Below are 72,089 nucleotides of genomic sequence, written 5' to 3'. Positions count from 1 at the left end.
AAGAGACAACTAGTCTGTCCCCCACACAATTTCTCCATATTCATTTTTCAGTTTGTGTATATATATATATATATGTATATATAGATATATTATATATAGATATATAGATATATGTATATATATCAATCTCTCTTTTTTCTGGTTCTTCTGGTTGTAGTACAGTAATTGACACAGTGACAGGACTAGCAGGTTCAACCTCACTACCACCCCGTTCATTCTAAGGTGCTGATGGGGTTACTGGTAATGTATACAAACCTGCACCAGCTGCACCAGGATTTCCTGCTCTTCCCCACTCTACAAGTCTTGATCTCTGATGTTCGTCATTGGGACCTGCTGCATGACAATGACCCTGACCTACTTTTTCTTACAGAAACCTGGACATTGCCACAGCCATCCCCCTGACTATAAGATTGCCAGGCAAGACAGACTTCACAAGCCCAGAAGTGGAATCACCATCATCCACAAGAACACCATCAGCTGCACCATATTAATGTACACGTCATCCTCCTACATGGAACACCTGTTGTTTACACTCCATGTTAGAGCCAAATTCGCCCTGAGCAGAACTCTAATCTACAGACTAAGGGGACCATGCACCAAGTTCACTGGCACCATCACACACTTCATCACCCCACTCACCTCCTATGCAAGCAATTATATCCTACTTGGAGACTTGAACTTCTACTTGGAAGTCCACACTGACACGAACTCAAGAGCACTTATTGAAGACCTTGGAAGCCTGGGTCTCACTCAATAAGTAAAGGAACCAAACCATTTTACTGGATGCCTCCTACACCCAACTTTCACCAACTTCAACAAATTCTGAGTCAACAAGCCCACACCAGTTCCCTGGACAGACCACGTACTTGCCAATTTCAGCATCCCCATATCGGTCCAACACACATGCAGCACCACCAGACCAGGCTTCAAAAACTGGAATAGCATCACTGGCAGGGACTGGAAACTGCTTTCCACAACCACCGACCTGAACACAGCAAGAGCCTCCACAAAGCCACCAAGAAGTTCAACAATCGGATCAACTCCTGCAGCGACTCCCTGGCCCCCCCCTCAAACACAATGATGGAACAAGATCCAGATCCCGTGCCAGTTAGTACACGGAGGAACTCAGACTGATGAAAAGCCACTGCAGACAACTGGAGCACAAATGGAGAATGAACCAGGACAATACAGACAGGAGCAGATTCAAATCCACCCAGAGATGCTACCACCAAATTATCCAGACAATCTTATATGCCACTCTGCCGGACCGCATTAATGTCAGCACCAACAGAAGCAAAGAAATATTCACTTTCACTTGCCTGTCTCCCACTCGATCATTCACTCGCAGGATATCTGCAACAATCTCTCTCAATTCTTCAGCAACAAAATCACCAACATTTACAGCAATTTAAGTCCCACAACCAGACCCGACAGATCTCACCAAACACTAGTGATCTTATCCAAAGAGCCAATGCTAACCACATGGCATGTCATCACCCCAGAAGAAACCACCACCAACATGAAATCCATCCACTCACGGGCCCAATGGGACCACTGCCTCTATTACGCCTATTCCAGAGGACTGCAACTCTTCAGTGCCATGCTCACCCCCATTCTGAATGCCTCCCCCTCTTATGCAACCTTCTAAGGTGCTTGGAAACATGCAACTGTCCTCCCATTGATGAATTAAACCTCTTCGGACCCTTCAATTCTCCTCAACTACCAACTGATCTCCCTGCTACCATTCCTACATAAAGTCTTAGAGAAAATCATCAAGAGGCACCTCACCGAATTACTCAATGACCACAGACTCCTCAACACGACTCAGTCTGGTTTCAAACCCAACTACAGCACTGAAACTGCCCCATCGCTGCCACAGATGACATCTGCATGACTCTGGACAAAGGCGACATGGTGGCCCTCATCCTCCTGGAACTCTCTGCAGCATTTGACGCAGTTTCCCACCCCATCATCATCCAACGCCCATATTGTGTCAGAATTCAAGGATATACACTCTGATGGAACTGCTACTTCCATACTGGAAAGACCCAGTCACTTAGCCTGGCACCGTTCACCTGGAGCATCCACAAAATCATCTGTAGGGTTCCACAAAGATCCCCCCTGAGCCCGACCCTTTTCAGCGCATTCATGATCCCTGTAGCCTGTAGCCAGCAGCATCCACTCTCACAATGTCAACATAATGTCCTATGCTGACAACACACAACTCATTCTTTTCCTCATGGACAAGAACCCAAGTATCAACTTCAATGCCTGCATGACTGAACTCGCCAATTGGATGAAAACCAACTGTCTAAAGCTGAGTACCGACAAGTACGAAATCATGATCTTCGGGAACAGCACATCACTGCGGGACTCCACCTGGTGGCCAACAGAGCTAGGACTGACACTCACCACCCTTGCCAAGAACCTCAAGATCATCATCAATTGCAAACTCAAAATTACCACCTGTCAATGCTGTCACCGACTCATGCTTCTTTACCATGAAGATGCAGAGGAAGATTTTGAAATGGCTCCCAATCAGCACCCAGAAAACCGTAATGCCTCCCCGGTCAGAAGCAAGCTGGACTATGAGAACACCCTCTAGCCAGGATCAACAAAAAACTCAACAGAAGGCTGCAGACCATTCAAAACATGGCAGACAGAATCTCTCTCAACCTCCCACGCTGCACACCACACCTGTATGAACTCCACAGGCTCCCCAGTCACAAACAAGCACAATTCAAACTTCTCACTCACACTTTCAAGGTACTACATAGCACTGGCCCAGCATATCTCAACAATCACATTTGCTTTCACAAACCATCGAGATACCTCCACTTGTCCAGACTCCTACTTGCACAAATCCCATGCATACAGAAACCAGATCCAGTGGTCGAGCTTTCTCCTACATCACTCCTGAACCATGGAACAATCTGCTGCTACATTTAAGAGCCTCCTGCTCACTTCTTGAATTACGCAAGAAGCTGAAGACTAGACTTTTTGAGTAGTCCCACTAGGTCCTAAGGGTCATGTTTAACCAAAAATCATGCAGTGCAATGCAGCAAGTGACCTCGCTGCACTGCTCTTCATGATAGGGAAAGAGCAGGAATCCACCACACTTAACATTGTATGCCCCGAGGTGTACCTAAGCTCACACCTACTCAGCGACAGGATAGCTTCCTGGGTGATAGTGCTCTCTACATATCTGCATAACATAACTTCATTATACTGTGCAGGTGTTATGTGCAAAAAGTCATCTAAAAATGTATTCTCCTAATCTGAATTGTTCTCAGTATGTTGCTTTTTTTTATTTCAACAGTCCTGTTATCATTTTTCTTTTTGTCTGCATCTCTCTGTATTCCAGAAAACACGCCCACTCTCCGCATTTTATCCTTTATCCATTCCATTTTCTGCATGTCTTGTTTAGGTTCCACCAAGATGGTTAGATAGAATATCAGAAACTCAAATATCGTGGGACAAAACATTGTGTCAAAAATATTGAGGACAAAAATATAATGGAGGTAAGTTTCTATAGGTAAGTAAAGTTTTGCTATATATAACTATAGATATATGTACCTATACATATATCATAGATGTGGAGTTAAAAATAGTAAATCTATTTGAACTTACCTACTCTGTATTTTGGTCCTTGATGTTTTGACATGATATTCCATCCATACAATATTTGTATTTCCTATATTTTGACAGTGATTCTTCCACCAAATGGTTCACATCATTTTTAACCTGGCTTTTCGTTGATATTTGCTTCTTCTCAGGCAGAAGAATCTTCTGGAGGAATTTCTTCTCCTTCAATAAGAAAAACCATACACTTTTCAAAGTAGAACCCATTTTCACTCAAACCGATTCAAAACAAATATCAGAAAATACACAAATACAATCCACCAACCACAGAGCAGCTAGGGTAAAGGTAGACCAATCACTGCATACATTATTACAGCAACTACCAATGACAGCACAGCTCACTGTGACATTTAACCATTCCCAGCACAGCTTCTCAATGACAGTCAACCAACTGCAGTGTAGCTCCCCATGACCACGGCAAAAATCCAATCCCAACGCAATTTATTACCCCATAAAGTTTTCCAGACCTCAACAGAAATACACAAACACCAAAATTACTTGTGTGCTTTGCCTATGCAAGAAAAGGGAAGAAGAGTAAATCAATTTCACACAGAGAAAGAATAATGCCTTGCAGCACTATCAATCAAGCACAGGCAGTTTTCTGATCTGCGGTAACCCACCTTTGATCAGTGTGACCATTGTACAAAGAGTAAATGAACACTAATCCAGATGAGAACTAACTATTTCATATTCTCCAAAATCCCTATCCCAGTGAGCATGTGCCTCACAATGCACATTACCACTTTGCAGACAGGTTCAATAAATATGACTATCTCAAGATCCTAGATTTTAATAAATCCAATTACCAAGAATCCATCATTAAACACAAGAATTTCACACAACAACAAACACAGGAACCAGCTCACAAATATGACAATATCACCTAAATTACAGTTATCAAACCACCTAAAAAACCGCAATTCAAATGTGCATGACCAAAAAGTTCAGATGCAGTGTAATTAATGTTGCAACAAAAATATGCACTCTCAAACTATAAATCCCACAATTCATTACTCTGTTAGTGGCACAATCACTCACAACTCATTCCATCCTACCAATTCTCACACTCCTTTGGGAGGAAGCAAATCTGGAACCCTACAACTATTCAAATTAGTGTCCACTGGAACCAGGAATATAGATAGAATTCTGGGGTGTTTAATTTTCCAGGTGCCCTATTTTTGGGATGGCCTTTTTGGGGTGCCCGCGTTCTCCACCACAACTGTTGACGCTATCTCAAATTATCTGCTAAAAAAGAAATAAGCACCTATGGAGGGTTAGGACGGTGTTGAACTTCAGGACTAGCAGAGCCAATGTGTCCCTAAATGGTACCTTAACATAAATGAATCAAACAGCATTTCATTAAATAAACTCTCTCAAGTCAAGAATAAAACGTAAACCATGAAGTTTTAATAGAAATAATTCAAGAGCATTACAGAAGGCAAAAATATGAATCTATCAGCCTGAGGCGGGAACTAGCATAAGGCTCAATCAAATGCAGCAATACGATGACATGAAGTAAAGGAAAGGGAGAGGACGTGGCAACTTGCCAGAGTTACCAACATTGGACCTGGGAAACCAAGTTGTAATCTTGGAATTGCCTCAACATCCTGTGATTGTGGGCAAACCACTTAATCTTCCTGTGCCTAAAAAAAAACATAATGTGACCTTGTGTAATGTAACTGGTGCTAATGCAAAGTGTTCCAATGCCTTCAGGTTGAGTGTGTGCTATATAAGACTGCAAAAAATGTTTTAAGTACAAAGTAAGTACAAAGTGCAAGGCAAACCAACAAGGGACCAGTCTCCAAAGTCAGGAAGTCAGAATACAAGACTGTCTCACCTCTAAACGTTCTACTTTATATAGACATGTTTTACCATAGAAGTCAATACAAACTAAAGTCAGAATTGGTTGAGCAAATGTAGCAATAATTGACAAATCACATTAGAGAATTATGCAACATCACATAATGCCATTATTCTAGGACTAGACCCTAACTGCATATTAATATCAATATGCCCTAGTCTACGCTAATATAATTGAAAGTGGCAGAACAGATCTAATCAAACAATGGAAGGCTTGCAAAAATTATATAGGCAGGAAGATCCTTGAAGGGCTTCCTGTGTGGTTTTTGGAGAACAACATGTTAATACAGAGCATCGGTGCACTTTTTTATTGGTCACAGAGTTAGAAAGAAGAATGGAAAAAAACATGGCTGAGCTAAAATCGAAGATGGAAGTCAGGCCTAGTTTGTCCAAATACATGAGCATACAGGTGTGAGAAGTGCAGCATTGTAGTTTTAGTATAAAAACGTTCATAATGTTGAGCACACATTTTTATCAAATGGAAATCAGCTTTCACACCATATATGCTATGGGTCTTGTCCATCACCCAGGACTGTACCAGCCAATATACCAGCCAGCAGCAATTAAACAGGCCTGAAATAGGTGAAGATATCAGTATGACCACTTCTTTACATCTCACAATGACATTTAGACATCAAATGGTAGTAACAAAGGCCATCCTAGCAGACTTCCTCCACCATTTCTCTCTCCAGCCATGCCTGCTCAAGACTGAAAAACTATAAACAAAATATCAGTAACCAGCTAAGTAGACTGTGATCATAGGAAATACCATCAAGGAACCTGTAGAGTGGCTCAAAGCAGCCAGCTTACTAAAAACTATAAACTGCAGGTCTCTTTCACAACTCCATCCATCACATTCTTAAGCGATGGGCCCATAATTCCATAACTGCTGTTTGGTGGTCATCACGCATATCATGGAAACACTTCCCACATAGTGTTAAAAGAAAAAGAAGAAACACCCTTACAACCACCCACACTACATGGCATAGCTTGCTGTCCGTGTAGGTAACTGCTTGAGTGCCCTGCATAGGGGTAGTAAGCGCTATATAAATGCTGTAATACAGTATAAGGGTTTGGCATCAAATTTGTAACAAAAATGTGCACTTATGCTGTTTTCGGCTGCTATTCCATTACCATGCATAACACAATAAGGTCTAATTTTTTAACAAGAGTAAAAACATTTCAATGCTTCAATGCAGGTGAACGTTTTTTCCTGAATTTTGGAGGCTTCGGTTTTTTTTCTCCATATTCTTTTATATATTTCCAGCCACGGTAGGATGCCTTTGACACGGGTCACTCCTGGCGTGGGAGGACTTGGGAGGGGCATTCCAATAAAGAGGCAGCATTAAAAGGGAGGGAAGATGTCTGACATCGCACGCTGTGCAAAAAACGGTCCCATTTCATGAGTAGCTCGATGGCTAAAATCCAGCTGTAATTATAAATATGCCAGTCCCCTTCTCTCGAGAGCTGTTAATAGCGAAACCCAAAGTGCCTACCATTCCTGTCCCTGAAAGATTCAGCTTTACTTAGTACAGCCCTGGGATTAGCAGAAATGTCTGACTAATGAAAGCTCTCCCAATATATGAGCAAATGCCTGAACAAGACTCTGTCGATGGAAACCTCTCTAATTACATCTCAGCACTCCTGAGGGTCACCGAAAGCCTCCCTTGAATGTTTAGTCATGTTGACAAGCTGACTGGAGTTGTTTGTTGTGATCTGGACCACTGGAATTGGGCGGCAATGGAGAGCAAAATTGGTGGCAGGGTTGATTAAATTATGTGGCAAGAAATCGCAAATTATGAATCATTATGAAGCGCATTCTAGGGTAGAATTGTTTAGCTATTTTGTGATTTTAACCTACATTAGGAATGTCCAAGCGAATGTTTCACCTTATTAGTACCAATTTAACATTTGAGTACAGCAATTACACGCTCAAAGTGCCTGCCATTGGCACGTCACCATGGGCCAGATGTACCAAAGGATTTTACCCATTCTGTGTCTATGGGAAAAAGCTTTCGTACATATGGCCCCATGTGTGGTGTTTTTGTAGTAACATTTTTTATCCGTTAGAGCAGTGGTCTTCAAACTTATTAATACTGCACCCTCAGTGGAAACAAAAAACTGTCAGGCGCCCCTCCAAATTTTTCAGAATTATTCTTTTAAAATGGCTGTGTTTAAAATATGTCTACACGTACTTAAATATTGCTGTTTAGTTAAGATACTGTTTTTAAAAATGCAGTCTCATGCGTGATGCTAAACATACTATTCTGGTCAGACAGGCCTAACTAACCTGTAAAAGCATCCACAGTGTGATTACTAGAATTGAGGGCAGGAGTTTTGAAGAGTATTTTAGAGTCCCTCTCCTTTTGACACATTCTCTCAGCTTTGCTATAAACGACAAAACATTAATGATGGCCCATTAGAGCCTGGTTTACTGCTGCTCATGTTTTTCAGCTTAAAACAAAGCCCTGTCATTAGCACAATGCTTCTTTTGGCCAGAGCATGCACTCCCCGCTCCCAGATAACTTGAGGCCCCCCTTATGAAATAATGCAGGTCGAGGTATCAATATTAGGACATAGAAGGAGCATGACTGTACAGTACTATGAAATCAATTTCCTTAAACACTGCCTCTGCTTTAGAGCATTTGAATGTTGGGAGCTCCACTGATGATGAGGGCCATTACTGGCTGTTATTGATCTTCTTTGTAACATTCCAGTGTTCACCTTACTATTGCCCCTTCTTTAAATTACAACATTCTGCCCTTAGTGGAATGTTGTAATGGCTTAATAGTTCTTCTACCTTAGATTATGCCGGCCTAAACACCCTCTACCTTGTCAGAGGGTATGGCCTCCAGGTCAGATACAGGAAATAAGTGGCCTGATATAGACATTCATGGAGGGGTTACTCTGTCACAATGGTGACGCTATCCCATCTGCCGAAATCTAAATCCCATTGGACATAATGGGATTTAGATATCGGTGGACGGGATATCTGTCACCGTTGTGATGGAGTAACCCCTCTGCCACTATCTAAATCGGGTCCTTAATGGCTGGTATACCCATCTAAAACAACACCTGTGCCATTTTTTAATTCATTAGACTTTTCTGCTTCCATTTCCTTTTGCCATGGATGATTGCATTAAAATGTATTATTATATAAAGAAGCTACAAATGTAATAGCTATGCAATTTATATTGTTTGTTCAAATTATATATTACATTACACCAAATGTTAAATTCCCTCTATTGACTCATAGTTGGTAGTAGATAACATGTATTATTCAATTGGTTTAGCAAGTATGCTGCACCATATTTTCTCACCATTGCTGATTACCTATATAAACCATATCACCATAGTGTTGTTCCATTGCCCATAAGCCAATAAATATACACCAAGTCAAATTACCTAGACTCACTTGTGGCTTTGAAGAAAAAGTTAAACTTTTTGCTTGAAACACTAATATAGCAATGTTGTTCTAGGAACAGCCATATCCAACATGACTACTATGTTATGACTTTTTGCTTCTCCGCATTCTAGCCTCTTTCCTTCATGACGTAGTTATGTGGTGACATGGTTGAGACTACTGCAAAGGAAAACGAGTGCACGCTTGTGGCATCTTGATGTGGTTAGTTGCCATTACCAATGTGGCATTTTTTTGGTTTTTAAGATAAGGTGCATGTGGCTTTCAGGACCTTCTGTGCATGTTAACCTCCACGTGAACGCCTTACTTTAGAGAAGAAATCAACTTCTGAGTACTCCCCAGTGCGCACTTTGGATGCAGACGGTTTTAGATTCACAGAAGCACTGACAAGCTCATGAACTACCTTTTGCATGTACGCATGCAAGTTCATTTAGAATTTTCTGATTAAAGAATCTAAACGATTAGACATAGTTATTTATATAGCATTTGCCATACCCCTTGCAAGGCATAAAGTGCTTTCACATTATTGAATGGGCACTAACGAGATGCAAATAGAGCGAGAGAAAAAATACATCTGTTTGAGCAATCTTGGAGCCAGAACTACACTTTAATGATAAATAGTAACATCTGGACCACAGGCAGCCATATCCAAAACATACCAGGACCACTTGTAAAACTTGTGATGAATTTTAGCAGGGTTAATGCGTGATATGTTTCCAATTTTACATCATCATTGCTTACAGTTTCAATCTGGGCCTGTCTTGAATTTGGATCCCTATTTGTTGATGGGTTGCTCTTTTATAAATAGGAGCTCAGATGAGCACGGCCTCCATCTTTCATGTGCAGCAACAACCCAACATGCTATATTTCTGCCCCTTCTCAATTATACAGGAATGTACAAGAATGTAACTGGGATCCCAAGTTCTAAGCAGATCCTCATCTTTTGACTGGCTATGCTGCGTCATTACAGAATTGGCGACGAGTGAGCCCGCCTGCGGCAGTAGAAGAACTGTTAAGATGTTCGGTGGTCAAGCGAGGAGCTGCGGGAGCGTCTAACTCCTGCTCGAGTAACAGAAACTTAGACTGGTGGTGCCACCTTGTGGTGAGTCTGATTTGAGCCTTTGGTTGAAACCTTGGGACTCAGGAGCAGTTTTTGTTTATGTGGGTTCTTCTGGCAACTGACACCATCTTGAATTGGATCAAAAAGCACAGCAAGTCAAGGAAACACGTCGTTCCGACGTGTTAAAACGCTATTTTGAATGGAATTTTCGGTGTTAAATGACAATTTTCTCTATATTTTGGCATATGGTGGTGATACATTTATAAACTTAAAATAAAATATATATGGAAGAAGTACAACGTCACAGCAGTAATAAAATCAACTGCACTGCGGCATATGGTGGTGTTTGTGTTACAGGCACAACTTCACAGCAGTAATAAAATCAACTGTACTGCGGCGTATGGTGGTGTTTGTGTTACAAACACATTTATATACTTTAAAAAAAAGTCAACAGCAGTAATAAAATTAACTGACGCTCTCCATTACTTTATGTGCAATAGATATCATTAAGGAGACTGCACAGTGACGAGACGACATGGCTTCAGGCAATCCATGGAGTTTAACACCTCCTCAAGCATTCATATCTGTTTCTGGTACACCTGCTTTGAAATGGGAGGAGTGGAGTGAATACTTCAAAAAATATATATTTCTGCTATTGACGATGAAGAAGAACTTTCTGCGGAGAAAAAGTATAAGATTCTTCTGCATTGTTTGGGGCCTGGAGATCTGAAAGTTTTCAAAAATATTAATAAGAAACTGAGACAACAGGGTCAAGGAGACTTGTATATTAATGCGCTTGAAGATTTGAACAATTATTACAGGCCCAGGGTCTGTGTGGCGGTGGATCGTTATAAATTCTTTCATCGTAAACAAGGAAAAGATGATTCCTTGGAGGATTATGTATCTGCCTTAAAGAATTTAGCAATCAATTGCAGATTTGGCGATTTGCATGATGAGCTTATACGAGATCAGATTGTTATGCAATAGTCTAACTCGAATATTCAAGACAATTTATGGGCTAAGGGAGAAAGCTCGTTGCAAGAGGTTACTGATATTGTGAAAAGGGCAGAATTAACGGGAAGGTGTGCCAAGGAGGTTTTAAATGAAAACAAGAGTTATGAGAATATTGTTGCAAGAGTGAAGGGGGAAAAAACCTCTAAGGAGCATAAAAAGAAGTGGTTGGGAAAACCAGAACTTAAACAGAAAAATTATAGACTGGATGATGAAAAGAAATGTTACAGATGTGGCAGTTATGATCATTTGGCAAATGGCAAATTGTGTCCAGCTAAGAAGCAGAAGTATTTGAAGTGTTGTGTTATGGGACATTTTCAAAGAGTATGTCAGAAGAAAATGGGAAGCAGTAGCAAAGTGTTGGAGGTGGAAGACACTAACTCATCTGATGATGAGGATTTGAATATGTGTATTTTATGTGTGGACACTGCTGATGAACATACAGATGGACACAGTATTTTGTGCACAGGGGAAGAAGACAAGCAAAAGAAAAAGAGACCAAGTTGTGAAATAAGTTTGGGTGGGATGACCTTATGTATTGTTGTAGATTCAGGGTCCCCTTATACCATTGTTAATAGGAATGTTTGGGAAAGGAATTTTAAACATATTGAGGGTGAGGAGTTATGTGTGCCTGACATAACAATTAAGACATTCACTGGAGAAGTCATAGAATTATTAGGTTTCAAGAAGTTGAAATTTCAATACAAAGATAGAGAGACAGTAGGAAAATTGTATGTGGCTGCGACGGGTCCCTCTGTTTTGGGCTGGATTGATCAAGGTAAATTAGGCATCGTCTTAGATCCTAATAACCCAGAACCTGTATTAACTGTGCAAACGGAATTGGATATTGGCAAGTTAGTTTTGCAAAAATTTCCAAGTGTATTTTCTGGGAGGATTGGTAAAATGAAGGGGTTTATGCATCTCATTCATTTAAAAGATAATGCTGACCCACTGGTGCACTAAGTAAGAAACATACCTATTCCCTTAAAAGAGAGTGTTAAAGTACAATTGGATAAACTGCAGGAGGAAAAAAATCATAGAACACGTACTACCGTCAGAGTGGGTTGCCCCATTGGTGGTAGTGAAAAAAGCTAAGGGAGTTTACGACTATGTATTGACTTGAGGGATCTCATCAAGAACATACTTGTAGATCAGTTTCCAATACCTCATATTAATGAGATGCTATCTCGCACAAGGGGCATGAAATGGTTTTCTTCCATTGATTTGAAAGCGGCCTATCATCAGGTACGATTGCATCCAAATGGTAGGAATTCTTGTCATCAGCTTTCCAAGATTATGTGGGAAGGAATGGTATTCAGCATAGAACTACCTTGATATATCTTCCCGCTGGTAATGGTGCTGTGGAAAGATTTAACCGAGTGCTTAAAGGAATGATTCAATTATCTAGTTGTAATCATTTAGTGTGGGAAACAGAATTATGGAAAACTTTATGGGCGTTTAGGGTCACCACATGTCTTAGTACTAATGCTAGCCCGTTTGAACTCATGAGGGGAAGGACACCTATGTCAAAGGACACTGTAGGTTGGCTTAAAGCTGATAAAAGAGTGGAGTGGAGCCCTGATGAAGTGAAGAAAAATATTGAAAGGGCTCAGGGTAAATACAAAAGATACTTTGATAACGTTCATAGGAGTAAAGATATAAAATTATGTGTGGGAGATGTAGTAAAGATAGTAAGTACACAGGCAAATGTCAAAAGAGATATTCCTCTCCCCTGAGAGTGAGGCTGTGTACACCAATTCTGTAAGATTGAGTGATGGCAAAGTACGGCACATGGCTGCATTGTCATTGTGTAAGAGGACATGTGTTAACACAAGAAAGGAGAATAGAGTTTTGGAATGTCAGAATTGTAAAGAATGGCTGGAAGATAAAGATGAGAGGAATGAGCATGAATGTTTGAGTCAACAGAGGAGTGAGATTGTTTCCAATGGTTCTAGTAATGCAGACAATTTGCCGGCAACAATGTCTTCCTATAATGCCAGTAGTCCACAGAGGGTTCTTAGTAGAAATGAGAAGTGGAGTAATTTTGGCAGGAGAATTGTTAGACATAAAAGGTTGCTTTTAAGAGAATTTTTATTTGCTTTTAAGAGAATTTATGCTAAAAAATTCCCTGTCGTTTAATGTTGTGAAGTGATGTATATTTATGTGCATTATATGTTTTGTTGCTTCTCTCTTATAATATAAAGAGGGAAGATATGTAGCGATGGTACTCCATTCTCGAACGCCTCTGTAGGAAACACGAGCGCAAGGCATTGGAGAACGGGATGCGATCGGGCAGAGAGTTGGTTGCGGGTCTGCGGGTCTCCTTATATATGTAGAGTTCAAAATAAATAAATACCTTTAACTTCCGACTGGCTATGCCGCGTCATTACACTTAACTAACCTACATGATACACTCAATTATTGATGATGGATAGTGACCTGTGCACTGTAGTCAAATATAGTTTATACTTTCTAGTGTAAATCAGACATCTATCCATTACCAGAATGCTAAAATTTGGCTGGCTCCAACAAGTCAATATCCACATTGGAGTTATATTGCTATTATCTGGGACTAGTCTCCAATTGTAGTATTGAGCTATTTATCACTACATATTTATTTACTGACAGCTGCCTGTGAAGGTCACAAAGTCCTAGCAAAGAACTACTGTCTTCACCTAGCTCATAGAATATGCCTGCACTGGAAGATATGCTACTGGAGAGGACCGCTTTAGAATAATTCACTTTCCTTTGCCGAAGGCTGAATGTGTGCATGAAAATGGTCCTTATCTTTACTGCTACAAATTACTGAAATAAGGGCGGACAGGAAGCTAGCTCTCTTTATACTGTATAAAAACAAAATACACTGTGCAGAGTCTCCAGGTATTCCTTACTAATGTACAGGGGCTTGCTTTAACAATCCCAAGGCCCTCTATTTGTGGTAGTGTGGTTGAGCAGTCTTAGGCTTATCAGAGGGGAGGAGAGGGCAGTGTTGGGCATTGGTTGTACACACAGGGTCAGTAAATGAGACACACACTCAATAAGAAAATCTGACACCAATTTGTAAAAAGAACACATCATTTTAGATTTTTAGATACCAAGATCTTCAGGATCAGGTAAGTACTTTGTAAGTTAGCAATTTTCAGAAACAGAGAAAATACAGCTCTCATATTTGAGCCATGAACCAAGAGCGTGGTAATGTTATCCTATGGGAGAAACAGACACTGCATAGGGTCATTTGCAAATGACTTACAAAACCTTTCTTCTGGACTTAAGATAAGTAGGGGCTAAGGTCCAAGAAAACACCAACAGACAAGTTCACTTGTCCTGGTGTGTCTGAGTGCAGAGGTGCTTTCAACTGTGGTAGCCTCGAACGCTACACACTACAGTCAAAGGGGAAAAGTACCTGTGAGGAAAGACTGTAAATGAGGGCTGGGGGACCAGTCCGGCAGAACCCAAATGTGGCTTGGCTCTTGAGGGTCTCAGGACAATGGTGAAACTGTCAGTTTCAATGGACTCGGGCTGGGGCGCTCAGGTGCATAGATGTTTTGTTCTGTGGGTCAGCAAGTTTGAGGCTTTCACAGTTCTTGGAGCATCTGCAGAAGAGGCAAAAAGAAACACAGCTGGATGACTTATGGCATGGAGCTGGCCTCTCTTAAAGTCCCTTGACGTGCAGGTAAGTTTTGGCGGCAGTGGTGTTCGGACAGAACACAAACAAGCCATGGTTCTGGTGCCCTGGGTATTGGTGCAGGGAGCCTCCGGAATGGATCAGAGTCTTGAAGACTGGATAGATCAACGGGGATGACCTCCTGGACACTCAGTGACCTCTTCCTGGGCTGCTGTTGCGTAAGTGGACCTGGTGGTCAGCAGATCATTGGACAAGACTGTGTGGTCGGTGCCTGCAGGGAATTGACTCCTCCACTTCAAGGGAGATGCTGGCTGGTTGGTGAAGTGCTGGCAGCCCCCTGAGGCTCTGAGAGGATGCACAGGTACAGAACACGCCAGGTTTTTGCAGTTGTTGGGACAGGAGCAAGCAGGGTTTGGCAACAAGTTCTCAGCTAGGTGACAGTTAACGCGTCTTCATCTCTTCTTTATCCTTCCACTTCCTGTGGAGAGTGGACATAACCCTGTCCCAGAGTTCCTAATTCCAACAAAAACAAGATGATAGAACCTTTCTTTCATGGAGCATATCAGGCAGCACAGGGGTGTGACTAGCCTGGAGGTGCAACACACCTACTGCAAAACTAATGTTCCACCTTTCATGGTGCCAAATGGGCTTCAGGGAGTGGCATGCTCCAGATCTGGAAGAAGTGGGGACACTTATCAAAGACGGTAGGGGCTTTGAAGCCTCTGAGCTTAGTATGCAAATTCACTAGCCATCCTGCTGGAGAAGGTGATAACATCCGCTCTGGAGCAGGCAATGTTTCTTGACCTTGGGGAGAGTGCTGGGTCTCACCTGCAGGGGGTCAGAAACTTGTCTGTGGTGGCAGGCTGGTTGATTCCAGTCAGCCAGCACACTAGAAGACAAGGAGGTTTCCGGGGCCACCTCTAAGGTGCCCTCTGGGTGCATATCATAATAAATCCAATACTGGCATCAGTATGGATTTATTAAGACAAGGTGTTTGATACCAAACACCATAGGTTTCAGTGAAACCATTATGTAGCTGTGTAACTCGTAATGACCAGTGCCCAGTACAAGATGGTTTCCCTGCTCACACACTATCACATAATAAAACTAGACATCATGGAGGCATATCTGTTCATGCATTTATGTCCTCACGTAAAATATAAGACATCCTCCCTTAGGGCTCTAAGGCCTGCTGTAGTGGTGACTTGTATATGTTATATGCAGTGACTTTGCATGGCACACAGTGAGTGTGCCATGTTGTGTTTTCACACATGGTTTGCACCACGTCACACAGTCTGCAGTGGCAGTCTGAATACAGTTTGTTCGGGTGTCCCTTCGGGTGACATAATACCTGCTGCAGCCCTTAGTACCTATGCCCTAGGTACCAGAGGTACCATTTATTAGGGTGCTAAAGTGTGCGCTAATTGTAACACAATGGTACCATTTTACCATGTTTTTGGCGAAATAGCACTGCCACTGGAGCCTAGCTAGCAGGGTCCCAGTGTACATCAGTCGATAATATTTCAGTACCAATGGCAAAAAGTGGGGGTGACCATATAAAAAAACGGCATTTTCCTATAGGGAGTCCACAAAAGCATTCTTTTTATGTGTTTGTATTAAATGTTTAAAGTGTTCCAAACTGTGAAAACTGTTTAGTCAAAGAGAGTTTCCACTGTGTTTAAAATATTTGCCTCATTGTCCTATGTAATATACAATGTTACTTATTTTAAAATGTTTCATTAACTTCATTACAAGACCGGTGGCTATCATTATGCAATAACCTTTAATTGCTACCGCAACATGCAGCCCTTTAAAGAACATAAACACATCATAAAGGAAAATATTATATTCCAGAACCATTGTACAGTATCGTATGTCCATAACAACAGCTCTCTTCCTCTTTTATTTGATGCTCCAATGAACAGATAAGTATATTACTAGCTATTGCATTTGTGTATCGTTTTCATTATTTGTTGATGTTATTATAGACTTTTATTCATCTCTGGAGCCTTTCCAATATATGGAATCATCTCTCATTTTTAGGTTGAGCATAAGCCTCCTCTTGTATACTTTTAAGTATACTTCTTATGTGGGCTTCCAGCTATTTCATGTGTTAGTTTCAGTGTCATTTAAAAACTCTTGCTTGCAAGTGGTCAGTCATGCCTCTTTAACCCTCCTTCTGTGAGAGAGCAGGGACCAATTACTGTATAATTAAGCTTTGTCCTGTTAACTGGTCTGTAGGGGATTTTTTTTCACTTTGTTTCCTACTCCTGTTGAGGAAAGCTTCCCTTTTCATTTGCAGAGAATTCTTGCTCTGAGCTTAGCTGTAAACAAGGCTATAAATTATGAAGTCTGATTGGGAGCACACTGCCTAACATTCCAGTCAAGTTCGCCCCTTGCATCTTGGTACATGCAGTTTGAACAATTAACGCTTGCTTGAAAAAATCTGTAGTATTTCACTAAAGTTAGTGCAGACAGTACTGTTCATCTCTAGACACGTGTTTCTGGGTTAGTGCCCTTCATCAGTAGAGACCAAAGAACAACAAAAATATCTGGGGCTGCTGGAAATGCCACCGATATCGTCTCAGGTTTAGTACCACTCCCCGGCTCGCAGGTGCATCTCCAGAGCTCGTCAGCTCAATGGCTCAAGGGAGCCTTTTAAACATGAAGTCTGATTGGGAGCACACTGCCTAACATTCCAGTCGAGTTTGCCCCTTGCATCCTGGTACATGCAGTTTGAACAATTAATGCTTGCTTGAAAAAATCTGTAGTATTTCACTAAAGTTAGTGCAGACAGTACTGTTCATCTCTAGACAAGTGTTTCTGGGTTAGTGCCCTTCATCAGTAGAGACCAAAGAACAACAAAAATATCTGGGGTTGCTGTAAATGCCACCGATATCATCTCAGGTTTAGCACCACTCCCCGGCTCACAGGTGCGTCTCTAGAGCTCATCAGCTCAATGGCTCAAGGGAGCCTTTTAAACATGAAGTCTGATTGGGAGCACACTGCCTAACATTCCAGTCGAGTTCGCCTCTTGCATCCTGGTACATGCAGTTTGAACAATTAACGCTTGCTTGAAACAATCTGTAGTATTTCACTAAAGTTAGTGCAGACAGTACTGTTCATCTCTGCCACCTGGGACATCATCACACCTCGACCTAGGGAAACAGAGAGCAAGGCAGAAGAGGGAGAGTGAAGGCGGGAGAGAAAGATATTAAAACAGTGACAAACATGAAAACAAACCTACAGGAGACAGACAAAGAGAAAGTAAGTGTAGACCAGGGAAAGAAAGGAGCATGAGGTGGAATCAAAACAATGTAGCCCTAGTATTCAGCAGGCATGACAAATAGGGGGTCATTATGGCCCCAACGGTGAGTGATAATGTGGCGGTAGTACCGCCAACAGGCTGGCGGTACATACCGCCACATTATAAGAATGGTTGGCTGGCTGCAGCAAACCTGCCACATCTCCACTCATACAGCCATGGCGGTATCAGCCGTTGGGCCGGAGATGTCAGTCTCCAGCCCGGTGGCCGGCATAGTACCGCTGGTGGCATTTTGAGCCTGCCCACCACCATGGTTTTCGTGGTGTTAGCAATGCCACGAAAACCATGGTGGTAGGCCCTACCAGTGACAGGGAATTCCTTCCCTGTCATCGGTAGGTGGCTCCTCCACCCCACCACACACACCTGACACCCCCACCCCCTTCCATCCAAACTTCCCCCCACCCCTGCCGATCCTCTCACTCCCCCAGCCCCTCTGATGCCTACACTTCTCCCCCACCTCCCATACACGCAAACACCCGTAGACACGCACCACACATACACCCAATCACTCACACTGGCATTCATGCATTCATACACGCATACTTCCAGACATGCTCGCACACATTCTTACACAATCACTCACACACATACAACCACACAAACAACACAACACACACAGACGCATTCACACACATTCATGCGCACATGCGGGATGTCTGCTTGGAGGGCTGTGATTGTTTATGTGCGGGAAGGTGTCCCTTCCTGCACATAAACAATCACTAATGGCGAATTTGCACTTCTGTGTGTTAAGCAGAAATGATTGTTTGTGGGAAGGAAGGGACACCTTCCTGCACATAAACAATCATTTCTGGCATTTTGCTCTTTCTATACGTCCTGCAGAATCCAACACACATTGAAAAAGCAAAAAACAAGGAGGAATAAAAGTATTCCTCCTCGTTGCACCTTGCTAACGCCACCCCTGTGGTGCCGTTAGATTTTGGCACTGCCTGAGGTTTCCAAAAACTCGCAAATCTGAGGCAGTGTCAAAATGCAATGGGTGTTGCTGTGGCATGGCCCTTCCACGCAAAAGGCTACCTGTAAAGGGGTGGTATTTACAAGGTGGCGTGAAGCCACTTTTTGTGGCTTCACGCCACCTTGTAAATACAGCGCAGTATTTATCTCCACCGGAGCGGCACAAAAAGTGACGCTCCTGTGGCACTAGAGGCTCATAAGTATGCTCCTTAGTTTTTAGGTGTAGCCTACAAGACATTGCACGCTATCTGGTTGCAAAAGACTCATTTTGGGCTTACCAAAAACATACAGTGGCTTACATCCTTGTCATTGCTTATCATTGGTTGTCTTTATGGTCATTCTCATTTGCTTGCTTCTTATGCAATGGCTTTCCTTATCCCCCTTGTGTTTGTCATTCCCCTGGAGCACAGCTTATTTACCACTCTCTTGGCTGGCTGAATTGTGTCCTTCTTCTGCTTACTTTAGTGAACTGCTGTTTTCTTCTTGGTTAAGCACTCCATCAGTGTGCATGTGTTTTCCAGCTCAGTCCCTTTTGTGTTTCTCTGCACCCCCTCCCCACCAAGTACCCTCCCATGTGCTCTCTGTTTGTTCTCTCCCTCATTGTTGTTCAGTCTCTCACATGTGTATTTCTACCCCCAGCCCACACTCTGTGTTGCTGACTTCCTCGTGTGCGTCTCCTCCTTGTCTCATGTTGCAGTCTCTCTCTTGTGCTTCTGACCCATCCCCAAGTTGCTCTCTCGCTCATGCCCCCCCCTCTCACTCTCTGTTTCTTCCTCCCTATCTGGCCCTCACCCGTTCTTTCATTGTGCCATCAACCCTGGCATTCTTATTTTTAAAATACATTTATATATATATAATTGACCGATCTACGTAGTTCCCAACATCTTAGAATTGTCACTCAAATATAGAAGAAAATGAGGCTTGCGTCATTTTGTAGGCACATGAATGTGTAGTGCCATGTGTACTTGCCTACAGTATGGCATAACCACCAACAGCATTCACGTCATTGTGCCTTTTTTTGCCAATACTAAACAGAATGGGCAAAAAGCATTGCTTTTTTACTGATGTTGTTCAGCGGCATCAAAAAGCATTGACAAATCAGTAGATCTCGAAGGCAAGACCTATTTGCTTTGCCACTGCTTGCTGATAAGTTATGCACTGTTTATTCTCTCCTCCCTTGCCCATTTCCTACCACATCTGTCCACTAAATAGTGGTACAATGCAATGTTTTTGTATTAGAATGCTTTGAATGCTTTTTCTGCAATGTCTTCTATAGTTTTCATTTCCTGAAAGACAGATTGATTCGCAGAGGCTCATAACTGTTTCTCTGGAGAGATGGTCCAAAATAAAATTGCCACCAGTCTAGTTATTCCAACCAATGATTTGTAGCTTTAGCTTACACATGCAAGATGAGTTGCCTTTACTCTTCTATGTGGATCAACTCACAGGAAGACTTTTGTGAAAGTAAATCTACCCCACATGTGGGAAGTGGGTGTTTCAGGGCTGGTATGTCTTGAATGTTTGTGAACACCCACAAGCCTGCATGTTTATAGTTTTTCACAAACTTCCCTCAGATCCATTCCCACACAGAGTCGAAATGGTCAAATTACCACCTGTCAGGCTCAGATTGATATCTTTCCAGGGTGGGGATGGGAAGAGAATACCCTCAAATTTGTCAGGGTTCAGGGACAGTGGTGTCTTCATGGGCAAAAAAGCTGTCCCCATGAAGAATTGTTTTAAAAACAAAAACTACAATTGCATAAGTGTGATGGCATTTTTCCGTGCCCAAATGTGTATTATGTACATTTATGCATAGTAAATGCCACTGCAAAGCCGCAAATGCAAGTTTAAAACGTTTTCCCGGAATATGCCAGGAGTAGCGCCGAGGGACTGGAATGAAGCCCTTAGTAATTACCAGTGGCTGAGATTAATTCAAACATCCAATCTACTTCTTTTTCTGCTTTGCTCTATTTTTTGTGTTCAAAACAACCTTATTGAATTTTATAAAGTAACAAAAGAAAATGACAGCAGTATATGAAATGAACACAGTACACATGACTGGCCCTGTGGAATAAACATTACACACTCAGAAATATAGTTAAAAACAGGATAACATCTGGCACAAAGTGAATTCAAGAAAAATAATATTTGCATCGAGCAGTTGAGTTTCAAGGCCACTAAGTCAGATCTTTAAAGGAGTTAGATCCCAACATGGAACTTGGCTCGCTCTATTTTTAATGTTATTTTAGAGGATTTCATGCAAAATATAAAAATGTGTGAGTGAAATGTGAAAAACATTAGCTTTTGGTTCAATTTGTTTTTAAAAAACAGAGGAGAGAAAAGACAAGTAGAAATACAAAAGTAAAAATAAACAGAAATAAATGTATTTTTCCCAGTAGTCTAACAATACGTCCTTGCGACTGGCACAACCCTTCTCACATAGCATGAGTGTCCATTTCAAGGCAGCTTAAAATACCCAGAAATAATCCCATGGTTGGGGATTAGTTACTTGTGTACAAAACCGAAAGAAAAAACTTTTCTAGGTAGCCCAATTTAGTAGAAAGTACACAAACGTCAAAGTCTTCATCACCCACACTCAGGGGCATATTTATACTCCGTTTGTGCCGGAATTGCGTCGTTTTTTTTACGCAAAGGGACACCCCCTGTCACCCTTGCCCACCCCAGGAGGACGCCCAAGGATGGAGGGACCCATCCCAGGGAACATAAGGTAAGTTCAGGTAAGTATATATATATATTTTTTTTTGTGGCATAGGGGGGCCTGATTTGTGCCCCCCTACATGCCACTATGCCCAATGACCATGCCCAGGGGACATAAGTCCCCTGGGCATGGCCATTGGGCAAGGGGGCATGACTCCTGTCTTTGCTAAGACAGGAGTCATTTTAATGGGGGTTGGGAGTAAAAAAAAAATGGCGCAAATCGGGTTGAGGCGAAAATTTTGCCTCAGCCTGACTTGCCCCATTTTTTGACACCCAAGCTCCATATTCCCCTACGCCGGCGCTGCCTGGTGTACGTCATTTTTTTTTATGCACACCAGGCAGCTCCGCCGGCTAACGCCGGCTAACGTCATTGAATAAATACGGCGCCCGCATGGCGCTTCAGAATGGCGTTAGCTGGCGTTAGATTTTTTGACGCACAACTGCGTTTGCGCAGTTGTGCGTCGAAAAGTATAAATATGGCCCTCACTGTTTCTCATCTTGGCCACATTGCCTGCCCCTTCTTTTTTATTTAATGTTTGACTGTGCTGGCGGGAATGTACCACAGAATAATAGCTATGACACAAGATGTTAAACAAACGCAGTCATTTGATTGTGTTGAATTGCCTACGTTAGGCAGTCCAAGTCCATTCATTTAAGGTAGCAGATGTTTACTTGGCCGCCTGGTAAATAGTAGAAATGATTTACTATTTGCCTGGAAACCTTGAAAATAGCACAGGAACTTCTTCATTTACCTGGCTGCTGGCTAAACAGTAAATATTCTATACTGTTTAGCTGGCGAATGTGTAAATGATAGAAGAACCTCGCTATTTACCCAGCAGATGGCTAAACAGTAGAGATTCTGCACTGTTCAGCTGCACAAAGAGCAGACAACCCTCACTATCCAGTCGCTGGGTAAATAGTAGAGATTTTGCCCTAGTTGGTTGGCATGCAAATAATAAGGAAACCTCACAGTATCTGACAAGTAGCAAAGAAATGTTAATATTTACCCAGTAACTGGCTAAATAGTAAAACTAATGTACTGCTTTGCCAGTGAGCTTGCAAATAACTTGGAAAGGCACTTCATTATTTACCTGGTGGTTGGCTAAATAGTAGACAGTGTGCACAACTTGGCTAACAGCCATGCAAATAGCATCAAAACTTCACTATTTACCAAGCTGCTGTGTAAACGGCTTAAATTTGCTGTATTATGCCTAATGCAGAGCTTAACAGGTACTTACACTAGGTAGAACTGAAAACAAGGAGTGAACACAATTGGTAACTATCTCCTTATGAAAATTAGGGTCCAGGTGTATTATTATTTCATTGACAAAAAGTGGTTGCAAATTACACACTTGCCTTTTGCAAATGGAATAGTATGTTGCAACCTGAAATATGCACTGTTTGGTCAATTCAAAAAATATAGAATCACATTTTGCAGAACAACCTTCTGAATTAATGTTCATTGGGCAGATGCCAATTTGCAAACTTCTGTGATTGACTGTAATCACTGACACGGTAGTCTGCAAGTGAAGGCATACAATTATCTTCATGACTGCTTTCCAAAATGGAAAACTTTTTATTTCAAAGCCGCCCATGGTCCTTAAAGGAAACAGTGCTGAAAAAAACATTTTTGGTTTTGGTAAATTTCTGTCCCCAAGGCTGCTCACATGATTCCCAAAGGTATTCGGATCTTAAGGGGAGACCCTTCCCCTTTGCAAATTAGTTACCACCCCAACTCTGGGCTCTTTAGCTCATCAGTCGTTTGCAACAGCAATTGCAGTCAAACTATCAATAAATTCCTTTCTGAATTGGAAAGGGGAGGAAGGAAACTCTTTCCATGAACCCTCCTATTCACAAATATGAGGAATCAAGAAAGCAGGAGCTTGTTTCCCACATGCTGGGAATTTTCTCCCAGGGTGACAGGGTCTATATTTATTTTCTGTCCCTCACAAACATGTAGACAGTACAAACTCCTTCCTCCCTTGGCCCCTACTCTGTTGGGCCATCATGGTAGTATTCCTTCGAGGAGCTACAAGCAAAGAAATGAAACTATAAGTAATTGAACTGAAGGTCATTGAAACATGATTGAATGTTAACAGTAAATCAGAGAAATATGTATAGGCATCAAAGACACAGAAGAAAAGAAACTCACAGAGATCTTCAATCATTGACTTTGTTACACATATTCTAAGAAATAAGACACTGAATTAAGAGAGACATTTTGTTACCTCCATTCTTGTGACCTACAGATCGATCTTTTCACAGTTCCACCTTAAAAGTCATTTTCCAAACAGGGGATGTGGGTCCACAAGTGAGGTTTCAGAAATGATTTGGGGTGATTTTCTTTACAATTGTAATTTTCTGGCTGTAGCATAAACACAGACTTTGTGCTAAGTGATTGCTCTCACAGCAGTAGCAATGGCTCTGGCTCCAAGCAGAAGTATTCAAAATTAAGCATGAGACCTCAGCACCTGGTTGTCATCACCCTTCTTGAGTTGTCATCAGATGCAGTCATCAGGCACAGACAAAATGGCAGCCCTGCTTAGAAACTTTGACACCTTTAACAAGAGAAATCTATGCCCTACTCCTTACTTATACTATCTGCCCTATCACGCAGGAAGAACTAATCAGCAGCCCTTTGCTAAAAAGGACCTCACTGAATTTCTTTCGGTATCTTTTTCTCCATTCTCCCTCACTTCAGTTCTGGGTATCCACCCTCGATCCACAGGCATGCAGTCAATACACGCCCACTGTGTAGGGAAGCTGTGTCTACTCTCTATTACGTCATTCAAAATGTATCCCACTTGTCCATGTACTTAAACTTTCATAAAATAAGGAGTCATACTCTTACACACATAAACCCACATAAAGCCACCTGGAATGCCAACACAAATATTTAGCGGTCACATAGAATCCCTCTTTGGGCCATCTGAGACAATCTACCCGGAGACTCTATCACCCCCTCTTCTGCTCATCAAAGCCTTCTTATGATCCTGAGCTCTCCTTTGCTGATTGCTATAGGCCTTTGACCCCCTTTGATAGCCAATAATCATTTTTACTGACTTCAGTCATCTGAGTTTCTCATATCCTTTTTGTCATCCTTCACTTACCACACTCATTTTCACCCATCTGCCTTTAAACTCCTCTGACAAGTTTTAGTCCCTATGCCCTTAGATCCACCCTCAGACTAATGTGCCAGCATCAGACAGTGTCTCCTATCATTCAGAGGTCAGAGTGTAACACCTCAGCTTTTTATTCACTTTGCATGCTCTGATTTTATCAGTCTCTACATGGGCTGAAGAGGTGGGGGTTTCTCGGGGTTGGTAGCAGAAGAAGGATGAATAAGAACCATCCTAAAATGTGGCCTAGACTCACATAGGTGTCCTCCGGCTCCCGGTCTTCTTCCTTTTTTTTCCAGGTACTTCTATGCCTTTAGGCATTAGTCCTCCTCCTAGACCTGTTCTAAGTCCTTCTTTTCAGGGCTGTTTTGATCCTCCTGATCCTCACTCTGGTCCTGGTCTAACTAGTTCTGGTCACCCTGGTACTGGTTTCTTGATTCTGGTGCTCTTGGTTGTAGTCCTTCCTGACCCTGGTCTGCCTGGCACTGCTCCTCGTCATCCTTGATTTAGCTCTTTGTGAGCCTCCTGATGCTGGTAGTTCAGATCCTCACTCTGCTCTTGCTGGCCTGCGGGGTCCTTATCCACCTAGCCCTGCTGTCCTGGTTCTCCTAGGGTTGGCACTCCTAGTCTTTCTGGTTTTGGTCATCCTGGTTCTCCTTCCCCTGACCATGTGGTCCACTTGGTATTGCATCCACTAGTTGTGGTCCTCCTTATTAGGTCTCTTGGGCTGAACCCAGAAATTCAAGTCATGGTTCCCTTGGTTCTGACCTCTCTGGTCCTCCTGGCCCTGTTCCTGGGCCTACTTAATCTGATTCTTCCAGTCCACCTTATCCTCTCCCATCTGGTCCCTGTTTGTAATGGCCATACACCACCAACTCCTGATCTGACTAGTTCTAAAGGTCCTCCTTCAATATATCATGATACTGTTGGCCCTGGTTCTCCTGTTTATTGTCATCTTGGGCTAATATGTCCACTTTTCCTGGCCCTTCTTGTTCAGGTCATGCTGTTCTCACTTACCTACCTTAGTCATCACGACTTCTGCCATCATGGCATTCCTTGTCCTGGTGTTCCTTTTCCTCCTTGACCTGGTTCTGCTTCTCCTGGTACGCCAGGTCCTGATATTTCTGGGCCTCTCTGACTTGAGTGTTCTTTTCCTTTGTTGTGGTCCCACTGGTCCTCCTTACCCTGGTCCTCTTAGCACTTTTCCCACTGGCTTTGGTTGCCTTTTCCTCTTTTCTTGATTCTTCAGGCCCTGTTCTTGTAGTCTTCTTCTCTGTCATTCTGGTTTGCCTAGCAACACTCTTCCTATTCCTGGTCCTCACTATCCATGTTCTCTTCTTAGTTCTGTGCCCACTAGACTTGAACCTTTTGTTTCCGAACCTCCTTGTGTGGGTCTTTGTATGCCTAATCCTCTTAATTCTGGTCCTTCTGGCCATCCTCACCCTTTCAGGCACCCTTTTCCTTGCTCTACCTTTTCTTTCCTGATTCTCTTGGCCATTGTCCATTTGACCTGGTCTTTCTGATCTTTCTCACCCTGCTGACCTGATTCAAAGTACATCAGTTTCTGGTCCTGCTGGTCCCCTCCATCTATTTGGTCTTTTGTGTCCTGTCCCTCTTAGGCTTTGCCATCTTTGCCCTTGTCTTCCTGGTTTGGATCATCATTGTCCTCCTGGCTGTGAGCCTTGTCCTAATGGTCCTTACCGAATGGTCTGGGCTCTATTGGCCCTGGTTCTCTTTGTTTGTTTCCTTCTGAGCCTCGTCATGTTGGTCCTGGTCCTCCCGGACATCCTGGTCCTGTCCTGCCCTTTCTGCTCACCTTGGTGTTCTGGGCCTTGGTCCTATAGGCATGGTCCCACAGCCACTTCTAGGCCTGTTACTAGTCCTCTTGATGCTGGTCCTTCTAATCCTCTTTACTCTGGCTTGGTCCTCTAGCTGTAGTCCTCCTGGTATTCCTGGTTCTGACCCCTCTTCTTCCATGCTAATTCTGCCCCTGGTCCTATTTCCCTGGATCTGGTCTTCTTGAATCTGGTTCTTATCCTCTTGGCCTACCGGTTCCTTGTCCTTATGCTTCTACACAAACTCATCATGGTACTCCTTTGTCTGGTCCTCCTGTTGCTTATCTTCCTGCCCATCCTGTTCCTAGCCTTGTGGCCTTGACCTCCAGGCTGTGATCACCCTGGTTCTGATGTCCCTGTTCCTGATCCTCCTTGTCCTGGTCCTCCTGGTCCTGATACTCAAGGCCCTGATTCTTGTTGCCCTGCTCTTCCTGTTCTTCCTAGTCCTTTGTTTCCTGTTCCTCTTAGTACTTTTCCTTCTGATTCTGGTTGCCTGTGTTCCTGGTCTCAGCTACCTGGCACTCCTGTCCAAGGTCATGCTCTTCTTGTTTTTCATATTCCTGGTCCTTCTCGGGATTCTGTGTCCATTGATCCTCTTGTTTCTGTTCCTTATAGTTTGGATTCTCCTGGACCTACGTCTCCTATTCCTGACCCACTTGCCATCCTAGTCTTGGTCTCTATGGTCTTGGTCATCCTAGATCTTCTTGTTCTATTGTGCCTGTGATCATGAACTTTGCCTTTAGGCCATCATGGTCCTTCTTGGTCTCCGAGTCTTGGCCCATCTACCCCTGTTACTTTCTGGTCCTCTTGGTCCTGGTCACCTTGTCCTATTTCTCCTCACTGTCAACTTCCTAGCCCTGGTACTACAGATCCTGGTTCATCTTGAATTTTGTGTCTTGGCACTCTTAGTCTTTGTCCTTGTGGTTTGGTTTGTCTTGGTTCTCCTGGATCTGTTCCTTTTCCATTTAGTCCTGCCACTGCAATCATTAATCCAGGTCCTTTTGCTCCAGGTTCTTCTTGTTTGGGTCCTCCTGATCCTGGTCCTTTTGGGCTTGGTTCTTCTGGTCACCACCGTCTAGTCAACGTGGTCTGTCAGATTCTGGTTGGCATTTTTACACCTGATCCTTCTCACCCTGGTCCTGCTACTTGTAATGATTGTTCTGCCCCACTCAGTAATCTGAGCCCTGGTTCACTAGGTCCTAATTTTTATGACCCCCGTAGCCCTGTTTCTGGTCCTTCCGGTGATGATCTTTTTAGTTTACCTAGTCCTCTTGCGCTGGTCTTATGGCTACCCTGGTACTGTCCCTGGTTTTCCTAGTCCATGTCCTGCCTGCTTATCCTAGTCTCTTGGACAGACTGGCCATTGGCTTCCAGATCCTGATCTTCATAGTACTCTTTAATCTGGTCCTGCTCCTCCGGGCCCACGTCTTCCTGTACCTTTCCTGCCTGGTTCTGCAATAACTTGCCCTGTCTCAGATCATCCTAGCCTTTCCTAGTTCTGCTGTTCCTTGACGCTGCTTCATACTACTCTAAGAACGCCCTGGCCATGTACTTCTTAATCTGACTGACCATGATCCCCATGTGAACCTGTCCCTAGTCCTTTGGATCTTGGATTTCCTGTTTCACAAGTTTCGGGTCCTGGATCCTTTCATCCTCCTTGCCCTAATTCCCACCCATCAGTCCTCCTGATCCTGCTCCAATGGTTTATCTATCCCCTAGTTTATCTGTTCCTAATCCTTCAGATCCTTGGTCCCCGTGGCCAAAGTAGTCCTAGTCTTAGTTCTGGTACTTCTTTTTCTGATACCCATGTATCAGGTCTTCTGGTGCTAGTCCCACTTGCCTTGGTTACACTAGCCCTCCTAGTCCCCTGCCCCGTCTATCCTAGTTCTAGAGATCCTCCTGGTCTGCTTGTTCTACTTTCTTTAGCCTATCTGACCATGGTTGCTTCTATCATGGTCCTCCTCATTATGTTCACCTGGGTCTGGTCTTCCTAATCCCTGTGACACTGGTCTTTCTACTTCCCAAGTTGCATGTCACCCTGGTTCATGTAGTCCTTGTCACCCTGATTTAGGATCCCTGTGAATCTGACCCTCATAGACTTTCTGATCATAGTCCCACTGGGCATGGACTTCCTGGTCCTTTAAATCCATCTTGGCCACTCATACCGAGGGTCTCCTGTCCTGACAGTCCTCATCCCTTCTGGTTGTGGTCTACTCAATCCTGGTCCATTCACTTCGGCCTCTTGGTCCTCCTTGATCTGATCACTTTGGTTTTGGTCCTTCAGTGTCTGATCCGTCTTTCCATTAGTCTCCTGGTACTGATCCTCTGGTCTACCTAACTGAGTCTGCCATTCCTGGCCCTTGTCATCCTCATTCCTCTGGTCCTGGTCTGTGCACTTAGGGCCTCTTAAGCCTCCTTCTTCTTATGATCCAGGGCCTTATGTTCCTCCTATCCCTAGTTCTCATTTTTCTTAGGACTCTTGTCCACATGGTCCAGACCTCACTGCTCCACATCTTCATGGCCCTCCTCATCCTCCTCACCCTGGTCCCCATATCACTAGTCCTGTTCTTTCCTCATCATTTTTCTCCTCATCTATTTGTTTCTGATCCTCTCTGGCACTGGTAACCCTGGTCCATGTGGATTAGGTCTCCCTGGTCCTGGTTCTTCTTGTGGCTCTAATCATCCTAGCCCTCCTTGTGGTCTGCCTTTTGGCACTTATTCTCCCACTGGTCATCATCCTCTTCCTACTGGTCTTGCTGCGTCCTTCCTCAGACCCCTCCACAAAGTCTTCAGTCAGGTACAGCCTCCAAGCGTGCTACTCAGATTTGTTTTTGGCTTCCAGTTTTCTTTAACAGAGACAGCACTGCGAAGAACAGAAATGAGGGATCAGTAGAGTTATAACCTTGCCCACTTACAACACTGCTTAGTATGTCAAAAATCAAAATTACCATTCCCCCGATGCATTATGAAGGTGACTAAAATGTAAGGGTGACTGATTGGCCACTCATGGCATGGGACCAATTAGCATCTATGCCTGACACCACTCTGCTGGGGGAATCATATGAAAAATGGTGTTTATTCAGCAGGCAGCTAAGTGCTCATCAGTCTCTGGCTTTCACTTCCCCATTCCACATAAAGCCCCTTTACTGTGTCTTACTCACAATACCTCCTGCGAGTGTCCCAAAGCACTGCGCCATCTAGCACCAATTGTCTACTGTAATTACCCTTCCCTGTGCGGCCCATAGACAACCTATCTGTCTGCATTCCCTTTTTGCTGCTGGTTGCCGACTGCAGCTGTGTTTCCAAGTTTGAAATAGTAAGATCTATCCCCTTTAAAAAGAAGTATAAAGCTAGTACAAGGCCTTCTATAAGAAGCCCAAAAAGGGCACAGTCCCCTAAAATAATTCAAAAGAGCATCACAAACACACAAAAAACAATAAATTTGCATGAGTGAATACAACATTTAATGGAACATGCTTTAAAACCACACACATTATTTTCTGCATACAGTCAAATACTCTTAGACTGCAGCACAAATGTCTGTGTCATATCCCAAAGCTCCTAAAACAGAACTTTGATTCCTGCATTTCTTATTTTCATATTAAAATAACATAAATGTTTTTTATTCAAAATTGATTTTACTGTTTTTCACCTACAAACAGCTTAGCTGCATCATGCACACACCCTTGAACAAACTATTGTACATTTGAATATGCTTCATACATGCTGCATCCCCATTACAAGATGGCTACCACCCTCCCGTTGTTTTGAGTGCTTTTTCGTCATGGACATCAAAGTAGAGAGCCGCTTCACACTAAGGGGCATATTTATACTCTGTGCTGAAACAGCATCATTTTTTTATGCTATTTCAGTGCAAACTTAACTCCATATTTCTATTTTGACACTAGACTCGTCTAGTGTCAAAATATTTGAGTTAAAGTCTTTTTTTGCCTGCGGAAAACCACCTTACATCAATGAGATGCAAGATAGGCGTTCCCGGGAAAAAAATGACTCTAAGGCCCATGCGCCTTATTTATCTTCCCATGCAAAAATGGTGCACGGGAGGGAGGCAGGCCTAAATAATGGCACTAAGCTTTGTTAGCTCCATTATTTAACGCCTGGGTCAGAGCAGGAGTTAGGGGACCTGTGGGCCTATTTCCATGGTGGAACACCATGGAATAAGTCCACAAGTGCCCTCCCCAGGCCCCAAGGACACCCTCACCCAAACCAGAGGGACAGCATAGGATGGGGACCCCATCCCAGGTAAGTAGAGGTAAGTAGAGGTAAGTAGAGGTACGTATTTTTGGATTTTTTTAAAAGTGCCATTGGGGGGCCCTGAAATGGGCCCCCATACATGGCACTGGGTGCAATTACAATGCCCAGGGGCCCCTTGACCCTGTGCTGGCCATTGGGGTGGTGGGCATGACTTCTGTCTTTCATAAGACAGGAGTCATGTTGTATGGCAGGTTTAGCGTCAAGAAATGATGCTAGGATGGTTAGAGTCATCTTTTTGACTCTAACCAGCCTAACGTAATTTTTGGGTGCAAAACCCCCTTCTCCTATACTGCCACCCCCACCTGGCTAACGTCATTCTCCATGACGTTGGCCCACCCTTTGTGCCAGATTGCGCCATTCCATAAATAAGACGCCCGGCTGGCATCTTGGAATGGCGCTAGCCGGCGGTATACTTTTTGACGCTAAACTGCGTTAGCACAGTTTAGAGTCAAAAAGTATAAATCAGGGCCTAAGTATCCAACCACCAGTCAAATTGTACATCATCTCTACTATTTATCCTGTGGCTGGCTAAAAAGCAGAGATTATGTACTATTTTGCCGGCCACTGGGTAAATAGCAGAGATTCTGTAATATTGTCTGGTGACCTTCTAAATTGCCACTTCCTTTATTTAAAGTAAGAAAACCTGTTATGAGGTGCAAGGAAGACCACAATGGGTAGTGCTTCTGTACTGAACATAACATCCCTTCTCACCTAAATGGAAACATTCTGTTGTCAAATGAAACAAAAAATGATGAACTTTTAAGCCAATGTGTTAGGACATACTGGGTCTGAGATCTTTGGCTAGGTTTACTTTTTAGTTCCTAGGCCCTCTGAATCATTCTGAGAGTTCCATTGGAAAACATCTTTGTTTTCTTAATTACTTTGGCAAAGTTTGACAAATTGGCATAAACATTTAAAAAAAGTTAATTCTGCTTGGGTTTTGCTTGGCAAGTTTCATGCAGTTCTGTAAAGGAAACAAAAGTGGGTCAATAAATTGTATTTTTCCATTTTATTTCCCAAAGGAATACTCACTTTAAAAAACGTATATTTTGTCACAGGTTTCACGAACCCCACAATAGGATTCATGGGTCCCAGTGACACTTCTGAGGTCCCCAAAACCTAGCCAGATATCCACAAACCTGTGTCAATAGATCCTGGGTCTTTGGTGGACCTCCTAAAGGCTGTGCACGGCTGGGGCTTGCCATTCACAGAGGTTGGGGCAGACCAGGCCAGTCCCTGCAGCAAACCCCAGTAAAATATGGCCAATGGCCGCATGCCACAGCGGTTGGCTTCCCATGGAGGCTGGGGAACAGGGCCTGGCAATAGTTCATGCCTTGCAGCAAATCACTGCTTCCCATGTCTAAAAGCCATTCGTGGCAGGGATTAGTTGCCCAAAGCAGGTGGGGCACAGGGCCTGCAGTCAGATCGTTGTACACACAGCCTAAGTCCCTGAGCAGTGGCAATTAGCTGTAAACAGATGTGGTCGGAAATTCAGCTCTGTGTGAAATGTGATTAAAAAAAACAGAAATGTGCTGATGTCAGTCATGGTTCCGAAACAAAAACAAAAAAAATCCAAAACTCACCAGCTCTGGCACAGTACACCAACCATAACTTGCACTGCGTCATGCACGGCTAATGACCTCAAATATGACATCAATCATAACAAGTCAAATACCATCATTGATGATATCGCTGACGATTCATATACATTTAAGTGAGTATGCACATATATGTGAATAATTGCACATTAGCTGCATTTTTTCAGGTAATTTCACATTCTGGTCTAATAAGTAAATCTAACCATAACTACACATTAGCCCTTTAGACTCTGTTTTTTCCCGATGTGTGTGTGTGCGTGTGTAGGACTATATTATACAACTCATCCATTATGTATTTTTTTGTATTACATGTCTATTTTGGGAGACCTAGCCTGAAAAACAGTTTTCTTCAAAGTGCAGCTAGAATGGATGCTAATTGGAATTAGAATCTTTAGGCTTGTGTACCTTTCTTGAATAAATAGTTGATAGAACAATGGGCAGTGGTAAGGGGCAATGGATTCAGGCAATTCTGTGGCTGCAGCTTTTACCACATAATTATGGGCTTTCTGCATTTGCCATATATTTTGCTAAGTCATTTGCAGACTTCATCAAATATAAATACATAATCTTATATATAGACAGCCAGTAGGTAGTTACATTTAGGACCTGGTTTCCAAAGGAAAATCATTTTTTGTTTTGCCTATAACTTTGATGCCTTTTGATGAAACTTCACAAATTTTTCTAAGCTAAACTAAATACAAATCAATTTAGCTTCTGTGTGGAAAGTTGAAAAGGGAGTCCCAAAACATGTTTTCCCCATGCAATTCCCCATAGTGATTTTTGACACGACTACAGCCCGAACTGCTGGATGAAATTACACCACATTTGGCAGAAAGCTAGCAGAAAGCTAGCTCTTGATCCAGAAAGAGCCCTTTTTGTTTTTTTGGTGTAAATCCATTCAGTAGTCATGAATTTATTGAAGGAAAAAAGCAATATATATATCTAGGGACATGGACCCTTCGCACATCCACGTATGGAGGATCTGCGGGCCCTGAGGAAAAGCAAAGCCCTGCATTGGCTGGCTGCAATCTGATAGGAAAATTGTGGCTGCTATTTTATTTTTTGCATTGGGCCAGGGGAGGTCAAAATAATTTTAAAAAACTAACATGAGGGGTCAGGATACAGGTATCCTGACACTAAAGGAGAAATGGAGGGGTCCTTGAGTGACTCTTCATGGGGAAAAATTGCCCCAATATTTTTTGGGACATTAGGTAACTGTAAGCCAAGTGTTATAGTTTCCTAACATAAGTATCCAGACAAACACACACACATATATATGTATATATATATCATCACTTCTCAGTGTTTCCTTTTACTGAAACAGCCGCACCAAGGTGACAACGTGTGTATCCAAATACAGGCATTGCAGGATGCAACCATCTTTATTTGGGAAACTGCACCAAACATAAACAGGACACCAACGTGTTTCAGCTTATGCTGTCAACTTGGCAACCTGTATTCCCCAACACAAGGGATATAAAAACAGTCCTTTCCTCATTGCACTGCCCCAATCATGGCAAGCTAAACAGCTAGATGAATGCACTTTTGTGCACTGTGATCATATTCAGCTGCCATGATTAGACACTTGTTTGTTCTGAGTATATTGTGGAGTATATTGTTCTCAGGATTCATTGCATCATGATGTCCCACTGAACGGAATTCTCACAAATATAAATGTTTACCACACGTGAATATGTTCTTTCTCACAGCACCAACATTTTACAGTGATTCATGTTTGATATTCCAATTGTTCACTGGATAATTTACAGCAACAGTTCCATTGGTTGTTCAACCGTGCATTCTTGTCAAAGTCACAATACTATACATGTATGTGTGTGTGTGTGTGTGTGTAAAATAGGTTATTAATTTTTGTTAGTTCCCAGTCCCCCATCTTTAAGTGGGGGGCTGATTTTCTGATATCTGTTTTTCTAGCAGAAATTTGAAGCATCAGATTAGTTCTATGCTATCCCTGTCAAGATAGAAATATGACAATGCTTTTTGACATCACAAGATTACTCTTGGTATTTTCAAATTCAAGCCCCTCCATTTGGGGCGCCCTGCTGGAAAAAGAGCAAAGACAACAAGGAGATTGATGGAATGCTTGAATTAATCTCAGCCACTGGCAATCGCTCGGGCCGCATCCTAAACCAGAGCTTTTTTCCCAGCTTTTTTCACTGCTCCTGCCAAGGTGGGAGCAAAGATGTGTTTCCTTCCCAGGAAAGTGCGGACATAGAATAAAATGTACATTCCTTACCCACACTCACCCGGGCAGGGTACACAACAATGTGCCACGAGATGGGGTACCCAGGACACTGATCTCATCTATTCCCGGGTGACGGGGTTCCCGCGGCCAACCTATGGCTCGGGAAGGTGGCTCCAAGCCCCCTTCACTATTAAAAAATTGCCACAGAAAATGGAGTTCCATGGCCTCTCTGAGGCTTGAAGAGGGGGGATGCATGCCCCTCCCGATATTTAATGATTCGGACTCAGAGGATAGGGTCCTTGGGCTTTCCACAGGCTTGGGAAGGGGGCAACACACACCCCTTTCACCTAAATATAAATGAATCATTCCCAGGGCATGGGGTCCCTGAGGCCTCCAGAAGCCTCAGAGAGAGATAGGAAAATGCCCCCATCTCAAAAACAATACCTTGCAGATCCCCAGGCTCTGGCCCACATCAGGGAGCTTATTTTTAAATATCATGGGAACTTGTGCTTTGTTTTTAACTGGACCGCATATCTACAGATCCTCTGTGGGTCCGCGCTCCTGTTTAAAAACAAATTACGTGTTTCCGCCTGAGGGGTAGTCATTCTGGGTCCTCTCCACCAGGCCTAGCGGGACAATGTATACCTACCCTACTTACTGTATGTTTTGTTGAAATGAAATCTCCATTAAACAAAGAAGCAGGTATTTCTTTAAACTAAAAGGAGGTACCCTCCTTTGGTGCAGATTCAACTCTTGACTGTCTCAACTCTTCTTTATACATAGATTACTTTTGTCATGGATCCCTGTTAAAAAAAAATCAGGACCAAATACATTGCCCAAAATATATATAAAAGAATCATTGGGGTCAATAACTCATTGTTTAGGTCTCGCCTTGGCAGCGCATGCGATGTCTCTTTGAGACATGATGTATTTGCTGTATGGACTTTTGCCATGCCCACCCCACGCCCTTCGGTATTTATTCATTCTGATTAGTTCTTTCCTGTGCCTTTTAAAATGTCTTTCTTTTGTGTGGTTAATCATTTACGTGTGTCCCTTATTTTGGTGTGTTGCTCACGCCCATGGACACTGCCTTTGTTACATGTATTACCTCTCTACTCCTGATTTAGGTTACTTTTAATGGACTATTGATTTCTTCCATTTGCCTTGTTCTTTTGTTTTGTTTGCTTATGTGCTTTTGTGCTTCGTTCCATAAGGGTGCGTGCAAGTCGAGCACCCGGCTATCTGCGAGATGACGTCATTGCTTGCAGTGAACAATCCACTTAGTAGCTTTTAATGCATCTGCTTCTGTTCAATAAAATCTCAAAGGAAAGAATTGTGAACACTGGTGGGCTGTCTTATTACTATACAGCGCTCTACAAATTTGACAGGAAAGGTAAAGTTAAAATGACGCGGGCTGGTTGCGAACCTCAGCACTTTTATTTTTGTCATACAGGATGATGTGGCTGTAACTAATTACCAAGAGAGAAGTCTGGCAAAGCAAACACATCAATGGTTCTCTCTAGGTACAAAAAGTTCCTGTGGGGCAGGGAGTAGAGTTTGCAGACTTCGGAGTTCGTGGAGGTGTGTCTGCTCTCAGCTGACTTTCTGTGACTTTGTATAATCGGCAGAAAGGCCAGGCGCAGCCCGTCCTTTAGGGCGGAAAGGCCACGCCCCCCCACCTTTTGCCCCTCATGAAGAGTGTCTGTCAGGCTGAACAAAGGTCAACCTGACAGACACTCTTCATTTTCAGCTCAGACAGCCAGGAGTGAGACATGCACGATTTGCGCAGACTCCTGGCTGCTGAGCTGAACTTTGCTGGGCTAAGGAGGTCACCTATGGGCATGACCTCCTCGGCTCAGCAAAGGTGCCTCGAGGCCCTCCACTGGGTGACGAGGAAAGCGTCACCCATTGAGACTCGCCCTGGGCGCTTCAGGTTTAAGCCCTGAAGCGCCCAGGACGAGTGTCAATCAGTGACACTTCGTCACAGAGTGGGGTGGGGTCAGCAGTCCCACTGACCCCATCCCACTCTGTGACGAGGCTGGGACTGCTGCCTTCCCTCATTGGCTGACCTATGGTCAGCCAATGAGGGAAGGCAGCAGTCCCAACCCTCCTGGGACCTCGAGGCTGAAGGTAAATGTGTGTGTGATGTTTAAAATGAATGTTTGGTGCGTGCGTGCATGTTTGAATGTTATGAGTGTTAATGGATGTGCATGCGTGAAAGAATGAGTGTGTGTGTGATGTTTTAAAATTAATGTTTGGTGCGTGCGTGCATGTTTGAATGGTATGAGTGTTGTTAATGGATGTGCGTGCGTGCGTGTGTGTGTGAAAGAATGAGTGTGTGTGAACTTTTAAAATGAATGTTTGGTGCGTGTGAGCATGTTTGAATGTTATGAGTGTTGTTAATGGATGTGCGTGCGTGCGTGTCTGTGTGTGAAAGAATTAGTGTGTGTGTGTGTTTGTGTGCTTCCCGCCCGTCCCCCCCCCCCTCCTAAAGCTGCCGGCCGCCACTGATAAAGGCAGATGTCATTTAAATTTAGGTACCAGGCATGACTCATACCGTTTCTCTAGTACTCATGATGAATGGGGAAATAATCACGTATTCTTGTGTGTAAATCGGTTCATGTGCAGAAGCCTTGTCATTCTCTTCCACCATAGATGATTACATTGGTAATCACAGAAGAAAAGTGACGTATTGTGCCATATAATCATTCATTTTTTATATAAAAAACATTTAGTCAGTTTTGCATAATGTGTATGTATTCGGTAACATGCATCAACATTTACCTTAAATATCAGAAGATAGTAACGTGAGCTACCATTTCGAATTTATGGCGCTAACTATTTGATTTTTGTTTACTGATTTGCGTTTTACAAATGTAGTCTTTTTTTTTTAAATTATCAAAACGTTTTCACCCAAATTGCTCCGAGCGCAGTTGTAAACAGGGCTTTAATTCATGTTCTTATTTTGTCACATTGATTTAGGCAGCGCAGGAAACGTGGCTGCGGAACACATTAACGTGGGGTGTGGGGTAATAACAGCAAAGCTGCAAAGCTGTGCCCTGGAGGAGAGTGTTAGAAGTCTGCCATGATGTATGTAATATACGCACTCCACACATTTCTTTTCAGCAATTACTTGAACAAAGAAAAGCCCACAGTGCCATTTGTGGTTAGACACATTAGGTCGTTTTCACAAATGTAATGACATCTGCAGGTGTGATGTTGGGAAACTCTGCAAACTTCGCAATGTTGGCAAATTGCAAAGTTTGCAGGCTTCACAGATTAGACTCCACACACTGCTAGAGAACGATCTGAACTTAATCCTGTGTGAGGTTCTGGTTATCAGAGGCTGACAAAATGCCAAATTGTGAAGTGGATTAATCTGCCCATGTTTGCAAGTCCTTTGTGGAACAAAAAATGTCCAATTCCTCTCCATATTGAACCAGACAAATTGGTAGATATGTGCGGTTCGTCTGGTTCTCCCTATGAAAATGTGATTCGGGGCAAATCAGATAAACTTCTAGCAATTTGTCACAGGATTACCAGATTTCTTCAGCCTTGTTTTTCATCCAAAACAAGCACATGCAGATAATAACAAGCATTTGCAATGCAATGGGCCTCGCATTTGCTCGAGTTAGAGCTATTAGCGCTGTAAACTCCTAACCAGACTTTTCTTGCCACATAAATTGAAAATGAAAAGTAAAACAGTTGACATTAGCAAGCCCATTAAAAGCACCACGACATCAGCGTGAAGCAGCACACAAAAGGAAAAGGAAGTTTGCTCGCAGTCAAACGTGTTGGTAAAAGTGCAATTAGCCACGTAACAGGGTCGATGGCCAAGGTGGTAACTAAACTGCCCCAAGGAGGAACAAACGTAAAGCATTTAGCAACAAAAATAAAGGATTTTTGAAGAGCAAGCCCATGAACAACTGATAGTGATGGGCATAGTTAAAAGCCCAGATACATACCAACACGACGGAAAAGCAGCACTTGCACTCTGCTATGCTCCACCTAAAGATTAGCAGCTTTACAGAGCCTTACCAAGGCCTTGCATGAAGGGGACCTGTTGATCCTTTGTGGTGTCATTGAATGAGGCTGCCTGGCTAGTATTGTACGTTTAATCATCAGATGAATTTCCGGAATTATCTAGTTTGTGATGGAGAAATAGCCAAAGTAGTTACTAACACAGTTAGCTTTGACTGTCAATATAGTTATAATATATAACACTATATAAAACTGCAAAAATAAAATAAAAATAAATAATAATAATATATATATATATATATATATATATATATATATATATGGTGCATTGCCCCTTACCCAGATATCTGTCTGCTTATGCAAGATGCTAAACAAGAACACAAAAAAAAAGACAAACATTGTAGACCTGCATTCACATCCAAACATGGAGACCTATTAGCTATGCCAATGCTTGTTTTCATTTACCTGTAGGGCAGAATATGCACCAGATATTCACCGAAGGAGGTAGCACTTACTAATTAAGCAGTAGAAAGAATTCCAGTTGGATAGAGATTTAAACCAAAACTGGGAACTCTTCTAGGATAAATATACAAGCAATTCTCCATTCTGACACAAATGCTCAGTTCACAGAAATGAAACATCAATGGAAATCATATGCAAATATTATCATAGTAGTGCTCCTGTTGAAGTTCCACTTCTGTAATTGTCAAAATGATCCTAAATCCTGGTGCTTGACAAAGGCAAAGCTCAATGTGTCCTCTCTACCCTTCCACATTGAAAAATGATTTGAACGGAGGCCATGAGGGTGGGGGCAGGGCTAGCAAAGGAGAGAAGTGGCATCACAGGTGAATGAGGTGACATAGACAAGCACATGGAAAATGATGCACAACGTAAGGGTGGGCTGGAACTGCAACAAAGGTCAGTGGCAGCACATTGGCAGTGGCAACACAATGGACCAGGGTGGGAGAGGACAGGGGCACGCACAGGGAGAACAGTTGGGATGGGGCATCAACAGATGTCAGTAGCAACACCGGGCAGCAGTAGCAGAAGAGTCCAAGGAAGGAGGTGGAAGTCAAACACACACATGTACAGAAAAGGGGGCAAGAGACAGGTGCATTGAATGCAATGGAGTTGTCTGGCAGCACAGGGACAGTAGCTGCAAAACAGACACAAGAAGCAAAGGACAGCAGTTGCAGCACACGGGTAATGACAGCACAATGAACTGGGGGGGGGCAAGGGCATGCAATTAGAGAAGGTTAACAGGAGGGGGAAGAGCAGAGGCTGCAACAACAGGCAGTGGCAGCATACTGGCAGTGGTGGCACCACAGACTAGGAAAGGTGAGAGCAGAGGTATACACATGAACAGGGTGCGGTAGGAGCTGCAGGTGCAGCAACAAAAGGCAGTTGCAGCACAGAGGCAGCAGCAGCACAAAAGACTTGGATGGGAGGGAGAGAGAGAGAGACACACACACACAGAATTGGAAGCAGGAGGGAGGGGCAACAATCAAGGACAGTGCCAGCAAAGAGCTACTGTCAGCACAACAGCAATGGAGGAACAGGGGCCAAGGATTTAAGGAGGAAAGTGCAGGGGAAGCAATGTAGGTAGTTGCAGTACAAGGACAGTAGCAGCACAACAGACCGGTGAGGGAGGGGACAGGGGCACACACATGGAGACAGAGTGGCTGGGGGAGTGTGACAGGACAGGAATGGAGGACCTGGGTAGCATAAGGGCAGTGGCAGCGCAGCAGACCAGGGAGAGAAGGGAAGGGGCATGCACAAAGAGAAAGTGGGAAAGGCAAGCAATGGTTGTCAGTGACAGCACAGCCAACCATTGCTTTGCTCTCCTCCCATTGCTTTCCCTGCAATTTCCTCCTCTCTTGTTAAGTTTTTTTATTTGGGGTTTGGGGGGAGGGGCTCTGCCATGCCCAGCTAATTACCCCACATATTACACATATTACATCACTCATTACATTTTCTATGGTTATTGATATTATCACTGCAACATTTGAAAAAAATTAGTGATGAGGAAACTGAGTGGCAAGGGCGCAAGTTATACTTATCTTAGGGCACGAGGTATAGTTAGTTTAAATACCTATAAATATAATAGCTGAATTTCTCCAATTTCCTGCATGTAAACTCAGAACCTAACTATAATAGTAATATATAGACATATATATTTTTTTCCACATGTTTTTAATCCAGCACAACAGCAACAACACATTTCAACCACTTGGTCTTGCTCACGGTTGGTGAGTCTTTTTTTTAATGTCACTTAAATACAGACTGCCTGCTTTGCCAATAAAGAAGCATTCTGGGACTTGTAGTACAAAACCATTAAGGTCGTAAAAAAATTAATTTAAACTTTATAGTGTTAACATCAAATCGTCATATGCTTTGCAAATAATTACCCAATTGGAAATGTAAGTTAAAAGGCTATTTCATTCATTTTAAACATAGGATCCTCAATTTTCCACATTATGTCATTTGCATTCAATTGCCCAATAAGTATTTCAATCAAAAGGCTGTTTCATTCTTGTTAAGCACAAGTTCTTAAATATATCGCATCTTCATAAAAAATAAAGATGACAATATAATTATTATGTGTTTATAGGTATTTTCAGATCAGTCTTATAAGGAATACAGGCCTCAGTGGCCTGTGTATCCTTTTTGTACATGAAGCCCAGAATGCCTCGTTATTACCAAAACGGGCAGGTTGTATTTAAGTGACATGAAAACAAAGACTCACCAACCCTGAGCGAGATAAAATGATTGAAATGTGTCAGTGTTGTTTGTGTTCTGCTAGATTAAATTTGTCTAAATTAAGTTCAGCAAGTGCAGCTATCTTCTGTTGTGGAGACAATTTTGGGGGAATATGGTCCTTCCCTAAGCCTGCACCAGCTGCTTTGATGTGCAGCACATGGTGACCGCATTGTGGTTGATATCTATATAAGTATTTATATCTATAGATATGGATAACAATATAGATATAGATATCCTCCTGGTGTTTGCCAGTAAGTAGTTAGAGTTAGGATCTAGTTTCCATTGAAAGAGCATTTTTTTGCTAATAACTTTGGCACCATTTGAGGAATCTTCACAAAATGTTCAAAACTAGTTTGCCTGTCACCTCAGCTGCTGTCTGGAAAGTTTCAGGGTGATTCGTCAAGCTGGGCAGAGAAAAAGAGGGTGTCCCAAAATGTGCTTTCCCATTGCAAAAGGGACTTTAGAAACAACAACAGTCTGAACTGCTGAAAGTAATTACACCAAGTTTGGCAGAAAGCCAGATGTTGGACCAGAAAGAGTGCTTTTAGTAATTTGGTGTAAATCTGTTCGGTAGTTCTGGAGTTTTCAAAGTAAAAAGATTTATGTATATCTAGAGAGATGCAGATCCACCACAGTAGATCAGTATATCCATGCGCTAACAGGAATGCCGCAATTGGCTGGCTGCAACATGAGAGGACAGTTTCAGCCACCCTTTTGTGCATGGGGACTCGGTTCCCTGGGGGTAAAATAACATTTTAAAATTGTAGAAGGGGTCAAGGTAGCGGTACCTTGACCCCGTGGGACTGATGGAGAGGTCTGTGAGGGACCATTTAATGCATGTGGATCAGTGGATCTACCAAAGTGATCAGCATAACCTTCTGTGCGCTCTGTGGCAGACCCTCAGATCTAGACCGCAATGTAAAAAAAAACATGCACCCACTCACACACCCACCCACACAAGCACTCACACACCCACTCACATACCCGTTCACACACTCACACATCCATTTACAAACTTACACAACCACTCAAACACCCACTCACAGACCTTCGATGTGCAGTGGTGCTGCCTTCCCGGCTGGACAGGCCGGTTAATTATCAAAAACGAAGTTGTCCTCATGTGAAAGCGCACTCCCAACAGGTTATATAAACGGGAAGAAAAAGCAAAGCCAGCAACTCATAATGAATTCTTTAAGCAGTTTCATTATTCCAGGCCTTAAGTTATGAAATCATCTCTGGACACGTGTTTCAAGGTCAATCCTTTCTTCAGCAGAGAAAAATATAAAAGTGTTTCACCCTCGTAGGTGCAGCCAGTGCTGGAGGTGTTCCAGGCATCTCTTTCTTACTGAAAAGACCGGCTGGCTTTGCTTTTTCTTCCCGTTTATATTAACCTGTTGGGAGTGCGCTTTCACATGAGGACAACTTCGTTCTTGATAATTAACCGGCCTGTACAGCCGGGAAGGCAGCACCACTGCACATCGAAGCAGGTCTGTGTGACTAAAAATGGATTGTCACATAAGAGCAATCAGGTTGGGTTATTCACAGCAAATCTGACAATTTTACTTTGGATTCGCCTACAAAGGTTTTGCACTTTGGGTCATTATTTCGTTTGGCTCCAGCAACCCACTTGGGGCAAAATGAAAAAATTGCAGGACCACCACAACCAGCATGCACTGCTCACTTGAGAGGCCCACTGGGGCGGACTAGTATTTAAAGAGACTAATCAGGTGCCTGTAATTAGACAAGCTGAAGCCATGGCGGTGTTTTCAGTAAGAAAGAGATGCCTGGAACACCTCCAGCACTGGCTGCACCTACGAGGGTGAAACACTTTTATATTTTTCTCTGCTGAAGAAAGGATTGACCTTGAAACACGTGTCCAGAGATGATTTTATAACTTAAGGCCTGGAATAATGAAACTGCTTAAAGAATTCACTGTGAGTTGCTGGCTTTGCTTTTTCTTCCCGTTTATATTAACCTGTTGGGAGTGCGCTTTCACATGAGGACAACTTCGTTTTTGATATATATATATATATATATATATATATATATATATATATATATATATATATATTTTGCCGGTCAATATTTATAGTTCGGACCTAGTTTCAACAGGAAAAGCATTTTTTGTTTTGCTAATAAGTTTACCACCGTTTGACAAACCTTTACACATTTTTCAAAACTAGTTAGCCACTTCAGCTGCTGTCTGGAAAGTTTTGCGGTGATTTGTCAAGCAGGGGCTGAGAAAAAGGGGGGATCCCAAAACACGTTTCCCTATGCAATTTCCCATAGGGATTTTAGACACAGCTACAGCCTGGATAGCTGGACAGAATTACACTAAGTATGACAGTAAGCTAGATCTTGGTGCAGAAAGATCCCTTTTTTTCAAATTTGGTGTAAATCTGTTTTGGAGTTATTAAAGAAAAAATATGTATGTATGTCTAGAGATGCAGATCCACCCAAGATCCACCATGGTGGATCCATGGATCCATGCGCCAACAGCAATGCCGTGATTGACTGGCCGCAACCTGAAAAAAACTTATGGCCACCATTTTGTCAATCTGCACTCGGTCTGCGAGGGAGGAAAATAGGATAGAAGGGGCCAGTATAGAGGTATTCTAAACCCATAGGACTAATGGAGGGGTCTGTGATGAACCCCTCCTGGGCAAGAAATTGCTTACAGATCCACTTATTTATACACCCATTCACACACTCACACACCCGCTCACAGACACACTCGCTCACACACCTGCTTACAGACCCACAAAAACACATTCACACCCAGTCACAGATCCACAAAGCCACTCACGCACCCACTCACTCACTCACACATCTCCTTACACACCCAAACAGCCACTCACACAGCCATTTACACACCACATACACAAACCCACATAACTAGTAACACACCCAGTCACAAACCCACTCAGCCACTCACACACCCACTCTCACACCCATTCACTCACTCACACACCTACTAAGCTACTACCACACCCAGTCAAAGACCCATACAGTCACTCACACACCCACTAAACCACGCATAGATCCACTCACAGAACAATATGGCCACTCATACACCCATTCACACATCCACTCCTACACTCCCACACACACTTATATAACCACTCACACACCTACTCCCAAACCCATAAAGCCACTCACACACCCACTCACAGACCCACAAAACCACTCACACACCCACTCAAAGACCCACAAAGCCACTCACACAAACACACAGTCAAACGTACAATCCCACACCCACACACAACCAGTCACACATCCGTACAGCCACTCACACCTCCACTCAAAAACGCACAGCATGGGGTTGGCTGCATGTTGGGGGTTAGCTGCATTCGAAGTTTGACCACAGGGCCTGGCCACAGGCCAGGCCTATGAGCAACCTCCACTACACATGGCTGAAGTCCATGCACATCGTGGGGTTTGATTTGAGAGCAGGTGTTGCTGCAAGGCCTGGCCACAGACGTCATAGTTATGAAATAGAATTTTAAAAAAGCTTTAGAAATTCACAAAAAAAATCTAAGGTTACAGGGATGTTGTAGTTTAGTTCGGATTTTACACACACAAAACTATAGAAATTCAGTATTTATAGTTATACTATAACTTGTGCCCTAAGGTAACTATACGTCGTGCCCTCGCAACTGGCTAGTTCTAGTTTGGCCAGCGTTTCCATATGAAATGTGTTTTTTGTGTTTCTGATCTCTTTGATTCCATTTGACGAGAGCTTTCATGAAACTTTCTTTAAAAAGCTCTTGTTTTTGCCTAGTTAGTGCATGGAAGGTTGAGGGGGCGATCCGTCGGAAGGGGGATTGAAAAAAAAGGGGGGAATCCCAAAACAACAAATTTGGCAGAAAGTTAGATCTTGGTCTGCAGATTGTGCTTTCCCTGATTTGGTGTAAACACGTTCAGTAGTTTTTGAAAACTTAAGGTAAAAAAATATTTATATATGTGGACGGTTGGGTCCTTAAGAGTGTCTCTTGAGGGAGGGTGGCAATTTAAAAATAGAGCATTTTGATTAGCTCAGGGAACTTTTTTCCCTTGGGCCATCTTGCTCACGCAGGAGTCAGACTCCCGTAGGAGCAAGCGCTATGGTTGCCTGCCAGCAACATGAGAAACATAGGCCAAAATAAAAAAAAGGCAAATATTTGGGAGTACCGCAGGATCCAGGCAAAAACAAATAAATGTGGCTGTCATATAATTATATATATGTGAGGAGGGGGTGTCAGTATAATCTACCTTCCCAGCCCATTTAAGACCCAGGGGACCCAATCAGCTGGGGCTACATTCTGTATTTAAGGGGAGGGGGCATGTGGCCCCCCTCCCCGTGTAATTTTTGGCTTTGGGACCCCATCCTCCTCGGCCCAATCCAATCATTAGGAGAAGGGAGCACATGGTCTCCTCTCTGAGCCCTTTCTGGCACTGGGGACCCCATCCCGGGTCTAATTTAATTATTTAGGGGAAGGGGCATACAGCCTCCACTCCCCAAGCAGTATTTGTTCCCAGGGACCCCATCGTCTGGGAGTGGCTCACTTGCTGTATTCAAGGGAGCCGATCTCCAGGACACACTAATTTCCCTGCACAGGCAGAGAAACATGTGTTTGCTCCTGCCTGCAATCCAAAGAAAAAAAAACTTGTGTGGAACATACTGAACACAAGTCGTCAGCTGTCACCTGCCCACAGATTAACTCTTGAAGACAAAGATTTAAAACATATTCTATAATTAAACACACCTATGATGCATTAGGAGCACGTGCATTTTGTAACCGCTTACACATATTAGTTGGACACAGTCTGTACAAAATGATGTAGAAATGTAATATGGTATTTACCCGCCACTACATAAATTATAAAACAAACTAACATACTCATTGGATGATGTAATCAGTGATGTCATCAATGATTTTATTTGACATGGCATGACTGATGTCATAAATGATGTTATAGAACATGTCATGAGTGATGTAACATGTGAGCAGTGCATTGTAGGCACTGCTAACTATAACTGGTGAATTTATTTGTGTTTAGTTATAAAACGTTAATGTTGTCACTGACATATTCACCAAACTATAACATTATTTTAACAGTTGCTGTTTTAGTGACAATAGATAGATAGATAGATAGATAGATAGATAGATAGATAGATAGATAGATAGATAGATAGATAGATAGACAGATAGATAGATAGATAGATATATAGATAGATAGATAGACAGATAGACGGATAGATACCAGTGGTGGTAGTTATAGTTAATACCATGTCTCCATAGGAAAATAATTTCTTGGTTTGCTCATAACCTTGCTTGAGACATTGGACAAATCATCACAAAACGTTTCCAAAAAAAGTCTCATCCACCTCATCAACTTTCTGTCACATTTAGGGGTGGTGCATTAAGCAGGAGACGAGGGAAAGGGGTGATCCCAATTCAAGTTTTTCACATTCATTTTTCCCTAGCAAAATTAGGCACAAGTACAGCCCAACAGCTGCATGGAATTACATCAAATTTGGCAGAAAGCTAGATTTTTGGTCTACAAAGTATGAGTGTTGAAATTTGGTGTAAGTTCACTCAAACGTTTCAGAGAAATGAAGGTAGAAATTGATAGCCACCACATTATCAAGGATGTGGCAGCAGCCATCTTAGGACTTGGGGACCCTGCCATAGCAGACAGTGCGCATTCCGAGGGTGTTGGGCAGGGGCCCCCTGCACTACCCACAACATGGATGTGGGCAGTGCAGGGCTCTCTCCTTTGATCCCCAGCACTGCCTTTTTGCCAGCCTTCTCATGGTGGAGACCCCACCATAAAAAGGCTGGCCGAAAGGGGACTCGTGAACAGCACGGCAGTGCTGAACTCAGCACCTCCATGGCTGACCATGACTCTGACCGCCACCACTCCGCTGGGATCCATAATCCTGGCCTTGACGGCGGTCCCCTGTAGTCCGACCACTAGGGTTGCAATCTGGTGGTCGAACTGCAAAGAGTGCAGCTGTCTGACCGCCACCGCAGGTTTGGTGATCCTCAGACTGCCAAACTTGTAATAGGTCCCACAGTCCCCTGACCTGAGAAAAAGTTAAAAAATATATAGGAGGGCAGTATAGGGATACCCAGCATCACTAGACCTGGTAGGGAGGTACTAGAGGAATCCCCTTGTGGCCTCAAACACAACTTTGTTAAAGTTATGCTGCAAGTTTGCAAAGGATCCAAGGATCAAAGGCAGAATATTTTTAAAAAAGCACAAGCTCCATCTCGTTTTAATCCCAGCCAGCCCACCCCCCCAGGTGGGCAGCACGAGGGGCAGTGGTAAAGTTTCTGTTCCCTGGGGCTGAGTCATTTAATAAGGGGGGCATGCAGCACCCCTCCCAGTGCCTACATGACATTGCTTTTTTTAATATAGGAAGGATAGCACATGGAGTTCAACCCACACCTTCCACGTGATGAACATCTTACTTTCCTTTAAAAAATGTAGAAATTCAATGAAAAATCAAAGGTTAATTTGATGTTATATTAGGTGAAAATATCAGTTGAAACATATAATTTTAAATTAACAACACCACTGGAATCCAACAGTTATAGTTATCTCATGTTACTATACCTCATGCCCTAAAATTACTCTATCTTGGGCCCTTGCCATGCACTGCTAATTACTTCCTAAAATACATCACTCATTACATGTTCTATGACATCAATGATACCCTCATTGCAACATCTAAAGTGACATTATTGATGACAACCATGTGCACGGTGGCAGCAAGAGTTATAGTTACTTCAGGGCACAAGTTTCTTGCGATAGATATAGCAAGTGAATATCAGTAGTTTTGTTTGTTGAAAATGATATGTTTTAACTGACATTTTCACCTAATGTTCTCAGTTACAGATGTGGAATGGGTATGCTGTACTTATGCTGCACCTCTGTTTTTCACAGTTTTTAGCTCCCTTAAAAAATATATTATGCCCCATATCACCATGAGGAACATGACTGGAGTCCCGAAATGACTGTCACAACATGTTGTCAATGTAGTGGCCAGTCAATCATGGGATGATAACTTTCCCTCCCTGCACACATATGCATGCCCCAGGGGGCCAGGGTGTGCTCATGTTGAGCCCTTATATGCTTTTTTCATTCATTTTCTGAAGGCGCGCCAAAGGCAAGCCCACCTGTGCCCGTCCAGCCCTGGATCATGCCCAGCACCATAGTCCCTTGCCCTCCCACCCCCAAAGATACACCATTGCCAAGCTTTACAACCTTGATCTCTAGTGGATCCTGTTTAGTTTTAATGGGTCTTAGGTGTTTAGCTTAGCCTTCTGACTTGCAAGCCTGTGCCCCTGTCACCTAGTGACTTTTAACCTTCTTGGCTTGGTCTGTCTTAGCCTATTTATTTTATTATTTCTTTTAAAATGGCTGCCATGTTTATAGTTAGAGACATGTTTTGATTTTACTTTCATCAGTGCCACTCTGTGAAGGCATCACTATCAGCATCAAAGTCAAGTGATGTACGTAGGTTTTCAGATCATGTCCCTTTCCCACTTACGTGTGACAGGAACATAATGTACTTTTGGAGGGAATTTTTTACATAATTACCACCACAAGCATGCTCCTTACCTATTGTTTTGGGAAGATGCCTGCATCAGAGGTCCTACAAGATCTGCATAAATACATCTCACACAGACATGGTTATCAGAAGAATTCCTACCAGATGCTATTGACGCCATCTCTACTGCATGTCGCCTTGATGCAGATTCAGCCTTTGTGTCACCACGCAGTCTGACCAAGACCTCATTCTAAGGTAACAAGGGTTGGGGGGGGGGGCGCTTCTCATGGATCTGGTACTGGCAAGTTAGGTTTACCACACCTAGCTCTCATTAGGTTAAAGAATAGGTTCTCCATACTAGGGTTTTTAAGGATTTTACATTTCACTGTTATTGCAAGATTGTGGGGGTCTTTGTATTCACAACTCTTATCTTTACAATTTTGTTTCTTGCATTGTTCGTTATCCTAATCTTTGCAGCTCGTGCATTTTATCGTAGATTGCAGTCTTTTTTATTAAACCTGTTAAAAACTTTCCTGTATCTCCTTTATTGCCTGTGTGTGACTGAGACTTATTACTAACATGAGAAAAGGGTAATCTCCGTTCCACCACGACTTCCCTGAGGTGCTGCATTCTAGAGTCCATGCCTAAAGGCTGCCAGAAATCATATTTTACTGTTTGTTTTTTTTGTGAGGTACTGCTTGTGAGCCAGGAGGGTTGGGCCGACAGTTGCGACTTGTTGTATGATTGGACTACTTGCCTACAAGCAAAAGTGCTGTCATCCCTAAAACAGCAGTCTCGCCTAGGAGTGAGACTCCAGCTACGACATGGCACCAATGTTCCCTGTAAGGCGCACGCGCACCTTTCCTTCCCCCAACGCGCAGGCCCCTTCGGCAAGCATGCACGTTAATAAATAAGCCTTTTAGAGCGATATATGTGCTCCCCTAAGGCAGATAATGCTCATATTTGAATCCGGATTGAAGTGAATGAAAACAGCGTTTAAATGCCGCGGGGAGTGTTTTAAACATCATTTGGCGTACTTTAGCATACAAGCGAGCAAGTGATGTTTATGTTGAAAATTAATGGTTAATGAGCTAGGAAATGCTTCAGGACAGTAGGAAATGTGCTGTTATCAACTTTTCCATCATCATACTTCATAGTTGTTTATATGCATTATCACTTTCTCAGCTCAAATAAGCCTTTTAGAGCGATAGTCGTGCTCTCTTATTGCAGAAAATGCTCATATTTGAATCCGGATTGAAGTGAATGAAAACAGCGTTTAAATGCCGCGGGGAGTGTTTTAAACATCATTTGGCGTACTTTAGCATACAAGCGAACAAGTGATATTTATGTTGAAAATTAATGGTTAATGAGCTAGGAAATGCTTCAGAACAGTAGGAAATGTGCTGTTATCAACTTTTCCATCATTGTCATACTTCATAGTTGTTTATATGCATTATCACTTTCTCAGCTCAAATAAGCCTTTTAGAGCGATAGTCGTGCTCTCCTATAGCAGAAAATGCTCATATTTGAATCTGGATTGAAGTCAATGAAAACAGCGTTTAAAGGCCGTGGGCAATGTTCCTCTGTTTTCCCTAACTGGGGTGTAGTTGGCACTTAACAGGTCATGTCCTTGGGGTGTGCAACCAGGTCACAAAACTGCCTTGATGCCCTATTGCATGGAGCAATGATATCCCTTTTTTGCTTTAGTGGAATGGAGAGGCTAATGCCAAAGATCTTGGCTAGTTATGCGCTGCGCGCGCGTGAATGGTCAATTTCTTGGCGCACGTATCCTTGGCTGCAGCACACAGAGACCGCACACTGCCGCACACAGTGGAAAAAAATTAGAGGGAACATTGCATGGCACCACCATCAATGTTGTTTTGGCATTAATTTACGGATATCCTGAGTATCTCTGTCTCACACACAAAAGGTACCCTAAGTACCAATATACGGAGATGTCTGTGGTCTTGGGGAAGATCTTCCTCAGCTGAACAGGGAGTACCTAACTGGGCTGTAGGTTGTTCAAGCTTAAACTCTTAAAAGGACTTTTTCCCCATTTGGTGTTCCTTCTCTTTACCCATTATCCAGCATGGCTAATGCCATAGAGATTCCAGAGAATGCAAGACATGCATTAACACTACATCTAATAGCGCATGGCTTGCTTGAAAGATGGAGGCGGGGAGGAAACTTTAATTGTGGAAGCTAAGAAGGTTACCAAACAGAAACATTATATTCCTGAGTTACTTTTCCTGAGGAAGACAGTACAACATACACATTTAACACATATGAACTAGCAAACGTACCACGACTGGACCAAGTTTACCAGTAACTTGAAATACCAATTACTTATCAAGAACATCACAACTAGTTTTATGACGGCCTACCACATGTAATAGAGCCCGTGAGATTAGGTCTCTTCAGCAATGACGGACCAACACTGCCAATGTTTGCCACATATACACCACATCCTGGTGTACACAACACGAACGCCGCTGACCTGCGCAATCTTTACAATGAATTAGTAACATTATATAGACGACTTGTTCAGTTCGTACTGCGAACTTTGAGCACAACACCAGTGCACCCAGCACCACCAGCTGGATACCAATTGGCCATTACTGGGATCAAACCACAAACAGTAAATTCTATCATGGGCACAGTGCCCATGGAAAAAGTAAAGATCCCGTTCTGGATAGCACAAAAACGAATCAGCTGGAAGCTGTGTTTCCCCTTACAGGACCACAGGTAATTTCGTTCGGAATGGTTCCCTCAGTAGACGACTGCACCACATGGGATTCAGTCGTCTCTGCAATCTACACTACCACTCATGGTACCCCGACATGCAAATTTGCCAGGAGTGTTAAAACAAATTAAAAAATAACAAGGGACAGTACCCAGCACTGTATTTGGGGATGATACTGATGTGCAACTTCGGCACAGTCTCTTCAAAAATACTCAGTAAATTAAAGGGGAAGCAGTAGCATTGGATATATACGCCAGCGGCTCCGGGAGATTCCACAGGTGGAACAGGAGTGTCAACTACCTGAAATTTCCAACACATATACTAGTATAGGACAGGATAGTTTGGGAGCCAATCTGAAAAAGCCTGAAATTCAGAGTGCCACCACTAACAAAGGTACTAACCAAGCACAAGAGGGTTCTGAAAAGCGCTGGGATAAACAAAAACAAAATAAAGACAGACGAAGTCAGAGAGCAGACTCTCCTCATCCGAAGAGCTCCGAGAGGAGATATAATCTCAGTACTAGAGAAAATATAAAGGCTCCTGACAGATATACTGATTCACGTTCCTCTTGTTCCTCTCAGGACACATCTGATAGACATAGTGAGAGAGTGTGCCGGTCAGAGCAACGTCCTGACTACATAAAACAGAAGAAAGACTCACAACAGTCTTCAGACAAGAAAGAAGACAAATTCCCACAACAAAAGCCACAATTTAAAAATAAAAAGGTGGCAGAAATTTCAATTAAACATGCCAGCAAACTTGAGAACATTGCTGAAGAACAAGATATGGGCAGTGACCCTGTGCAGCAGAAGTCACGATATGCCTCCAGAGTCTGAAAGATCATCTGGATGCGACAGCAACTGATGACTTTCTTGCAGTCAAGACTGCGGACAGGTGTGTTCTCCCACCCGAGAGGGTTTATGATCTAAATATCCAGATTGAGGGAGAGATAGAGCGCACCATTAGTGTAGTTTACTGAGATTAACTTAATTGTGATATCCTATTGGCAGAAAGAGACTGGCCACCTGAACAAGCTGTAAGCTCCCACATGGGGAAGATGTCATTATGCCTTCTTTCTAAGATCTTGTTCTGGAAGAAGTAAAAAAAAGCCTACTGTGTCCACTGGGTTTTGGCGCAACCATGTAGGGTGGGACAGTGATTCCCCCCACTATGTAATACCGATCAGGTCTACACCCCAGCCTCAGCCCCAATATCCTGTTAAACATGAGGCTAAAGCTCCAGTGAGGGAAATCCTCACTCAATTTGAGTACTAGGGAGTAATAGAGCCCTGTGTCTCTTCAATGACTAACCCGTTATTTCCCACTGCAAAACCTGACTATTCATATAGAATAGTCTAAAACTACAAACACTCACATATGCAATACAAAATTCACACAGCACTGCACTAAATAACAACGTAGGACAATTTTTACAAGAAATTGGCACATCACTAGTGATGCGCCACTTTTCTTGCGGCCCCCTTGCATCCCTTAATGTGACCATGGTAGCGCCATATTTACAATACAGCGCATCATGGTGCATGTTTGGGTCAATAGCATCATTTTTTAGACGGTATTGTAACGCTATTCTGGATTAGCATTGAAAAATTATGCTAATCCAGTACAGTGTTAAGAGGTCCATTGAAATCATTGGGAGTCTCATTTAAGCAGGCTTAAAAATGACACTAGAAATGGTGCAATGGAATCTTATAGATTCCATTGCGTGATGTTTCGCGACTCTCTAATGAGAGAACGCCCCCTTTGCATATATCATGCATATATTATACATGATGTAGCACAAAGGGTTTACAAGGTGGCGCAAATTTAGTGGTCCTTTAGTGTCACATTTACGTAAAAGTGGCACAAAGAGGCGCAAGGGCCTTGTAAATCTGGCCCATAATACGTAAAAAATGCAAAACAACCTTGGATATTTCCACCGTTTTTTTCTGCCAAAACTTAGCACATGAAAGTCCGGACCTGAGTGCATTCTCATTTGGCTCACAAAAACGCTTCTGTCATTTGCCCCAAGGCTATAAGAACAGCTCAATGCTGTTCTAAGCCCGTGTAACATCAATATTGCATGATCTTGATCCAGAGGCATTGTCCTATGTGGATGACATCTATCTCACAGATGACAACCTCAGCATTCATCTTGCCAGGGTCGATTGGATCATTCTAGGATTCGCAGCCCATGGCTACAAATTCAATTTTAGAAAAACTAAAATAGCCTTTCTCAGTGCATTGTTCCTGGAATACGAGCTATCAAATGAGGGCAAGAGCCTGGCCCTGCACTTATTAGAAAAGTGTGCTCAACTCGGACCAACAAACACTAGCAAGAAACTGCAGTCTTTACTTGGTTTCTTTAAGTTTGGAAGAACTTACATTCCTGACTATGCACAACATATCAAGTCACTCTATGACTTAATTAGCCGACACTGGACAAATGAACACACATGCATCCTTAAAGGATTGCAGCAAGATATGTAGAAGCAAAACACCTACACACATGCAACAACAAAACACACTTGGTCATCAGAGTAATTTCTGGTGCCATTGGGTTCACCTATGTCACCTTTAATGAGGGGGATAGGTTGCCCATAGCATATATATTCTGATGCAGAACAACGCCTTGCACCCACAGAAAAGATTCTGACTGCTGTACATATAACTGTCCTCAAGGAGAGGACACTTGCCCAAGGGAACGCATTATTGTTGTTACCCCAGTGCCGGCTTTAGAGGCCGTCACCAAAGCAAGCGTTCCTAATGCTAAAGCATTACATTCACGTTGGATTCAATGGGCAAACTCCGTGACTGCCACTGATGTTGATTACATCTTTGATCCAAAACTTCAAACATAAAATTTCTCCAATCTAAACAGGAGTATCCCACACCTCTTAACAACTTTCCACTTGATAGATATCATACTGTCATTTACATGATGGTTCTGCACAACCAGCTGTATATACTAAACATCGTTACTCAACCGCTTGTGCAGCGTAAGCAGAGTGATGAAGGATGGTGTATTCCACCCTCACAATACCTGCATGCAGACCCTGGGGCACTGTACAGCTCAGCTAGCTGAAAGTAAGGCTCTTATCTTAGCGTCAGAACACACGGATCCAGGACAACTCACATTGATTGTCTGTGATTCATATTATTGTGTCTAGTCCTACAATGATTATCTTAATCATTGGCGACTGAACAGGTTCAGAGACTCAAAGGGGAACACAATAAAACACAGAACTCTGTAGGGGAGGGTGGCTGATCTTAAGGATAAGCTACCAGAGGCTCATGTAGTCCATACATTGGGCCACCAATGAGTAGGAGTACAAGTTGTAGGAAACACTTTGGCTGATGAAGCGGCCAAATCCACAGTAGCTACAGCTTCTTTTGCTACAGTGACTCATTCCCACACAAGATTGGATAATTAAATTTTGGCTTCCGTGAAAGCTTTGGCTGAAGGCAAGCCTCTCCCAATAGCATTTCATACAAAGTATTCTTGCCACATCAGTGCACAGAATGTTGTCTTTGTGACAATTCCTGGGGTTGGAGATCGAGTGATCCCCAAACAAGACCAGAGATTAGATTTCATTAAAACAGCACATGAGGGTGTTGCATCTGCCCATGCTGGTGAGGCTGCCACAATAACTCTCTTAGAGAAGCGCTTCTGGTGGCTGGGTCTATACCAACAGACTAAGTAATGTTTTCTTTGCTGTGACATTTGCCAGCAAATAAAGGGCCCAAAGATCAAATGCCCACAGCAGACATCCCTCTTAGTGTCCAAAAGGCCACTACAATGTGTGTACCTAGACCATTGTGGTCCCTTACAACATGATGGTGCATACAAATACATCTAAGTTACTGTTGATTCTTGTTCTAGATTCCTGTGGGTATGGCCACAGTAGTCGGCTGATGCTCGAACTATTATAAAAGACTTACTGATCTTCATCGGTACATGTGGGGTTGCAGCATTCGATTTGAACCAGGGCCCTGTCTTTGCCTCTAAGGCTTTCAGGGACACCATGAGGACGGTGGGTTGAACACCATTACTCCTCACCCTACCATCCCGAAGGTAATTTGGTCTTGGAGAGGAAGAATCAAGATCCAAAGCAGTCCTAAGCAGCCAGGGTATTGGGTTCAGGTCGCAGCGGGCTTTATCACCTATATGGGGTCCAAAGAGCAATGAATAATCTTCCAAGACGGTCCTTGGGAGGACGCACTCCTTATAAGATTCTCTTTGGGATACCTATGTATGTCCCAGATCTAGATGGCCCTGGTATCGTACAGCAGACACACCTTTTGAAACAAATGAACGCCTCACCGTCTTACAGGAGCTTCAGCAATTTTGTAATGTTAATTCATCCGCCAGTACTAGCACCTTAGAAATAAGGGATTTACCAACGACTTCTACAGGCTGGATTCCTAAAGTAGGGGGTCTGGTTTGTGAGAAGATTGCTGTGAAGAAGGAATTCAGCCCATTCTACAGAGCACTGGTACCAGTCCTGGCAATACAAGGCACCATAACTGTCATCCTACCACTGCAGCCAGGTTCCAAACAGAACAGATTTGTCTCCATCGACAACATCAGGTTGCACCACGTGGCGGATCCTGCACAGTAGAACCAGTGCTCCCTTGGTTAGTCCCCGGTTCCCTCTCACTACCCAACAGAACGTACCTCTTCAAAGAAGAAACAACAACTCTTCTGACTACACCAGCATGTATAATGATGCTATAAGTGCCTCCTCGAGCATGGGGAGGGCGGAGAATGAACTTCTGCTGATTCCTGTTAACACTCCACTGACAAGAACTGTCCAAGATGTGGCTGTCTTCTACTCCAATTCAACACAAACTGAAGTCACAGTCTACTATGAGCCTCCATTCGAATAGGATTCATCTACCAGCAATGCATCTGCCCCTGTTTTTCTACAGACTGTTTCTGGTTACTTCATTGACCAAGTTGACTTTTCTTCAACTTCATCTGCACCTGCAACTGAAACAGTTTCAAAGACAAGTAAGCTGCACATATGGCTTAAAAATAACTATTTGGTTTATCCATGGTATTATCTGTGGATGTGTCTGACATTGTTTGCCTTTCTGTTATGGATTGGTTTTGTGACTGTTTTCTTTCTCCTGAAAAATGGTCATTATCTTCCTGAATGCTCCTCTGTCGGACCAGTGAATGAAGTTGTAACTCCATATCTTTCCTCACATAAGGTCCGAAGAGACTTGTCCCTTTTGAACATTTCAGGAGTACCGATTCCAAACGGGATAGTTTTGGATAAAGTTACCTTTAATATATACGGGCCTTCTGAGGTTATACAAGCTCCTTATGTTCTTAATGGATACAGCAACAAACACTGCCACCACACAGGCCTACTCTCCATGGTAGGACCTTTCACCGGCATCCACTGCCACTTCACCTGCCACAGCACACACCAGCCTACCAACCAGCCCCACCCGAACACACCACAGACACCACCTGAACAAAAACACCAACTCACAAGCAGCCTTTTAAACACATGCTCTCTATGCAAACACACTACCAACATCTGGGACCTCATCTCTACCCTCTCACCCAACATCCTCTTCCTACTGAGACCTGGCTCAACTCCACATCTGTGTCCAACATCACCACCGCAATATCTGAAGGCTACAAGATCACTCACTGCAACAGCATCAACAAGCCTGGCAGGCGTATCACCATCATACACAAGTAATCCATCCAATGCACGACCACAAATAATGCCATCACCCCAGCCATGGAACACCTCAACTTCTGACTCCATACAGACAAAACCACCAGCAGGGTCACCCTGGCATACCGTCCTCCAGGACCATGTTCAGCCCTTTGCAACTTCATTGATGACTTCATCACCTGCCAACAACAAAATTTTCCTCGCAACCTCAACTTCCAGCCCAACAACTACAATGAGATCAACACTACCAATGTCCTTGACAGTATGTCCAACATCAGACTTGCCCAACTCATTCATGACCCCACTCACACCACAGGCCACATGTTAGACCCAATCTTCACCTCCAGTGACTGTATCTGGTACAGCCACACCACGGAACTCACCAGGACTAACCACGCCATTGTTCACTTTAAGATCACCAACTCACAGACCTCTGCCTAATGCCCCCTAGAGCAGCTGGAGCAAAATCTCAAAGGATACATGGATCAACATCCTCACCACCATCCACCCCATCTCCTCCAAAACCTAGACCAGAGCATCAGAAACTTCAACAATTGGATCACCAGATGCAGGGATAGTGCCGCTCCTATCAGCAACAACACCCACAGAAGGTGCATTATATTGTAGAGCTAGCTTAGCCGAAGTTGTGGCCTAGGTGCCAGGCCTTGTGCAGAAATTGAGTATTAACGCACAATGTAGAAAAAGCTAATGTGCTGGACTGACCGTGAACTGCTTATTGTTTAATAAAATCTGCTCAGCAAAAATCCTACGTGTGAACCACGAACGGGAGATGACGGAGAAAAAGTTTGTATCCAAATCAGTGTAAAGTATACTGGAAGTACTTTCCCAGGACTTGAACAATGGAGATACTGACTGGAGGAACAATGGAGATACTGACTGGAGAAGAAGATCCAATATTTTCGATACCTAACGAGCCGGACAATGAGGACATAGTACAGTGAACCGATCAACATCTTGAGAACTGTGTAATTATAGAATTCATAGATTGGGAAAATAAGGATTTTTCGATAATGCAAAATCAAAAATGGCTGATCTTAAGGATAAGCTACCAGAGGCTCATGTAGTCCATACATTGGGCCACCAATGAGTAGGAGTACAAGTTGTAGGAAACACTTTGGCTGATGAAGCGGCCAAATCCACAGTAGCTACAGCTTCTTTTGCTACAGTGACTCATTCCCACACAAGATTGGATAATTAAATTTTGGCTGCCGTGAAAGCTTTGGCTGAAGGCAAGCCTCTCCCAATAGCATTTCATACAAAGTATTCTTGCCACATCAGTGCACAGAATGTTGTCTTTGTGACAATTCCTGGGGTTGGAGATCGAGTGATCCCCAAACAAGACCAGAGATTAGATTTCATTAAAACAGCACATGAGGGTGTTGCATCTGCCCATGCTGGTGAAGCTGCCACAATAACTCTCTTAGAGAAGCGCTTCTGGTGGCTGGGTCTATACCAACAGACTAAGTAATGTGTTCTTTGCTGTGACATTTGCCAGCAAATAAAGGGCCCAAAGATCAAATGCCCACAGCAGACATCCCTCTTGGTGTCCAAAAGGCCACTACAATGTGTGTACCTAGACCATTGTGGTCCCTTACAACATGATGGTGCATACAAATACATCTAAGTTGCTGTTGATTCTTGTTCTAGATTCCTGTGGGTATGGCCACAGTAGTCGGCTGATGCTCGAACTATTATAAAAGACTTACTGATCTTCATCGGTACATGTGGGGTTGCAGCATTCCATTTGAACCAGGGCCCTGCCTTTGCCTCTAAGGCTTTCAGGGACACCATGAGGACGGTGGGTTGAACACCATTACTCCTCACCCTACCATCCCGAAGATAATTTGGTCTTGGAGAGGAAGAATCAAGATCCAAAGCAGTCCTAAACAGCCAGGGTATTGGGTTCAGGTCGCAGCGGGCTTTATCACCTATATGGGGTCCAAAGAGCAATGAATAATCTTCCAAGACGGTCCTTGGGAGGACGCACTCCTTATAAGATTCTCTTTGGGATACCTATGTATGTCCCAGATCTAGATGGCCCTGGTATCGTACAGCAGACACACCTTTTGAAACAAATGAACGCCTCACCGTCTTACAGGAGCTTCAGCAATTTTGTAATGTTAATTCATCCGCCAGTACTAGCACCTTAGAAATAAGGGATTTACCAACGACTTCTACAGGCTGGATTCCTAAAGTAGGGGGTCTGGTTTGTGAGAAGATTGCTGTGAAGAAGGAATTCAGCCCATCCTACAGAGCACTGGTACCAGTCCTGGCAATACAAGGCACCATAACTGTCATCCTACCACTGCAGCCAGGTTCCAAACAGAACAGATTTGTCTCCATCGACAACATCAGGTTGCACCACATGGCGGATCCTGCACAGTAGACCCAGTGCTCCCTTGGTTAGTCCCCGGTTCCCTCTCACTACCCAACAGAACGTACCTCTTCAAAGAAGAAACAACAACTCTTCTGACTACACCAGCATGTATAATGATGCTATAAGTGCCTCCTCGAGCATGGGGAGGACGGAGAATGAACTTCTGCTGATTCCTGTTAACACTCCACTGACAAGAACTGTCCAAGATGTGGCTGTCTTCTACTCCAATTCAACACAAACTGAAGTCACAGTCTACTATGAGCCTCCATTCGAATAGGATTCATCTACCAGCAATGCATCTGCCCCTGTTTTTCTACAGACTGTTTCTGGTTACTTCATTGACCAAGTTGACTTTTCTTCAACTTCATCTGCACCTGCAACTGAAACAGTTTCAAAGACAAGTAAGCTGCACATATGGCTTAAAAATAACTATTTGGTTTATCCATGGTATTATCTGTGGATGTGTCTGACATTGTTTGCCTTTCTGTTATGGATTGGTTTTGTGACTGTTTTCTTTCTCCTGAAAAATGGTCATTATCTTCCTGAATGCTCCTCTGTCGAACCAGTGAATGAAGTTGTAACTCCATATCTTTCCTCACATAAGGTCCGAAGAGACTTGTCCCTTTTGAACATTTCAGGAGTACCGATTCCAAACGGGATAGTTTTGGATAAAGTTACCTTTAATATATACGGGCCTTCTGAGGTTATACAAGCTCCTTATGTTCTTAATGGATACAGCAACAAACACTGCCACCACACAGGCCTACTCTCCATGGTAGGACCTTTCACCGGCATCCACTGCCACTTCACCTGCCACAGCACACACCAGCCTACCAACCAGGCCCACCCGAACACACCACAGACACCACCTGAACAAAAACACCAACTCACAAGCAACCTTTTAAACACATGCTCTCTATGCAAACACACTACCTACATCTGGGACCTCATCTCTACCCTCTCACCCAACATCCTCTTCCTACTGAGACCTGGCTCAACTCCACATCTGTGTCCAACATCACCACCGCAATATCTGAAGGCTACAAGATCACTCACTGCAACAGCATCAACAAGCCTGGCAGGCGTATCACCATCATACACAAGTAATCCATCCAATGCACGACCACAAATAATGCCATCACCCCAGCCATGGAACACCTCAACTTCTGACTCCATACAGACAAAACCACCAGCAGGGTCACCCTGGCATACCGTCCTCCAGGACCATGTTCAGCCCTTTGCAACTTCATTGATGACTTCATCACCTGCCAACAACAAAATTTTCCTCGCAACCTCAACTTCCAGCCCAACAACTACAATGAGATCAACACTACCAATGTCCTTGACAGTATGTCCAACTTCAGACTTGCCCAACTCATTCATGACCGCACTCACACCACAGGCCACATGGTAGACCCAATCTTCACCTCCAGTGACTGTAGCTGGTACAGCCACACCACAGAACTCACCGGGACTAACCACGCCATTGTTCACTTTAACATCACCAACTCACAGACCTCTGCCTAATGCCCCCTAGAGCAGCTGGAGCAAAATCTCAAAGGATACATGGATCAACATCCTCACCACCACCCACCCCATCTCCTCCAAAACCTAGACCAGAGCATCAGAAACTTCAACAATTGGATCACCAGATGCAAGGATAGTGCCGCTCCTATCAGCAACAACACCCACAGAAGGTGCATTATATTGTAGAGCTAGCTTAGCCGAAGTTGTGTCCTAGGTGCCAGGCCTTGTGCAGAAATTGAGTATTAACGCACAATGTAGAAAAAGCTAATGTGCTGGACTGACCGTGAACTGCTTATTGTTTAATAAAATCTGCTCAGCAAAAATCCTATGTGTGAACCACGAACGGGAGATGACGGAGAAAAAGTTTGTATCCAAATCAGTGTAAAGTATACTGGAAGTACTTTCCCAGGACTTGAACAATGGAGATACTGACTGGAGGAACAATGGAGATACTGACTGGAGAAGAAGATCCAATATTTTCGATACCTAACGAGCCGGACGATGAGGACATAGTACAGTGAACCGATCAACATCTTGGGAACTGTGTAATTATAGAATTCATAGATTGGGAAAATAAGGATTTTTCGATAATGCAAAATCATGAGATTAATTGGGGGATAGTCTGGGTGACTTTGATATAATGCCGTGTCAAAGGGAGAAAAGGGGAGAGACGTTAGAAGTTAGGCGTGGATGTTCGAAGAAATTCAAGATCTATCATTGGGCTTATTCTCTTGAGAGCCTGATGTGATGCTGATTGATTGATGACCTGAAGACGAAGACTGACTTTGTTGCTGATCCATATTGTGGAGAGGTAGCTATGACAATGTGATTGAATTACCTTTTGTGCCTTTTCTTTCTAGGTACCAACTGCACTGTTTAATAGTTTTCTTTTAGCTAGATGTTTTTCCAAATTCATGTTCTAAATTGTTGTAGCATGCAGTCCCACATTCAGATGCTTATCGGGGTTAGGTGAGGTCCTTACCTTATATACGAGCGGCTGGGATACGGACAGTAGGTAGACACACCGGTATTTCCTTTGGTGTGAGTGTGACTACAAGGGATACCCTCCCTCCGGCAATTCCCAGACCAGAGGCAAATCGCCTTATCCTTCGGGACCTACCCTAATACGAACAAACTGTTCAGGTAGGCTTATTATTCTATTTTCACTACCCGCCAAGCATTCATCCTTAGGGGACCCATGACCCTGACGAATGCCCCTGACATTCCAGCACGTTGAGAGGGCAGAAACATGTTGTTCCTTGTTGTTTTTTAGACTCCTTGAGTCATTAGTCTCAACTGAGTCCAGAGCATAAGTTTTAACCTTACCTACGTACACCTTTATTAAAGTATCCTACTAACTGTGACAGGTGACGTGTAAGTTAATTTTATTCACACCCTATCCAGATCCCTGCAAAATATCCAGTTAGATTCACATTTCAGCACTCCCTCTGTAGTTCTTTGAACAACGAGGTTGAGTCCACCCAGGTAGTACCATCTTACCTGGGTGGGGCTAGGTGGTCAAATAATGAAGCATGACACTATTATGTGTGTGAGACCACCTAGTCCGTAAAAGGAACTCCCTCTTGTAGATACAGCCACAACCATATACACCCTATACTCAGCCCTTTACCTAGCAATTACGCGCTGAGCCAGCGCCTCCAGATTAGGGTTCACTAATCCAGTTCTCCCTAATTTATCACCCCACATCTTTAGTGGTTTATGTCCTTAGCTTGTAACATTGACATTGAGAATCGCAGAGACAATTGATTGATGAACTGGTTGCTGAACTTTGCAATTCATGTTGACATATTCATTCAGTTATTGACTTATACTATTGTTTTAGAATGTACTCTGATGCACGTTTTGATTGTATTATGTTTTTGGTGCCTTCCAATGAATTAATACGGAATTGCTTGAATAAGGTTTAAAATAACCCCATGACTTAGTATTGTAACTAATAGGGAAATAAAATTGATAACAAATATATTAAGTTGTGGTGTGATGATATTAACTGCTGATTAATGTTTTGCTTAATGGTTATAGATTGGTGTATTGATTATTGATGAACATTGGTTACACCGTAGCTAGGACATTCCATGCGAATCAAAAAGTTAATCAACCTATACGCGTCCTCTTATAAGTTTACTTATTAAGGACCAGCACATCAAACCCCACCCCAAGGCCACTAACTTCTTCAAGCAACACAACACAACAACCTCGCTACCACCACAGATATGCGACTAACCAAATTGAGCCAGCTTGCCCCACAGGACACTGCCTCCATCATGAACTTGACCCACTCATGAACCCCGAATCAACCCATGCCGTCACTACATCTTCAAGTTAGGCGAAGCCAGAATCAGCCTCATACTCACCACCTTGTTCAACACTTCAGTTGCCATGCCTACCTTCTCCGAGGACTGGGAACACACAGACGATAACACCCTACTAAAAAAACATTGGCAGACCACAGTGAACTCAATAGCTACTAACCAATCTCCCTGCTCCCGGCCATAGTGTTAGAAAAAGCCATCAACCAACAACTCTCCTCACATCTGGAATAGAACCTCCTACTTGACTCCTCCCAATCCAGATTCTGCAGCAACCACAACACCGAGACAGCCCTCATTGCGGCTACTGATGACATCTGAGCCCTACTTGACCAAGGCGGGACTGCGGATCTGATCATCCTAGACCTCTTGGCAGTCCTCGATACGGTCTCCCACCACACACTCATAACAAGACTGCACAACATAGGCGTCCCAGGAGCTGCCCTCAGATGGATCACCTCTTTCCTCACAGGAAGAACACAAAAAGTACACTTTCCCCCCTTCACCTCTGAACCTGAGGAAATCATTGTGCAGTACTCTAAGGATCCTCACTCCCCAGCCTCTTCAACACTTATATGACACCTCTGGTCCCCTTTGCCAAATTCCATGGACTCAATATCATATCCAAAGACATCACCAACACCATCACTAACTTCCACAACTTCATGACAGATGATGGCAACTGGATGAAGGACAACTACCCGAAGCTCAACACAGACAAGACAGAGGTACTGAATTTTGGAAACAAAAGCTCCGAATGGGAGGCATCCTGGTGGCCCTCAGAACTTGGACCGACTCCTACCCCCCCTGACCACGCTAGGAACCTAGGCGTCATTCTGGACAACAAGCTAACCATTACAAATCAGGTCAACTCTGTTTCCTCCTACTTCTTCATCCTTCCCATGCTTCGTAAAATATTCAAATGGCTACCCCAAAGCTCCTGACGCACCCTCATCTATGTCGTCATCTCCAGCTGACTAGACTACGACAATGCTCTCTATACTGGGATCTCAGCTCACCTCCTCCGATGACTACAGACCATTCAGAATGCTACAGCCAGACTCATTCTGGAACCCGCTAGACAAACCCACATCACCCCCTACCTAAGAGAACTTCACAGGCTGCCTGTACAGAAAAGATGTCAGTTCAAGCTCCTGACTTATGCATACAAGGCCCTACACAACTGCAGACCTGCACACTTGAGCCACTGCCTGAACTTTCATCAGCCCACCAGACACCTCCGCTCAACTTCCCTTTCTCTAACCCTCACCACCCGCATTCGACGTAGACGATGCAGAGGTCACTCCTTCTCCTACCTAGCAGTGAAGACATAGAATGAGCAACCTGTGATATCTGAATACTGGGGTTGTGGAGGTCCGCTATCTAGTTACTTTACAGAATCAATAGTACGAGGTGATCTTAGAAGGTTTTCTTAGAATGATGTTGTGGTTCCTTGGATTGTGTTTGACAAGTCAGTTAGCTGCTGGCTGGTGTGGTGGCTGGGGCGCTACCTACATACTGCTGAACCTAAATAAACTACCTCACACCGCATTCTTCCTGCATTGGTGTCCACCTTCATCACTTTGACGACGAGCTGGAGAAGCTTTGTTGGAGAACCCAATCCTTGGTGAAGAGGAATTTATCAGGCAAATGAAGGAGTTACAGAAGAAATATCTCTACACGTTTATATCTCCTATGTAGGTGTTTACTTAAGGTATTGAGATCACACTTGCTGGTGGGGAAGTAGAGAGCTAGCTGCCAGCAAAGATGGCCCCCAAAATCTGGCACAATTTTACAAATGACAGGGCACAGTGCGAGCCCTGAGCCCTTGGTCCCTGGGAGCTGTGAGGGAGCCACCACCGCAATTGCTAGCACACTGGTGGTGACATTGGCAGTGCCAACCAACCAGCCGGCGCTGACGAGCTCAAAATGGCAGATGGAGTGAAGCTGAAATGGAGAAGGCCGGAGCCAAGCGGAAAGGCGATGGGGTGATTTGAGAGGAGGGCGTCCTCCTCACCATTTCCCCACCTTTTCCCTGTAATCCCGGAGCTGCCCCCAGCGAGCCGAGGGTAGACACAGCAGTGGTGGAGTTCGGAGCTGCTACATGGAGCAGCTGAGAGAAGAGGCAGCGAGGGTGTGAGAGACGGGCGGCAGTCTAAAGAAAAAGAGGCCGACCGCCGAAGTGCAGAAGCGACGAGGTGAGCAACATCCCTCCGCCCGCCTGAAACTTGGAGTGCACCATGCAGGTCCCCAAAGAGAGAATATAAGGGACCAGTGGGGGCGGTAAGAGCGGCGCGCTGATCTGGGAAAACCAGGGAGAGACCTCCACCAACCAGCTCACTGGGAAGAGCCGCGAGGAGCCGAGGACTCAGGGTCCTCAGGGGCGTAAAGGCTGCAGATCACGGCCTGGGGGTTCCAGAAGTGGCTCCCCTGAAGCCGGGAGAGACCAGTCCACTGGGAAGGCAGAGGCGGTGCCCATGGTGTCTGGCCCGAATGCAAAGGAAGCAACATCAGAGAATTGACAGGGGTGGCCCCCTAGGGGGACTGGTCGAGAGGCCAACTAGTGGCAGCACAACAGCAACAGACGGTCAAAGCGGGTGGCCACAAAAGGTAAGAAGTAGGAGGCTGGGATCATGGTGAAGGGCCACACTCCCAAGCCTACAAGTGAATAGTCTGGACAGATATACAGTGCACATGGAGGCGGTGAAGGATCCAATCCAGGGAGTGGGGAGAGGACCCCAGGCAAAGGCTTGAGCCCTGGGGAAGCCCTCACTAAGCACAATCATGGCAGCCATACAGGACATCCGAGGTTCCATCTCCCCCCCCTTAACCGAAACTCGAAGCTGTTCAAATCAATATCAACCTCCTTATGGCAGATATGGGCAAGATCTCAAAAAAAGTGGCCATTGCAAAAACACACATAGAAGGCCTGATTGCAACCACAAAACATTTGGAAGGGCAGGTCCAGTCACTCACCAGAAAGAGGTCAGAATTGTAAGCCAAAGTGGAGGATTAGGAAGTGAGGTCCAGGATGAATAATGTGAGAGTGGTTCATGTACCGGAGGGCATGGAAAGCCAGAGTGCAGACTTATTTGTGGAGGACTTGGTCCTGAATAAACTCAAACTGAAATGATTGTCCAACTTCTTCACAGTGGAGAGGGCACACAAAGTGGCCCCATTAATGTCTAGGTACTGGCGGATGGGAAGACCTTTACAAAACTTGACCATATGGTCATGAAACATTAATGATCTAGGTAGCAGGATCAAGCACATGCACTGGACATTGTCCTGCTCCAGGAGACACATCTCAGAGGGAATTACTATAAGGCTACATGCTCAGGGCACACGCAGGGTACACCACTGACTCAAGGGACATGGGCATAATTGTTAAGAAATCAGTAACCCTCACCACACATCGCATATGGCACGATCATAATGGATGATATGTGGCGCTATTGGGGACCTGGGATGGAACCACACGCAACATGTGCTCCTTGTATCTCCCCTCTCGACAGGTTCAGGGCTTCTGAGGATGGAGGAGGCAGGGGGCTGCGTTTTCAGTTTGCCAGGGCATGATGGGAAGGGGTGGACCCAAATCTTTATTACATGACACTAGACATGACCGAACCCTGCCGCACCACACAAGGTTAGTGATCAGGGCCTGGAAAGAGGCAACCAAATATTTGGGGTGGGGCCGGGAAACTCACTGACCTCTCTCCGTTATGGCATAGCGATGAACTGGCAGATTTGCGAGGTTTACATGGCTTTCAGAAGTGGGAGATGATAGGGACAGAGTGCCTGAGAGGTGTGTGGAGGGGACAGGCATTTATCAGTTTTGTGACACTTAGGGAGGAATACACGTTGGCGGCCACTGAATATTATCAGTACTTGCAGCTGGGACATGCTCGGAGGAGGCATATCAGGGAAGGTGATCAACTGCTGGATGCCTCCTCACTAGAAAATAGGGTCCTACTGGAACCACTTCAGAGAAGAGAAATCTCAGTGATCTATAGAAAATTAATCACTAATTCCCCAGACCTGCTGAGTAAATTGAGGGAGATATGGGAGGATGACCTGGGACACCTAGAGGAGGATGAGTAGGAGAGGCCCTCAGTGGCACCAGGGACATTTCCATCAGGGCCAGATACCGACTGGTCCAACTAAAAATCCTGCATAGAGTGTATTATTCTCGTACATTGGTATATAAAATTGGCAGGGCGGGGAACCCCCTCTGTCTGAGGGGCTGCAACGAAGAAAGCACATTCTTACATACACTCTGGGAATGGCCAATGATATGGGACTACTGTGCCAGTTTAGTTAGTGAGATGTCTAGGGCCACCGCACTAGACATTCTGTTGAACCCTAAGTGGCTTATCCTGGTAATATTTGGAGACCACACCTGGCCCAGATACACATAAATCTGGCTGAGACTTGCATCTGGGGTAGCAGATACAATATTGCAAGAGCATGGGGGGGCACAGACATCCCTCGAATATCAGACTGCCAGCATGAACTGGATTGGTGCTAGAGAACAGAGAAGGCTATATACAAAGGCAGGAGTTGCCCCATCAAATGGGAGAAGATATGGGGAGCTTGGGCAGCAGCTCGAGGTGGCAGAATTGATGGGGATCCACAGGAGAGCTTAGAAGGTGGGTACTGAGGGTGGGAGATACGTTTTTTGCTCAAGTGGTGTGGTGGCCGTAAAAGCACCATGATGGTTTGGATGACATTCTAAATTGTATGATGCAAAACGTGATGTATTCTTATGTATGTACCCTCTATGTATTTGTGTACACAATAGTGCAAACCCCGTTTTTGTTTGGAAAAAACAATAAAAAGAAATTTAAAAAAAGAGATTGCACTTGCCCGCCAAGCACCTGCAGTTTTGGGGACTGTCAGCTAATTTCACTATTTTGCACTTCAAATTGTCGCAGATGAATTTTGTTTCCAGTTATAATGTGTGCAGTGCTGACAGCGCATGAGCATCCCATGCTTTCATACAACTGCAGCAATGTCTGCATGTGTTTTTGACTGCACGTAAGCACCTTGTGCAGCAAAGTCATTTATTTTTCACCTGAAACATCTCTGCAAGTACTTGGTTGGCTTGTGGTTGATGGATCATCCTGTTCCATTCTCACTGTGTCTGCCTCTAGTTATTGAGTTTTAGTCCTAACCGCTGTTGACATATGCAGAGTGTCTATGTGACATACCAGGCTGCAACATCAGGAGACATCCAATGCTGGAAAGCGTGTTACGTACAGCCTCTATGATGCGTTCAGACGCTCACTCTGGTTGCTATGACAACTGTCCAGCTGGGATTGCCACACTGAGGGAAGTTTTTCAGGCAGAGAATCATCATACTCTGTACCACTGGCACACTACTTTCCAAAGTCTATAACCAGCAGCTATTAGCACTTCTTCATAAAGTTCAAAATTTTCAGTGTTTGTTATGTTTTTTTTCATTTGCTGTTTGTTATTTTCTAACTTTTACAGTGGACACTCAGGTGCTTGACCGAGCACCGGTGCTCTTGATTTCTTATATACTTATTTAGTTATGAACTACTGAATTTCTATGATTTTGCGGTGATCTTTATGCACATTTGTTACGTTACTAGTTTATCCTACAATTGCATTGTTCAGTGAATCTTAGTTCTGTTTGACTGTGTAGGTGTGCAATAGGGATATGTCACCCCGCCACCTTTTTTTTTGTCCTCTTCAGTGGAACTTAACAGTCAGTGGTCTAAATGAAAGAAGCTTTTCTTCACTATTCCTGTGTCTGTGGTAAGGTAAGCATCTCTGCTTCTTCACTGCCTAGGCCCCGAAGGCCAGGAGGTTTTCAAACATCTCCCTGATCTTGAAGGGAGTGAAGCAGAAGATTTAAATGAGTTTGAAGTTTGCATAAAAAAAACTAGACAGCACCATCTTCCAAAAGTGAGTATTTGAGCGGTACTACTTTGGTTGAAGAGTCCAGAAACCACAGGAGTCAATGGAGAAGTATATCACTGACCAGTGCAAATTGGGGGCCACATGCAAGTTTGAAGGTGCTTTAGAGGAATGCATGAGACTAATTTATGTTGGGTTGTAACATTGAAAGGTTCAAAGATAAATTATGGCAAAATGATGACCCAAAGTTCGACTAAGTTTTGCTAATTGCAAAAGTGATCGAACATTCTCTGGCTTGTGTGGAGGTGGTACAAAAGAAAATGGCCAGGCACCAACAGAAAAAGAACACAGTGTCAGTAAGGTGTCAGCGTAATGCATAGATTGTGTCACTTCCAACTCTGCCATTCCCAATCCTAGGAAACCTTTTAAAGACAAATGTTTTAGGTGTGGTGTGTTTGGACACCTAGCAAATGACAAGTCTTGTTCTACAAGGTTGGCCAAGTGTCATCTTTGTAGCAAAGTAAGACACTTTGCCAATTACTGTAAATCTCAATAACAAAACAAGAGAGTGAAAGAAGTCATGTTTGACAATGAAAGTGAGCTTGAGTATGATGATCTACATTGCGGAGAGATGGTCTTTCAATTTGTACAACATAAGTGCAAAAGCCCAATTGATGGTGTCAAATTGAACGGTCAAGAGACGGATATGCTGTTTGATTCTGGGGCAGAGATGTCTTTGATTCCCAAAGACTTTTATTTAAAAAAATTGAAGGGAAAAGTTGAGGTGTTCAAACCCAATTCTGAACCTTTAGCTTATGGTGCTCAGCCAATGAAATTACTTGGGTACTTCATAGGTGATCTTGACTACAAGGGACGTTTGGCAGCAGGGAAGATCTACATCTTGTGCAAGGGTGACAGCATCATTAGCTGGTTTCATCAAAAAGACCTTAATGTTATCTTAGATCCCAACATGAACCTTGTATCACATTGATAGCTATATTGGCAGGGGGGGAAGTTGAAACTAGACAGAAAGGTAGAGGTGAAGGTTAATGCCTTCTGCAAGGAATGTGAGAGTGCTTTGATTCACATTTTGTACCATGAGTTTAAGGAAGTTTTTTAGTGAAAACTTAGGATGTCTGTCAAATTATACACAAAAGATAATACTCGAGGAGAAGACTTCTCTGGTGGTATGTAAACTGTGGGGGTTACCATTGGCTTTAAGACACGTGATGCTCTCCAAACTCAATAACTTGAAAGGAGAAGGTATGATTGGGGGGACAGAAGCAACTGAATGGCTCGTACCTGAGGTTCTTGCATGTAAGAATTCTGAGTATGTAAGGCTTTGTATGGACCTAAGAGCACTGAACAGGGCTATAGTCACAAACAGTTATCCCCTTCCCACCATAGGGGAGATGCTTGCCCAACTGGATGATGCGATGCTGTTCTCCACTTTTTACCTCAAAGCAGCGTACCATCAAATCGAACTTGACAGTGATTCCACTGACTTAACATCTTTCATCACTCCTTTTGGTTTATTTAAATTCACAGGGTTGCCTTTTGGTTTGAACTCAGCTGCCTCCTTTTCCCAAAGGGCAATGGAAGATGTTCTGGGAGGTATTCCTGGTGTTAACATTTACCAGGATGATGTCTTGGCCTATGACTGTACACAGGAAGTACAGGACTGGAGGTTGAGATCAGTCCAGGAAAAGTTTAAAGAGATGTCCCTCACGTTAAGAGAAGCCAAAAGTTTTATCTTTCCAAGATTGAGTACCTAGGGCATAAGCTAACTGGGGATGGTATCAGATTCAAAGAGCAATTGGTGAGAACTTTCAAGAACCTTCCAGTTCCCAGGTGCAGGGATGGTATGGTCACCTTCTTATGGGTGGCCCAGTACTGTAACAAATTTGTACCAGGGTTTTCCAGACACACCTATGAATTGGGAGCTCTTCCAGAGAAAGGAGTTGTGTTCTTGTGCTCTCCTTAATGTGACCTGGAGTTTTAGGATATAAAGGGTGCTTTGAGCAGTGCTCCTTCCTTGCAGATTTTTGACAAAGTGAGACAGTCCATTCTTATCACTGATGAAAACTCCAAAGTGTTAGGCGTAGTACTCAAACAAGTCAAGGACGGTGAAGAGAAGACCCTCATATTCATGTTCAGGGCTTTTGTTGGCTCCAAAAATAGAAACTCCATTATTAAAAGGAAGGCACTGTGTATTTATTGGGCCATTAAGAAAGTGAAAAGGTTTCTCTGGCATGCTGATTTTGTGGTTAGATCTGATCACAAACCTCTCAAAGATGTTTTTGCATGAAGAATTTAGACACCATTTCAAACAATATTTGCAAATGGGTTATTGTCTTACAGGACTATAATTTTAAAGAAGAGTACATCCCAGGAACCGAAAATAGGGTGGCTGATTGTCTTTCACACCTAGTTTCAGGGCAGGCAGAATCTGACGTGGAGGTGAAAGGTGGCCTCTGGGACTTGGAGGAATTCAAGGTCTGTGAATTTACTGAAGGTATTGTCAGTGAAGAGGAGTAGAAGAGCCTTTAGAAAAGCAATAACATATTG

This window comes from Pleurodeles waltl, chromosome 5 (genome assembly GCF_031143425.1).
Source record: "Pleurodeles waltl isolate 20211129_DDA chromosome 5, aPleWal1.hap1.20221129, whole genome shotgun sequence".
NCBI lineage: Eukaryota > Metazoa > Chordata > Amphibia > Caudata > Salamandridae > Pleurodeles > Pleurodeles waltl.
Note: the sequence above shows the minus strand (reverse complement) of the source record.